The sequence below is a fragment of the Peromyscus leucopus genome, chromosome 9 (assembly GCF_004664715.2).
Source record: "Peromyscus leucopus breed LL Stock chromosome 9, UCI_PerLeu_2.1, whole genome shotgun sequence".
Taxonomy (NCBI): Eukaryota; Metazoa; Chordata; class Mammalia; order Rodentia; family Cricetidae; genus Peromyscus; species Peromyscus leucopus.
This window is the reverse complement of record NC_051070.1, coordinates 9,701,379-9,773,467: the sequence shown is the minus strand read 5'-3', so window position 1 is coordinate 9,773,467 and position 72,089 is coordinate 9,701,379. Positions and strand designations below refer to the sequence as shown.

General features: G+C 39.3%; 1 pseudogene; it reads right to left on the bottom strand.

Moving 5' to 3' along the window:
• Positions 1-32,150: 32,150 nt before the first annotated feature.
• Positions 32,151-61,810, bottom strand: LOC114694127 (annotated as a pseudogene).
• Positions 61,811-72,089: the final 10,279 nt, after the last annotated feature.

Genomic DNA, 72,089 nt, shown 5'->3' with positions numbered 1-72,089 from the left:
TTTTTTTCTCAATATATCCATATTTGTAGTTCATTTGGGATAAAAATATGCATTTTCAAAACTGGTTTAATGCAGCATTTAAAAATTAAGGAAAACATGCAATGTAAAAATGGATGTTTGAAGACGTTATAAACAAAGGTATTTCCATAGCTATTAAAATCCTACAGCATTGAAAAGTAGATAAATACACATAGGTACAGGGAAACTCTGTAAAAGGAAGTAAACATTCTTTTGTACAAAGAAAGAGAAATTATAAGGTATTCTGAGGATTAGTGCCAAAATAGATTCAAGTTTTAACTAATAGAGAAGGGAAGGCACAATAAATTCCCTACAACTGCAGTTCAAAACCATGCACTTTGAGATAATAAAATGCCCACTCAGAATGGGCTTGTCATGAAAGATTTCTGCAGTGGATAGGAAAATGCCAACAGAGCATTACTGTAAGCACGTGTAAGATAATGTATTAGGCAAGAGGCCATCCAAATCCCATTTACAATCTAATTGTGTCTGAGCTATCAGCAAAACTCAGGAACCAGTCAGAGAGGCCTTTACAGACTAGCAGTCCCTGGGGCATCTGTGTGATGTGTGCCTCTAGTACATGCCTTAAACAGAAAGTCTTCCAAAAGCCACACTGGAAAAGGACCCAGGCATGTAGACTCTATTCAACAACTAATTCCTGAACTACCCAAATCACTCTCACAGCTCATGCCGCTTGATCTTATTTTCCAGCTACAAGCCTCAGCTTCATTCATTCCGTTTGTGGTACTGCTCAGTTCACAGATGTGGCCACCAAGGCTATCATAAGTCTAAAATGTGCCCATCGACCCACTGAAAACTGTTACCAGTGAACTTCTCGGTGTTTGTGGGTGTCCCTTCATCCTGGGTAAGTAGTCTCCTGCTAAGCACAGCCAGCTCCCAGGGAAAACTAAACAAAATGTTCTACTGCAGTAGAACCAATGAAGCAAAGAACAGCAGTATTATGTGTTCTTTTTAAGCAGGAAGATAGTTCATTATCTGCAATGAAGACATAAAGGAAATATTTATCTTGATGAATTCTGACTGTGGGCACCCTTACTACATGGAGTCAGTGCAGGAAGAGTTATCTCAATTTTGCCTAATTTAGCTATTTTAAAAGAATATAAATTTTGCCTTCCTTGTTTTCACTAAGTGTCATTACACCAGTACATAATGTTCTTGCTTTAAATTACAGTATTGTAAAAACTAACGGGAGCATAAACAGGCAAGAATAGCAACAGAATCCTTAATGCCAGTGCTGCCTAATTTACAACACATGTAATAATATGAACAGGCTATGAAAATACCAGTATTACACAACTGGCCTACAGCAGTGGAATATTAATGCCTTTATCTCTTTACGTCTTTCAGTTCTAAGGAAGAGTACCATCTGAATCACTGACGTGCAGGTATCAAATTTCACATATCTTTCTTTTAATTAAAACAATTTCCACATTATATCCAGTTTTCCTTATTAAAACAGAACAAAACAACAGAAACCTGATTGAACAGGCTACCACATTAGCATATAGGGATGGCTAATTCCACATGAGAGCACTCTATTCTGTGGACTCCTTTTTTTTTTTTTTTTATTTCTTATTCTGCAGATGCTCAGCAAAACCTGTCAGAATTAGAAGTGTCTGTGATGGAATACTACAATTCCCTTTACATCTACAGTGTCCCAAACACAACAAAGGCAGATTTTTAAAGCAGGTTGAAACCATTTGTTCATACCTTCAATACACAAGTTTCAAAATGCAGCCCATTTCAAATGCGAGCGCGGTGTGCTTCTGCCATCTGCCGGAGCAATGGCGTATTGCAGTTTGATCATTTCTGAGGCAGGACAATCAAGACAATGGTGATTAAGTCAGCTTCACTTGACTAGACACTTCAAAGATAATTTTTCCTGGCTCTGCTGTATCCATTATTCCATCCTCCAAGATTTCCAGAAAAGTATATTCCAAAATTAGAGACAATCAAGAATGCTTAAGAATATTTTTCTGGGGTGAAATTAATGTCCGCATTGAAAAACACTTTTACCATGACATCTTAATGTGCACGGTTGTAGGGAGACATGAGGAAAAGTTTAGATTTTCAAAACCAGAGGCTCTAAGTAACAGTGAGAAAATATACAAAGTCCAACATAAGCATTATTAGCTCCTGGGAACATTAATTTTGGCTGAAAAGCGGCACAATCAATCTGGTAATTTCTCCTTTATTCAAAAAAATAACTGTTTCCTGGTCTTTTCCACTGGGTGACTGCATTCAATATTTGACACAAATTTAAATTCACAGGAGCATTTGAATCTCGCAATCCTTAGTCTAGTAAAGGCATTTTTATTCTGTAATTGGGGAGGTGAGAAAACGGAAGCTCCGCCGTGTTCACTGTCACTCCAGTCACGGTGGCGAGGAAGTGGAAAACATGGAACGTCCTCCAACTAATGAGCGGGTAATGAAGATGTGATGCACTTTTAGCTGTTAAGAAACATAAAATAATGAGATTGGCAGGTGAATGGGTAGAGCTAGAAAATAATAAATTAGGTGAAATAGCCCAGACCTAGAAAGTCAAATGTCATGTGTTGTCTCTTATGTGTGGACCCTAGCTAGCAGTCTTTAGATCTGAGTATATAATCTGGAATAACCATAGAAACCAGGAAAGTGAAAAGAGACCATTGGGGAAGGAGGGAGCTCAAGGAGGACAACAGGACACAGGTCTGTGAAGAGGAAAAAGGAGAGAAGCGGGTGGTCTATAACTAGGAGAGAAGGGAGGATGGAGGAATGACTTATCTTCTCCCTTCTGAAAAGACGTGTATTCCTTACCGCTTCCAGATGTAGATATAACCAACCATGTTATTAAATAAGAAACACAGAACCAATGTAAAAGAGAAAGCCAAGAGGTCAGAGCTCAGAGCTAAAATCTCACCCTTCCTCCTGCGGTGGTCCTACCTCTTCGAAAGAGACCTATTTCCTGTGTGTATGTCTTTAAATAATCTTTCTGTTCTGCCTTCTCATTGGTTGTAAACCCAAACATATGACTGCCTCGTCACTGCCTGTAAGTACAGCCCTATAGGTCTTAAAGGCGTATGTCTCCAGTGCTGGCTGTATTCCTGAACACACAGAGATCTATGGGATTAAAGGCGTGTGCCACCGACGCCGACGCCGCCACCACCACCACCACCACCACCACCACCACGCTCTTTCTATGGCTCTAATAGCTCTGACCCCCGGGCAACTTTATTTATTAACATACAACTAAAATCACATTTCAGTACAAATAGAATACCACCATATCTACATCCACCCATTGAACGCTCCTTTTCCTATAATCCTTCCGCCCTCTCCGTTGCTTCTTACCTCTTCAACCACTCTTTTTTTCACCCTTTTTGTGAGTTTGCCAGGGGTCATCTCAGATAGCTCCTCTTTGACTGACACTGATTCCATTAGAATCAGCTCAGCAAAAATTTGTCTGTGTCCTATGGCAAGAAGGTCACTTATTTGAGTGTTTGTGGATGAAAGTGACAAGATATTAAATCCTGAAAGAAAGGGCATCTATGGTACCTACTATGAAAGTCTGAGTTAGTTAAGTTGATTGCTTATGGCTAATAGACATTCAATTGTGAGAAATCAGATGAATTGATAAGACATCATGAAGACAAAAATGTGTAAGTAGACAAGGTATGGGATGCAGAAGATGAGTCATGAAAACTGGTACAAAAGTTATTTCTGTATGTTGGGTCTGGGCCATTCATCGTGAGGTTATGGGAACTGGTTTGAGGCATCAACTAGAAAAATTATTATGTAGAATCAGTCAATATTGAGACTATTCATAATTGTAGTAGTTTCAGAAAAAGTTTGAGACTGTGAACTTAAATCTCATCCCCTCTAGTTATTGTTAACATATGGATGAGTGCTATAAACTGTAATTGCCTTATTGTTCCACATGATCCTTGAAATGTGTGTCCCCTATTATTTCGTTTTCATACATAAATAAGTACAGATGTGATACATCAATAAGGAAGAACACAGAGTCAAACACAGTATTGTAGAAGCTTACCATTTCTATTACAAACATGGGATTGCAGAAGCTGTACCATTTTTATTACAAACTGGGTTCTCAGTGGGGAGCACAGCTGCTCACGTATCCCAGAATGAACAGTGTAAATAATGCTCATCTAGAACACAGAGCAGTCATGTTGTTTGAGCTCATTTCTTTCCCTTCCACCGAACTCTAGAATGGGAACTTCCCATGACCTCACAGGATTTTCTTACCATTTAATTATTGGTTGAAAAAAATAACAAATAAGCTCTTAGTGTTCACATACTTACTATGTTTTGGAATGCAACTATAGGATATTATTTATTTTTAAGGCAGTGCTCACATAGCAAAATATCACCAATGTAACCCTTGAAGGTTATGGACCACCATAGTTTTATTACATGATCCTTTGGACAGCAATTTCCTCTAGTCCAGCCATCAACCACTGAACACACTGGGCAATGGAAATGGGCATGTCAACATGGCCAAGATCAGCCAATTATTTCCATGCCAGACTAAGTTTATGTTATCCTTTGCTGATGTTGATGTTGGGGGAGGGAACACTCATCCGTTTCTAATATAATTTTCTCAATGCTGGATTATCTTGCTTTTCATCTGTAGCCAGAAATGGGGGAGGGGGGTGTCCTAGGCTCTGTATTCTCTCATACAACTAAAGATGAGTAAATTAATTTTAAATTTTAAAACTACCTAAAAGTTCAATTCTATGTGGTTTTTCTGGACAATGAACAATTAGTTCCATGGCCAAACCTTCCCCCTTCTACTCTTTTCCTTCATTATTTGGGACAAATTATAGTTTTATTTATTTTTTTAAAAGAGTATTAAGTCTTTTTGTTTGTTTGTTATTGTTGTTATTTTTAAGAAAATGGATTGTATTCTGACCTTTGGCAAACATATGGAAATTAACACTCAGTAGAATGAATAATCGGAATCCTAGTTTGAAAACCTGCTTTAGGCAACATCTGTCATGAAGGCAATCTCTCTCCACCTCCCCAGAGACCAGGAGGGAACCTGACAGGGTAGAAACCAAGAAGCACATTGCCCTCGAACGGAAAGATTGTGTAGACCTCAGCCATTTCCTATTCCCTTTAAGAAACTCAGACCCACACACTGCGTGACAGTTAATTCCTTTCAAATAAATTTGTTTTTGTGCAGATCCGGTGGTGAAGAAAAGATTAATCTTCAAGCAAAATACCAGCAAAAGCATAAACATGCTTTTTTTCTACCTGTAGCAATGAATTAAACATTTCTTTTGGTGCAGAACAAAAGCCTTTGCTGCGTTTGAATGGCCTAGAGCTAATAGAGTGGCACTCAAAATTTCTTCATAGTGCTGATTTATTACAGTTGTTCTGTATAACCCAGAAGCCATTTCAAATTAAATCATCTCACCACTGTCAGAAACAGACTTCACCAGGCAATGGTTAAAATGCAAATCATCATATGAAAATGAATCCTTAATGAGTGATTATACTTTTAAAATTAAAAACTTTGTATGAAGAAGCAAAGTTCGACGGCTTTCTTAAGGATGCTGTATGCAGTCAATCGTACATTTTCTGAGAAAATAAATCTTTGTGGTTGTTAAATTATAGTACTAAGGGGTCTTTTTTTTTCTGATCATGTGCCATGGTAATTAAATTTAAAATTTGTAAGCAGAACATGAAAATCTTATGAATACTAAATCTGCTTGTTCACACATTGCTACACAAGACAATGCCTTCTAAATTTTCATGATATCAAATCTTGATTGATATGATGGGACTCTGCTCTTGTGAAAAAGAGGCTTTTGTACTCTCGGGTCAAACACTGTGGTGTGGTGGGGAACTAAGGGAGATTCTGAAAGAGGGGTTTCAGATGCATTTCTCTGATCTTAGATTTAGGATTAAGCACGAGGCTTAATTATCTGTCATTATTTAATGCATCCTTACCTTTTCAACTTCAGTTGATTTCTAAATATTAGTTTACTTTAGGCTATCATGCTTGTGCACAATATATTGTGAACGTACTCACCTTCCCCTCCTCACCTTCCCTTGCTGTCTTCCCCCTCCTGCTGATCTCTTTCTTCTCAGTTAGTCCCCTGCTACTTCCCTGTTGAGCGTGTGTGTGTGTGTGTGTGTGTGTGTGTGTGTGTGTGTGTGTGTGCAGGCATTGTGCAAGAGATCACAGATGCTAAGTGTTCATGATTATAGCACCTATATTAAATCCAGCAGTGTTTTGTTGTATTAGTCCCTATCCGCTGGCTCTTACAGTCTTCCCACACCCCTCTTCCCCTGTTCCCTGTGTAGTTTCTGACACCACAGTAGCATCCTACCTCTGCAGCCAAAGCAGTTATGTCATCACCCATCACCAGGTGTCTTTGCACTGTCAGCTCTGCACTCACACACGTGTGCACCCTTCCAGAGTGCCCGCCAGGCACAGCTCACCCTTCTTGCCTCTTCTCTTGTCTCTGGTCTCCCTTGCCTCTTGTTCCTCTTTGCCTCTTCTTCCCTCTCTTGCTTCTCTTCCTCCTCTTGTCTGTCTGCCTTTCTCAAGTCCCCACTCTGACCCGGCCTTTCACTCTCTGCTCTCCCCAGTCAACCTCTTGCACTAACTCTGTTGCGCGCGCGCGTGTGTGTGTGTGTGTGTGTGTGTGTGTGTGTGTGTGTGTGTGTGTGTGTGTGTTTGCTTAGTGGCATACCTTGGCAGGGCCTGCTGGAGGTACCCACTATCACTTTCTTTTTATTTATCCTTTCACCCTGGGTGCCTGAGAAGGTGGCACGGATGTCCTGCTTCGGGCTGAGCACTCAACAGTCTCTTATTATCAGGAGTTGGCTGGCTGTGATCACCTGACTCTACCTTTGTCTCCCTTCTTTTGATTACTTTGTCTCCCTTCTTTTGATTTGATTGGCAAATACCAATGTCGCCTAATTTACTTAAGCATCCATTTTCTGTTTAGCAGAAGAGTTAAACAAATATACATCATTTGAAACAATAAAAAAAATGTAGACATTTGGCTTTGGAATCCAGGTTTATTAGGAGAGTAGAAAAAAGTGACATTTTGTTTGAGAACATTTTGTTCTAAAGTGAGTTCCATATTATTGCCAACTGACTCTTCTGAGTCTCTACTCTCCTGTGTAAAATGGCGCAGTGTGTCAATCTCGAAGCCCTGACATGATTGAAAGAGCTTGTCAAGGGAAGGGCAAAGTATGTGGAGTTAGTTGTTCAAGGCACCGTTATTCCTCTTTATTTTTCTTTCCTTATATCAATACAATGGAAGTTTGACAACTCTTGGGTTCTCAGGCTTTTGCTTCAATGATATTGTCTCCTGATTACTGATTTAAGATCTTCCAAATAGTTTTTTACTTATAGAATAGGATTTCACATAGAAACCCGTTTGTTTTCTAATGAGAGACAGAAATAGGGTGGATCCAGATAGGAGGGGGAGGGGGAGGAGCTGGGAGGAGTAGAGGGATGGGAACCTATAACCAGAGTATACTATGTAAGAAAAATATATAATTCCAATAAAAGGGAAAATAAAGAATATGCTTTCAACTTTATTTGCTTTTACATTTTTGTCTACAGAGGACTCTGTCATTGCAGAATTCTGGAGCATTCAAATCCATCCACCTTACATTACCAACAGTGGTCTCTTGGGCCCAGGACAAAGTCTTACCTATAAAAGACTCCAAACTGTCTTGCCTGGCTATAAGTCAAGATTTGTCCATTACATGATAACACATAAGGCTAAAATTCACCATAAGCACTTACACAAAAATTAAACAATTCTGTCTTGAGGTTGGAATTACAATAAATACCAACAAAGTTTCACACCCAAACAACTAGCATATGTTTAGTTGAATTGCCCCTTGAGAGACATAATAGTTTAACAGAAAAATCACAGAGCCAAGTGGCCCAACTTTGCTTTACCAGCCCATTCTGTGATGAGTAGATTCTGGCAGCTTCTTATCTATGTAATAGTAACAAATCACCTGCCCTGTCTACTTAGATAGAAATAGAGACAAGCATAAATTTCCAAGAGCTAAACATAAATGCAAAGCAGTTCTTGCCCTCGATGAACTCAACAGGAAGCTTCCATTAGAGCAGGGCCTCTCCCATTCCAGAGGAGCCAGGACTATTGCATCAGCAAAACCATGGCCAAAATGTCAGCAAAAACTCCATTCTGCCAAAAATAAAAACTGTCATGGCAAGGAAATGAATATCTCCTCAGCTGCATTGTCTACTAGACTTACTCTTTAAACATGTTTAATTGACAAGTAAAGTAAGACCAATGAACTTCTAGAAAAGAAAGAGAAGATTTGTTACAAACAGAATAATGTGAATAATGTTTAAAATGAGCCAGGAACAAACTGAGGCAAATCTCATGACTCTACCAAGTATTTACCCTGCTTATTATTAATAGCACATCAGGTTTTGAAATTCTAATTATTTGATCCTTGATGGGTGTTCACTCTGGTTAGCCTTTCCAGTGAGTGGTATTAAAGTAATTAGTATCCATGGGCCATCTGAAAACAATCCTCCACAGACGTGTGTGTGTGTGTGTGTGTGTGTGTGTGTGTGTGTGTGTGTGTGAGAGAGAGAGAGAGAGAGACAGAGACAGAGACAGAGACAGAGACAGAGAGACAGAGAGAGAGCAATCCTAGTGATAAGCTCTTAAGGTCACCTGACTAAACCCAACCAGCACCACATCTACCTACTGATACTGTTAGAATTCTCAATTCCACTCTCTTTTCTCTGCAAGCTACATATTTAGTAGATAATTAGTACAAATAATAATTATCCTTTCATCATGAAGAATGAGTTAGCCTGTTGCTAAAAGCATGCAAATGATGCATACTTTATCTCTGAGTAGTGCTAAGACAAAATCAAGGACAGAATTCCCTGGCAAATAATTTTATGTTCTTCTTTACTATTCAATTTTTTTAGATGAAGACATCAGATATTTCCAGTATGAACAGCTTGACATTTTAAGTAATATTCAGACACATCAGTGACAGAACATTTCTCAGTAGATATTTTAACATTAGGATGCACATTTCAAAATCTTTTATATGGTATTTGAGAGACATTAAATCTTTGAAAATAAACCTGCCCACAAATATTTGAGACTATTCAACAAACAAATGAACAATGACATGCTTTGATTTAAAGCCAAAAAGCTAAAGTATCACCACCTATTTCTTAGTTAAAATTACTACTGAATTCATGTCTCCATCCTCTTTAAATGTATATTCTAACCAATTCCTTTGGTGTATTGGTAAGAACATGAAAAATACAACATTATTGTAGATTAACACTGACTCTCTTGAATGTTCTGAAAGGCTTCTTCCAAAAGATATGCACACATGGCAAAGTGCTATATGTTATAATTCACAGCAAATGCTGATCTATATGTTCTCAATTCTATCCAAACTGTATGGAAATATTTAGCGGTCAAGATAAACCAAGCATTTCTAGGCAGTTGCTTTAAAGGAGATCAATACAGTGTAATGATGATTTAGGATGCTTCTTAGTTGAACTTAAGTAATTTTCCCTTTTCTACTTTGAGACTGTAAATCTGACTAATTGCTTCACACTCTCTAGAAATGCTTCTTCTTGCTAAGTATAATTGCTATGTCTGATTTTCCTATGCCCCAGGTAATTTTATGGAGGACTTACCTACTGATCTCATTATGTATGCATCAGACCCCATGCTGTTATTTACCTACTTCAGTCTACTTGATAAATTAAATCCAAGCCTTGTTAAATTTGCCCCTTCAAGTCACTAATATCACAGTTTAGTGGGGACTAAATTAACCTAATAGGCATTTTGCTTCTTCCACACTGACATATACGTTAGTTGACTTCGGTTTAGCCATGGAAATAACAATACTGAAGGCAAAAGTTAGAAGGCTATTTGTGAAATAGATGAGTTTAAGGGAAGAGTACTCTAGGGTAAATTTTAAAATTGAAAACTGAATTTATTTTATCATTGTTTAATCAGCTCTTAGCTGGAAATGTGGAATACATGGGTGATAAAAGGGAAAATAAGAAGATAAAAGTGGTACCAAAGAAGGATAATGCCATCCTGGGCTAAATTCTAAATGTAACGTCACTCATTTTGATAACCGTGTAAGAATCACCCTTTTTACCTCCACCTAACAGAGTTGTTTTTGTTTTTATTTAGAACCAATGAGTTTCTTGGCATTAAGAAAGCCGATTCAGTTTGATCAACTTTGCTTGCTTGTCTTTCTGTTGTTGTCTTTGCTGCTGTGTGCACAGCTGGAGAGCAGGACGGCCCCCAGGCCTTGCCAAGGACGTTTCAATCCTTGAAGCTTTCTGGTGTCATTGTTCTCGCTGGAGATTTTCTCTCTTAACTGTTTTCTCTCCAGTGAAGCCTTTGAGCAAACTCATTTGCATTGGCACGGAAGTGTCACTCACCTGGAACCATCCAAGGAGTGTTCTCATCTTCTTTGATTGTTTTGGCTTTGGAACATCTCTTTGAAGAAAATGTGTTGACCTAAGACTGCTCATGCAGCAGAGCACAGTCTGACAATACAGGGTGGGAAAGGCTGAAGGCAGCTCTGAGATGGGAATGTCAACACAGCAGAGCCTATTGCAGAGAAGGCATCTTCCCATCACAGCGTAGGGCATGTGACGGACGCAGTGTTTTATGAAAAAGCAAACTCATGTGCTACAAAAATGGACATTTCTATCTTGGCTTAATATCAATTCAGAGGGGAAAATAAGACAGAAATTTTAAAATATTTACAAATATATGAAGTACAATCTATCCGGGGTGCATTCCCTTGTAACCCGTTCTTGGGAGTTTCCTTGATAAACATGGAATCAGTCAGTAAACATTTTGCACATCTACTTAATTATGGTCACTCAAATCCTTACACTGAATTATTTGCATTGGTGAAAGTTGTGAATCTTGGAATTGAGTGAGGTAGGATGTTGAGAACAGTTGTCTTGAGTGGCTCTGACTCAGGTTTTCTCATAAAGTGACACTGGCCGGAGATGGAGTTACAGAAACGCTTGACGAGGCTAAAGGATTTTATTCCAGAATGAGTGACTTGAGGCTCTCAGCAGAAGGCAACATTCCCAAAGCTGCTGACAGAAGCCTTCTGTGTGTGACAAGAGGCCTTGGTGCCACACCACATGGGCTGCTCCACAGGACTTCTGCATGTCTTCATGCTGTGGCATCTGGTTGCCAGAGTGAGTCATCCCGAAGATGATGAAAACCTCCTCTACATAAGCTTCCACATGAGAATCTGGCCTAGGAGGAGGCCGTGTCTGCAGCCTTGTCGGGAATCTAGCTAAGCCATTTCTAAACTGTGGTTTTACATCTGAGATGATGAATATGTATTACTTTAGGCCAATAAGAAAGAGTAGGATAATTGGTTATATAGCATTAAAAAAAAAATACTGTACTGAATCCAGGAAGGCTAATTTTGATTTAGTCATGATATTAAACAGAAGGGTGCTATCATAGTACAAGAATGATCCCACTAGTTTGTATCATTTAGCATGAGGACTCGACAAAACAGGCAAAACATGCATTTTCCTATTAAATACAGGGAGAAATCTTCAAATGTCCACACTCTCAATTTATGCCTCAAGAACTATGAAATGAAACATACAATTATTTTTAGACTAAATAACATCTAAAGTGTCTAAAATCCCCTCGTCCATTATTTTAGAATAGTATAAAAAATGTCAAAGTATTATATATTCGCTTACCAGATGGACAGGGAAGTGTCTGGACATATAAGAACTTCCTTTCCTTTCCAGATGACACAACCCATACCGCAGCTAGCTCTCTTTCCTTTAAGAATGCCTCCTGTGGTGCTTGGCAAAGAAAAATATTAGAATCCTATTATCTTTCATGACATTGACTCACAAATAAGGCCTATCTCAAGGTCATGTGGAGTAGGATATAGTGGTAAATATAAGCCAAAACTTGGGCCCCCAATCAGTGGGGAGGCATCTAGACAATGCGTGCATGTATAGGGGCCATGGTTAGTGACAGGGATTGTTAGGCTGATATCTGTTCCCTAAATATCACCATTAGCCCCAATTATTCATTCTTCTTTAAGTGTATTTCCTCCTCTCTCCCAGATGTTGGGCTTTGCCATGGGCCTTGCTTTAAGTGGCAAGAGAGCAGAAAGTACTATATGCCTGTTCCAACAACAAATTGAAGATTCTTTACATATTTTATCTTGTTGTTGTTGTTATTGTTGTTTTGTTGGTTTTGATGCTTTTACTTGTTAGTTTGTTTTTGTTATTTTTACAACCATGTGAAGAACATGTCCCTACTTGATGAAAGGCACCTGAGTAGATCCTCTGGAACTCTGAACTGGGACAAAAGTGGTCCAGCTGCTCACCTAAAAGAAGAGCTAGTCACCCTAAGAAGCTAAATCAGCCCAGTCTATCCAATCTAGACATCATTTTAACTAATGGATTGCAGTAATTTAAAGCACTAACAAATACAGAAGCAAGAGCGATTGAGGAAGAGGGTTGCGTGTTGAGACTGAGAAAATGGACATTTCAAACAGACCTTTATGGTGATATTTCATTTGTGTTGAAATGTGATTTTATTTATATGTTAGTAAATAAAGTTGCCTGGGGTTAGAGCTAATAGCAAGCCATAGCAGAAGCTGGGCAATGGTGGTACACGCCCTTAATCTGATCACATGGCAGACAGAGTCTGTGTGTTCAAGGACATAGGCAGTTTGGAGACAAACGCCTTTAATCTCAATACCAACCATAGAAGACCTGGAGGTGTGTATAGACAGGTATGTGACAAGGCGGTCATGTGGTTGGGTTTACAGTCAATGAGAAGGCAGAACAGAAAGTCAATAAAAAGACAGACACACAGGAAGTAGGTCTCTTTTCTCATGGAAAGGACAGTAGAGGCAGCAAGGGATAAGAAGGCGGTTTTAGTCTCAGTTCTTAGCTACTGCTCTGACCTCTTAGATTTTTAAACTCTGCATTTGGCTCTGTGTTTCTTATTTAATAAGACCGTTACATTTACAGACCTTCTGTGTCCTGAGCATTGTCAAACATTCAGGGGGATTTGCTCTTCTGTCATATAATATTTCTTTATCAATTTTTTTTGCACTGTGAACTACTGCTAAAAAAAATCCACATCTCATTCTTTTTCCTTAACATTTGCATGGTCCTTCCTTCCCCACGGTTTTACTTTCTGTTGACCTATGTCACTACATTAGATATGAATTTCTTATAGATGTAATATAGTTTGATATTTTATTAGACACACTGTCAAATTCAATTTTTCATGTTTACATTTGGATCATTAACAGTTAGTGAACTTACTAATATGTTAAGGTTTTTCTGTGCTTGTACATTTGTTCTTTTTATTCCCACTTTCGTTTGCTTTTCATATTCTTCTTGGCTCTCTGTGGTTTCTTTGGGAATAATTTGGAATTCATTTTTATCAATAGTGGCTTCATTGGCGGGAGAGATAGCTCAGTTGTTAAGAACACTTGCTCTTGTCCAGTACCTACCTGGATTCTGTTCCCAAAACCCACATGGTAGCTCACTGACATCCAAAATGCCAGTCCCACTGGATTTGACACCTTCTTCAGAACTCTGCCAGTACCAGGCATACACACACACACACACACACACACACACACACACACACACAGGCAAAAATACATAAGTCTTTGTGCTTCAAACACTTTACTGAGCTGTACCCCTCGCCCTGCCCTCAACATTTTTTTCAACACCTGCCTAGAAGTTCATTACATGAATGTGACATCATTTATTTAATCAGCCCATATTCTACTCCTTCTGCACAAGCAGAGCCTCTGAATTTTTCTGTATCTCTGAGAGCAAATCTTTTCCAACTATGATATTTACCATATTTAAAGATTTCTTTCCCAAAGTACTACTACTGCTCATCTTCTCTCATAAAAGTACTGTTCTTGAAAAAGTCACACACCCCTTGGTCATAACTTTTTCATGTACAATGTAACTTATATAAATATACTTGTATTTTCTTAGGTCATAGTTTGTCATAAAGTAAAAATAAAATCATAGTAAAAGAAATACAGAATTATTTCACCTCTAATAGCAGCCTCTATGATGGGACTTCTGAAATATCCCCACACATATTTTCTCAGTGACTCTGAGCATTCTTCACATGTCCACTGACATAGCCCTTCCTATGGTAATGCATCAGAAACTAAGTTCTCTTTGGTTTTAATTCTAATTTATTAAGGCAGTATAGAAAATATATCTGCTACAAAGTGGGCCTTTTGAAGAATTTTCAGCACGACTGGTACCATTTTCCTGAAGAGGTTTTTCTATGCAATGTTATCATACCATGTTCGGAAAATCTTCCATAATAAAAACAGAAATGTGGTTTTCTCTTTTTTTGATGAAAAAATTATTGTACAACTTTTACACTGTGGCCATGGACTACAAAACTCAGTTGACAATTTTTAGAATTAATTATCTGTGGTTAATTATAATCATAGTTTGAATGTTTCTGAATAGCCATTATAGTTCCTACATTTCAAACTCTGAGTTGCATGCTCATGTTTGCATGCAATATAAATTCCCATATGACTATTTTCACTCAATGAAACAGGTCTATGAGTCATTCATAATCAGATATATAAGTGGTCAAACTGATTAATCAGCAGTCATCAATCATCTGCTGAGATGTTTGGAAGACACTGACTCACTCAGGAGATGATGGAGTCAATTGCCCTTTGTTACAGTTTGACTACATGAATAGAAAGCAGCAGAATCATCATTATTTTTCCTTTAAACTTGTAAGAAGTCAACATTCAAATCATTAAGTGAGGTAACAATGCGTCAGTTCAAAATTCTTCAACTTAGGACCATTGAGCTGAATCCTCTAATGTAAAAAGTTTTTTTTCAGGTAGATTTCTACCAGATCACAATATGTGATGGGTAAGAATATAGCTACACATCAAAGAGTATTAATACAAAATATTAAACAGAGCATTTGTATGGGCTAGAGCAATAACTTAGTGGTTAAGAGCAATACTGCTCTCCCAGAGAACTAGGAGCCTTCTGGTGACTCCAGTTCCAATGGATCCAGCACCGTCTTCTAGACTAAGCAGGCAACTGTAGTCATGTGTTTAAACATGAACACAGACACACACATGTATACAATTAAAAAATAAAATAAATCTGAAAGAATTGTGTGGTGGTTTGAAAGATAATGGCCCCCAAAAGGAATGGCACTATTAGGAGGTATGATCTTGGAGGAAATGCGTCACTGTGGGGGCGGGCTTTGGGGTCTCTTTTCTCAAGCTTCATTCAGTATGACAGTCAGCTGACTTCCTGTTGCCTGCAAGATGTAGCACTCCCAGCTATTATGCGTTTGCCTGCACACCACCATGCTTCCTGCCATGATGATAACTGCACCTCTGAAACTGGAAGCCAGCCCCCTCAATTAAATGTTTTCCTTATAAGAGTTGCCATGGTTATGGTGTCTCTTCACAGCAATAAAACCCTCACTAAGACAGTGGATCTTGCAGACATTTCAAATGTATTATTATGACTTCTCTTCCAGAGTCATAGCTTTTTTTAAAGCATGACAAAAGAAATAAAAAAGATGTTGACCTTTTGACCCAAAACAAACACACGAATGAAGTTTATGTGCCGTGCATTTTCCTTTAAAACCTTCAGTCTTCCCTGCAGAATCTAAGAGAACAACAGCAAGTCGCTTTCAAACTTACATCTCTCAGAAAACTTAAATTAATATTATGCTTGTTAAAAGAAACAGTAGATTTGGTATAACCTAAAAAAGTGTCTACTATTATAGAAACTACTCACACCATTTGCATGTGGCATTTAATTACACATAAATTTCAAACATTCTTACTATGGTCATGTTCAGGCTCCAGTCTGAACTCACAACCCCAGGTTTAACATCCTGACTTGACCAATGATTAGGTGTTTGAGCTTAAAAGCTATTCATTAGGTTCCAAATGTTTCATCTATAAAAACAAAGCTGTTTTTAAAACCATCCCTCAAAAGCTAGGGATATGGTTCAGTGGTAGAGTGACTGACTACCTTTTGTGAATCCTGGATTCGATTTCCAATATCATTAAGGAAAAGAAAAAAGAAACAGCTAGCCCTCATCTATTTGAGCAATAACTAAGATAATTCACATAAAGAATTCAGCAAAATTCCTAGCACTTGGTTAAGTATTTTTGTTGTAATTCTATCTACAAGCTGACATAATGTCAGATTGCCTAGAACACACTCACTACAATTTCACCAGAAGATAGAGTCAAAGGTTCTTGGAGGAACAAGACAATGAGAAAAATCGAGATAAACAAAATGGGGGATGTTGAAGCTGTGAAAGCTCTGTTGTGTTTGCTCAGCACAGATGTCTTAACACACAATACTCAAGCATCCATACCAGCTACAAAAGAACGCAAAACACTGATCATCTTAATAGACAGTCAAGCAGTTGTAGGAAGAGTAACCATGTAACAAACAATAATGGAAGTTATAGAAAGCACATTTAAATCTCTCTTTTCAAGATAGCATTTTCCAAAAGCCAGTCTCTTTATTTTGCTTCTTTTTGAAATGGAATGTAGCCAATATTTAAAATAGACCTTCTTCCTTCCTCTCTGGGTACCATGACGTTTGCTTACAAACACTTCTTTGGTTAAAGAAATAAAAATAAATATATTGCTTTGCAAGGCTCAAAATAATCTCTCCAGCAGAGGGAGCAAATAAGATTCTTATTTTCAATTCTGCAAAAAGGAATGTCTCTGACTTACAATGTGCTTTTGGGTAAAATGTGCTTAAGAGGCTACATTAAAATGCATCAGTAATAAACTGAAATCCAAGTAAACTTGATGGTATGTACTGAGTGTCTGCAAGATACTCAGATGGAGGTCTGATGCTTTTCCTGTTTCTAGAGGTATTTTGTAAGTATTTAAAAAATGATTATTTTTAATCTCTTAAAGTACTAAAATATATATAGTACATTTTAATGATTATTTATTCTAGAATCTTGGTGGTTTCTTTGAGTTTTGTTTTGTTTTGTTTTTTATATATCTTTTAGGAAAATGATAACTTAGGAAGCCAGTATTCCAATGAAGCAGTGGGAAAAATTGCAATACCATTAAGACAGATTGTATTTGAGAGGTAATTGTGTAACATTAAAATCAAATCAGAACCTAATGATTTAATTATTTAGGCTTTCCAGATCATAATTCTCAGCATTTATTTCTCTCACATTCAGTCTTAAATTATTTTAATAATTTTTAAACAGTTTTACAATTTGAAATTAATTAAATAAAGATGTTCTTAATCCTCAGTCTTAAGAATAATTAGTTGTCTTAAGAATTAATAATAATTTATTCTGAGACATTCGAGTAGGCTGAAAAGTGATGGTAGGTTTTTTGTATTGCCTTCCATTTTTACAGGAAAGCTATGTTTAGGTGTGCTTAAAGCACTTAGCATTGAGAAATTCTTAATGTATAGCCTGAAACTAGAGACTGTTTGTTGCACAGACACTTACAGTTTACAAAATGGCACATATTTGTTCTGTGAAATGCATCCCTGCATGGTTAGTTATTCTGTGAATACTACAGAGTATACTCACATAGACTAACAGGGTCAGGGCATCCCCCAGTGATCCACCTGTACATAGGCTGTCAGTCTCTAATGGAAATAGTCGGCAGTAGTTGACTGCATTCATATAAAAGCACATTGTTTCATAATAATATTTTAAGCATTTCTTTCATTTTTGAGATTATAATATAATCATATCATTTTTTCCTTCTCTTTCCTCCATTCAAACCATTCAAACCATCCTACATACTTCTCCTTGCTCTCTTTCAAAGTTGTGGCATTTTTCATTAATTGTTATTACATATATATATATATATATATATATATATATATATATATATATATATATATATACACACACACACACACATGTATTCCTAAATATACCCTCCTCAGTCTGTATAATCTTACCTGTATGTATGTTTATAGGGCTGTCCATTTGGTATTGGATAACAAATTGATGCCCTCCTCCTGCTCTCAGTATGATAACACCAATTTTGAGTATGGCTCTGAAGCATAACTTAGATTCTGGTGTTCATACGAAGCCACTTGGAGGCTTTAAGAAAATTGCTTACTGTTGCTAAGATAGATTTAACCATAGCAACTCAAAGACCCAAGCAGCCCAGGACCCTGCTGTACTTAATGCTCATTGACTACAGAGTCAGATGGAAAAGAAAGGACACAGAGCTAGTTAAATGTTCTAAGTCCGTCCTTTAACATGACAGAAGGCAGGGGATATGATGGACGCATTTTAAAAAATATATAATATATATTATGATAGAAGTATGAGATATATATGGGAGGTTGGTATAAAGAAAGTCCTGCTTTCAAAGTGTTGTCTCTCTCCCTCCACTCCAAGCCAGCAATGCTGTAAGCCTTGAGCCTCAGGCTTCCTTCACTAATATATCAAAACTACTTTATTTCCACCTCTCATTGTCTCCTGAATCTCTCTCTCTCTCTCTCTCTCTCTCTCTCTCTCTCTCTCTCTCTCTCTCTCTCTCCATGAGTGTATGTGAGTGTGTGTTGTGTCTATGTGTATTTCATATAAATGTGGTGTGTGTGTGTGTGTGTGTGTGTGTGTGTGTGTGTGCGCGCGCGCGTACACAAATGTGGGCTACTGTGCGTATTTGGAGACCAGAACATGAGAGCATGTACATGACTTACAGCTCTCTGCCACATTCCCTTGGAAAGGGCTCTTCCAGCAAAGCCAGGCTAAGACCAGCAGTCCCCGAGAATCCTGCTGCCTTTGTTCTCAGCAGAGCTGTGATTATGGGCACAGGGCACCACACCGGACACCCCCCTGCACCTGCCTTTTTACGTGGGTGCTGGAATTCGAGCAGAGGTCCACGTGCGTGAGTATAGTGCACTCTTCGCCGCTGAGCTGTAGTCTCAGAACTGCTTCCTGCCTTTCTGCTTCACTACTCTTCGGTGGCCTATGTCAGGAACATAGATGAACACACATGTGGCTATTGTCGGAATTCATCAAATAGAGTAAATCCGCCATCCCCGTCACTCTCAGCGTCTGTAACTCTCTAAGCACTCCTCCTTGCTCTCAGTGTAGGTAGCAGTTGGCAATCACAGTTTCTCTCACTCAGCCTTAATTACTAATATGAACTCTCAAATCACACATTACACTTCACAGTTTGAAATGTGGGTCATTACTGTTTGTTCTTGGCAAATGAGTCATTAATTATTTATTTTATTTTTTTTTACCAACTCTTCTTCATTTTACCACACAACTCAAGTCTGTGTTTCTGTCCCGGCATTATTAATTTGGGGGTAGATTTCTTTGTCTTGTGAAGCTGGCCAGCACTTGATAGGATGTTTCACAGATGGTGTATGTACTTGAAGATAGCTGTAACTCACCCCCAACTGTAAGAAACAAAAAGTACTCCAGACCTTTCTCAGTGCTCCTGGGTGAAAAGAGAAGAGTTACTTCGTCATCTCTTGAGAATCACTAATATAAGTAAACATTCCAGGGCTGGAGAGATGGCTCAGCCATGGAGAGCATGCATTGCTCTCACAGAGAATCCAAGTTCAGTGTCCAGCATCCATGCTGGACAGCTCACAATTACCTGTAACTTTAGTTCAAAAGGATCTGACACTCTTGGCACACCTGCACACACATGTACACATTCCCACATTCATGTACACATAATTAAAAATAAAATGAATCTACAAAAACAACTAACCCAATCCACCCATGATTACATGCACGGGACATCAAAAATGTTAGATTCACCCTTCTCTCTCTCTAATATTTGTATAGTACATAAGCTCCAAGATTGACAAAAAAACAAACAAACAAACAAACAAAACCTAGGTTGGTTTCATTACACTAATAATTTTTGCCCCATCCATACACTCTAAGAAAATTAATAGCTATGGGTACTTTATAAACAAGAAAGAAAAAAATCTAGAATAGAGAAAAAATGATTCTGTCCCTTTCTATTAAAGGAATGGCCCTAAAAGCCCACATCAGGTACAAAGGATGCTGAGAAATGAGAAAACTAATTTCATTAAAAGCCATATCATTTTATATTTTAATTAAATGAATAAACAAACAAATAATCACCTTGAGATATTGTATATCACAGAATTATTACCAGCTATTGCCATAACCTATCCCTTTGACCACCAAACTTAATTGTTATCTGCCTTTTTTTATAAGAAAAAAATATGTTCCTCTTAAGAAAAACAAAAACAAATTCTCTACTTATTACTCAACTATAACCAAAGTCAGGTTTCTTCCAGTGTCTTTAAGATCATTCTCCTCGTGAGGAAATAAGTGCTCAAGCAAGAGAGGATCACATGCCTCACTCATAATTCCTGCAGGTGATCACAAACTCAACCCAGACAATGATGCAGGAAGAGACCAGTCTCTAGTCTCCAGTCTGGAGAAATGTTCAAATCTTGCTATGCAGAAGATGGGGAGGTGCCTGCTGTGACCCTGGCAAAGTTCCTGACCTTGTAACTCTATCCGCTCCACAGGCCTAATTTTATTACGGGGGCAGGAGTTCTTTTTGCTTCTCAGTTTCTGTCCACATAAAAAGTGGAAAGAAAAGGAAAGTTTGTTCCTCTTACAGGTCACACTTTTACAGCCTCTTTTCTACTACAGAAGTTTGAGTCTCTGAGCCGAAGACATGACTGTATAGACCGAGAGAGTGGCTTCTTCACGGATGATAAATGTCTTGGGTTGGCCAACACATTAGCATGATTTTTTTAAATGCTAAACATGATTTTCTTTTCTTACTTATGGACTACTTTGCAGGTACAATCTCCCTCTTCTCTGTATTTAATTATAATTTCTCTTCAAATCTGACCGAGTAGATTCAAGAGAAAGAGAACCACTCCAATCTGATCTTTACTCTATCTCCTAAGGTTACCTCCTCAAAGTTACCCTTTATAACTGCTTCCATTGGAGGTAGAGATAGCTACTAACAGTTTTGTTCTTCAAATATGCAAAGCTCTCATGGACTCAGTGAGGTCCCTGAAGTTTGGAAATACGTGAAGAAAATGGCTGATTGACTTGTGGTTCTCAAGATTTAAGCTTGTCTCTGGTGAGAATTTACTAAAAGATATTATCTAGTAGGAGAGTACATGCAAGGGGAAGAAACAAGATGAATGATCAGGAGCAAGAGATCACAGAGCAGCCAATTAACAACAGTAGGCTCTCTGTTTTAAAGGTTCATCATCTCCTAAATCTCTATGCTAAGAACACCTCTCAACACAATAACCTCTAGGAGATAAACTCACATCATATCCAAACCATGGCAACCAGCACCTAACACAGAGGATGCCTTGCTGTGGGATAATGCTTTTGTACACTAGTTTAATAAAATACTGATTGGCCAGTAGCCAGACAGGAAGTATAGGCAGGACAAGCAAACTAAAGGAATGCTGGGAAGAGGAAGAGCTGAGTCAGGAGTCACCAGCCAGACACAGAGGAAGCAAGATGTGAAGGCAGAACTGAGAAAAAATACTAAGCCACGTGGCTAAATATAGATAAGAATTATGGGTTAATTTAAATGGAAGAGCTGGTCAATAATACACCTGATCTAATGGCCAAGCAGTTATAATTAATATAAGCCTCTGTATGTTTACTTGGGGGACACAGATGGGAGAGATTTGTCCCAACCACGGGCCAGGTGGGAAACAGGAAATCTTCCAACTACAATGCCTCTTGTCAAGTATTCAGTGGTTGGTTTTCAACGTTAAAATTAATTATACAGGGCATATATAAGGATACAAATGGGACCAAGTTTGTTGTACACTATTCAAAGAGCAAGCTGTAGATGTAATTGCTAGAAAAACATTTATAGACAAGGTAAGATTTATAGAGAACTTTCCATATCTTAGAACTTAAGAAAGAAAGAAAGAAAGAAAGAAAGAAAGAAAGAAAGAAAGAAAGAAAGAAAGAAAGAAAGAGAGAGAGAAAGAGAGAAAGAAAGAAACATACATACATACATACATTCTGGTTATATTATTTAACCTTCAGATCAATCTCATGAGATAAGTGATAGATCATTTATTTACAAATGATAAAATCAAACTTGGAGGCTTCCTTTCTGATCCTGCACAGCTAGAAAGAGGTGGAACTTAGATGACATTGGCATCTTCTAAATATCTATGTCTTTGCTCTTCCCTAGCTATTACATATAACTTAGAATAAATGAGGAGAAATGCAGGAAAATATCCTAAGCATGGAAAAACAGGAGCAAATGCTGCTAAGAGAGAAAGAGTAGTTTAAAAAGAATTATGTATTGAGAGTGGCTTCATGGGGAGAATGGGAACTTATATGCAGACCTTATAAAGATGAGTCGATAGTGAAAGGCATTTGAACAGCTCATGATCAATGCTTCTTAACTAAGCTTCCATTTGTCCAAAATTTAATACAGAATAAATTGTGCTTAGAAAGCCTTTGTTTTATGAACACTTTAATGTATCCCTTTTCTATTTTATGAGATATCATTGTTTTATCATCAAACATAATGATATATTGTTTTTTCTTACAACATTAGAGAGTAAAGTTACTATTTCCTTTCTTTACAAACATAAGTTGTAGTGTTCAACATGTCTTTTTTTTTTTCATTAATTTTTGCTTCTACTACAGATAATGATGAAGCACATTTCTTTATTCCCCTTGGAAACTTGTTTGGGAAAACATACTATATTCAGACTTAAAAAGTAGAATTAGGCATTGTTATTTTGTTTTATTTTGATGTTTTTTTGGTTTGCTTATTTTTCTTTATTTGGAGGCAGGTTTGTTCATTTGTTTGTTGTCTGGGTTTTGTTCATTTGTTTGTTTGTTTGTTTGTTCTTTGAATATGTTTCCTTAAACCTGGCAACCCCAAGGATGCACAAATGAGTTGATATTACTGATAAAAGCTGGCTCCATTATTATTGATTCATTACAACAAACAGAACTTTCAAAAGAAAAAAAATAGGACAAGTGAGGGTCACTTAATTAGATAAATGGACCTTGATATTTAGACAGTTTTGGGAAAGATAATGTATTTGTCAGATGTATTTAGGACAGTTTATTCCATAAATATCCCCTGGAGATGTTAATTCCTCTTGTGCTTAATTGTGATGGGTTTCTGTACATATCCTGATGATATTACAGGATTTCCTGGTCTGTTAATTGGCTTCTACAAATGACAGAGATCTCATCCCTGCCTTAATGACTAGCTAAAGAATTCTGGATTTAGTAGGTTATTAGCAACAGGAAATAGAGCTTATGTAATTGAAATTTATCTCAGACGAAAAGAGACAGAAAATAAAGACAAGAAAGGCTGGGAGGCCTAACAGTTGCATTCCTTGCTATTGGAAAGTAAAGACTGAAAAGGAATGAATCTGTTCTAAAATGGTAATATCATCTTAATTTAATTGAATCTCCTTTAAAACTACTTTTATGCTACTTTATATTAGTAAGGTAATTTTACAGTATTTTCAATAAGAACTAATGATCATGTGCCAATAAAGGTTCTGAATTGCTTATAAAGTCTACATGAAAACCTAAATATAAATCTGCTTTTAACCCAGTACATAAAATGCATTGAAAGGAGGCTTTGATGTTTTCCATCAGTCAAGTAATCAAATAATAACATATAATCACAGTCAGCACATTGCAGAAGAATGTCAACTGTTTAAAAACATTTGTTTTATATGCACATAGTTATAATTCAAATTGCAGAGATAAACTTCAACATGTGTAGCAACAATAGGAATTTATATGCTCTAAAAGTAGAAAATAAAACACAAGAAAAAAAGCAAGGTTTCTTATAGCTTCAGATAGAAACATGAGTATAAATCCAAATTTATACTCATGAACCAAGTCAAGTCAAATTCAGAAAAAGACAATGCATGTAAAATTACTTGATGTACTTGATGCCTTGGCAAACATGAATTAAATGCCTTAGATCTTATTTGGTTTCAAGAGTGCACATATAAAAAAGTAATGATGATTTTTGCTTCTCAAATTCAATCAGACAGATCTTGAGATCCTCCTGGTAAGATGAGAAGTTAGACACAAACTTTCCATAACTAGGCAATGAATAAAAAATAGTAACTTGAAGGGTTTCTTACATACTGTGGAGAAAAAGTAGAAGCTAAAAGTACTGTATTTTCCCATGAAAATGCAGAGTAGAGATGGCAGAAGGCTGTCAGCCTGCAGTAATGAAAAGGCAGATGCTCCAGCACATGTCAAAACTCAAAAAACTTTTATTACATATATTTATTTATTTTTGTGTGTGTAGTTGTGGGGTCACACACATGCTGGTGTGTGTGTATGTGTAGATCAGAGGACAACTTGAGAGAATCAGTTCTCTCCTTCTACCACATGGGTCCTGGGAATTGAACTCAGGTCTCCAGTTAGCTTGGCAGCAAACATTGTTACCAACTGAGCCATCCTCCAGCCTCATCCTCTATGTACTGGCATTACAGAGACATACTTGCATACACAGGTAATACTGCAATACTTGAAGAGTGCTACTATTTGGGACATTCCTATTAGATTCATTATGAATTTTATTCTTTGTTTTCTAACATATTTTTATTTATACCTTTTTATTGGTTGGGGTTTGGTGTCTTGTTTTCTGACTGTTGTTTTGCTATTGTGTTTATTTCATTGGTGGGTTTCATTTGCTTCTGTGTTTTTGAGACATGGTCACACTATGTAGCCAAGCCATCCTTAAACTCCCCATTATTCTTGCCTCCATGTCCAGCTTTGTGCACATTCGTGTTCTGACCTGTTCTGTCTGTTTTCTCTCTTCTTCCTTATTCTTGTTTTTTTCTATTCTTCTTGTAATAAAACTCTCTCTAACTCTGTGATACTACAGAGAGACCCTAACTGAAAAGGAACCAGTCAAGCTGTCAAACATGCTACAGGGAGAGGGTTTGACCCAGAACCAGACAATAAAGAGCACAGGATTCTGCCTGATGGAGAAAAGCATCTTTGTAAATTCATTGTTAAGCTAACAAGCGATAACCCTTAAGGAGGTATGTACTTCTTTGATACCAACCAGAGACTCTGCTTCAAAATGGCTCCAAAATAGAGTTTTATTAACTTGTGGAGATTCCTGACAACATTTTTGAAGAACTGTAGAAGTTACCCCACCCCTGTTTTGACAGACATATGTTGCAGTTGGTATTCCTCTCTTCCTTCTGATACTAAACCCAACTGGAGTTGAACCCCTGTCAGCTTTCCCTTACCCAACAAATGTCTCATTCATATGTGATACTTCTTCAACTACCCAGTTTTCCTCCTACCTTTTTAAGTTAATTTAAAATATGAGTCTCAGAACTGTACATGACACATACTTGTGAAGGACTAACTTCTCGGTGAATGGACAAGACAATCAAGAAGGTGTAAGAAGAATGTCAGTTCCTAGAATTACAGTCAGAAAAACAAAAACAGCTAGAATTTTATTTTCATGGTATTTATAAAACATGTTTAGTACCTTTCAGTAAGGCATTTGGGTTTCGAGCCAATCAATCTTCTCTTCTCTACTGGTGCTTAGCTTAGTCATTCTGTTATTGAAAGCTGGTTATTAAAGTCCACAGCCCCATTGTTGACTTTGGGTCTGACTTACCAACCACCCATTTGTATAGAACTATCGGGAGCCACATGGTTATGACAGTGAAGTTTTTGTGAACATGGATTTATAATTTCATTTTTCAAGTTTCTCATAAAATGTATTTTGATCATGTTCCTTCCCCTCCCCCAATTCCTCCCAGATCCTGCCCCTTCCCTACCCACCCAATTTGATGTTCTCTTTCTCTCTTAAAATAAACAGTTTTATGTTAGCCAATAACTTCTGAGCCTGAGGCCTGCAGTGAAGTGTGACTGATATCCCCAGGGTCTTGTGACCATGTTTATAACATATTATTGAGTTAGAATCCATGTTGAAGAATGAGGCGATAGCACACGTGAGCCTATGAATCCTCAGTCATCCTGTCAGGTATTTCCTGAGAAACATAGGAATTGGAACAGGGAACACTCAGTATTATTCTATGGACCAAATAGTGAGAAGGCGTGGCTTCAGTAGGACTTGTAAGGAATGGAGAAAACAGCAAGACCACAAACGACTTTCCTGGTTACCGTTCGCCAGCTATGTTCCCAGTCAGGTGGTTCTCGGGACTGCATTGTCCACCTGACCTTGGATTAAAAAAATCAAAGTATCATAGAGCCTACTCCATTCTCATTTATAATAGCCTTAGTCATTTTCTACTTATTTCATCCAGAAGAAATCAATAAATATCGGTGGGAATATTCCCGTTAGAGTATTTAACATTCTAGCACATAAAGTAAGTTTCAGTCTATTAAAATGAATATTTAGAAATCACATTCAGCAAACACATTTGAAGTTGTAAGAAATAGACAAAATTCCATGAATGAGAACTTTCCATGGGTATTGAAGAATTAGACTAAGAAAGTCAAGAATAAAATTTAAAAACATGTACACATAGATCATAGTCACATTATTCACAATAGAAAAGACTTCCAAAAAGCTACACACCATCTCCATGTTCAGTACTGTAGAATTCATCAAACCTTATGAACTATTTATCATTCTTATGCTGTAAAGCTTACAGTGATGGGCTGGGAGATTCCTCGGTCTGTAACGTGCTTGTTCTTCAAGCACAGAGACCAGAGTTTGATTCCCCAGAACCCCCATAAGAATCAAGGCATAGTGGTGCACACTTGCAGTCCCAGCACTGCATAGAAGGAGACATGGAGGTCCAGGCTTCACTGCTGCCTGTCAGCCTAGACTAATTGCTGTTGTTTGGCAGTTTTCCTCAACAGACAGGAACAGGTATCTATTCACCACAGATAGGGGATAATGACAAACCAAAGCACAGATAACACCGAAGTCCAATTGATGAAATAATGAGTTTATTTTGGGTTACTTAGAATAATGTGGGTACCCACCCCAGCATGTGTGACACTCATGAAAACTAGGAACCTGGAGCATAGCAGAAAGCCTGCAAGTAGCTAAACAGGTGAGACAGTGTCATTTTCTAGTAGCTCAGTCGGTCTGAAGGGGTTCAGGACAACTCAACTGGTCTCTATCTCTTTGGGGTGGGGTGGTTGGCCTGAGAATATCTCTCAGCTGCCCTTGATGCATATATATATATATGTGTGTGTGTGTGTGTGTGTGTGTGTGTGTGTGTGTGTGTGTGTGTGTGTGTGTACTTGAAAAAGAAATGACCTACGGTATCTGATTGGTTTTAGGGACTTGGTAAAGCTTTTGGGTTGTTTGCTTCCTGGGTTTGCTGAATGGGTTTCCCTGCAGGATGGAATATTTCCCCTTGCATCCAACATCATAAAGAGCTTCCTTCCAAGACAAAGATTTATAGAGAAAATCACTACACAATTGCTAAGCTCTGTGAGAAACTCTTACTCAAAACATAGATGGGCAGCTTCTAAGATAGAACGTCAAAAGGTAATCCTGGCTTCTACACACATTAATATATTTGTGTATACAAGCATACAGAGCAAGAGAGAGATTCACTCACAGTGATAGTTATGTTATCTAGATATACTATCCAAATAAAAGCACTCACACAGAGAGAGAATTTCATAATGATAATCACGTTATCTAACCAAATCTCAAAGAATGTCAATAAATTTTTAAGGGAATATAAATTATTTTATGAATTATTTCATGTTTGCAAATAAGTCCATGAGCATACATGTGTGTGAATTGGAAAACAACAAGCTGGACATAAAACAGTGTGGCAATTTTTGTTTCTGTGTTATAGACTAAATATATTTTCACCATCTATTTTTTAATTTGGTGTTGGTATTATTTATAACAAGTATGTGTTATATAATTAGATAAATTGAAACTAATTTTTTTTTTTTTTTGGTTTTTCGAGACAGGGTTTCTCTGTGTAGCTTTGCGCCTTTCCTGGAGCTCACTTGGTAGCCCAGGCTGGCCTCGAACTCACAGAGATCTGCCTGGCTCTGCCTCCTGAGTGCTGGGATTAAAGGCGTGCGCCACCACGCCCGGCTAGAAACTAATTTTGAGAAAAAGAAAAAATATGTTTTTCTGGTCATATATCTATACAACCAGTAGGAAGAAATCTGTATAATGAGAAAAGGGCCACAGAGCTCAAACACTGAGAAATCCACATGCAACAGAGCCAAAGCTAGATCTGAGACACTGAGGTGCAGCCATGTTTCTGGGTGACAGGAAAGAGCTCCTAAGGACTTGCTTTCTCTTAGTAGGTGTGGCAGTAAGTGTGACAGTGTCTCCACAAAAGCAACTCGGGCCTGGTGGATCCATTTTCACTGCTAAAGATACTATAGAAAGGTTTCTGTGTTATCTTCCTGAAGGGGAAAATGATGGAAACGCCTCCAGTGTAGTCTGAGGCAATTTCGCTTGCTTTAAAATCATTTCACAGTTCCTCATTCACCCTGTGCAAAACGTCCATTTGCCCCTCTGTCCCCCTGTCCTTTTCCTGACCCTGCCATGTCTGCCGACTCTCCAATGGGAATCAAAGCTAAGGCCTCCCCATTGCTCCTGGGCTCTGTCTGCCTGACAGCAGGACTGGCAGACCCAGGGGGATGGTGGAGGGAGAGAGGGAGCGTTCATTCCACGGACATCCTTTCCCACCTTCTGAGAAAGGACTCCTGTCATAGCATTTCCCCTCTCTCCTTCAAACCGAGGGACGGGCCACATCCTACCGCCATACCACACTGATTGCTTGGAAGCCTTCACTCTCCGCCTGCACCTTAGAAAATGGCCCTTTTATTCAACTCTCCTCAAATTACACGGTGGGGCATGCCATCTGTTTCCTGCTAATACAAAAGCTTATCTGTAAAACAGGCTAAGAGGTCTACACTCTGTTTTATTTCTTCAGCTCTGTGATGCTCAGGAGATACAGTTCTGCATGGTCTGCAGCAGACCTGGTCAGGACTCTGCCCATGCTGCCCTGCCTACACCTCTTGGCTCACTTCCTCCGCTGTTATTTCCAAAGCCACTATCTACTCTCTTTGTTGGCGATATCCTCCATCTACCAGAACCCCTTTGTCTATGCACCGGAAAAGTAAAAAGGGGGCCTAAAAACATCCGTCTCCCATTCCTAGCAGCAGCTAGTTAATGGCAGATAGCATCAGTCTATAAATATTTCAGGTTCCTCATCTTTGGTAGGGACAAATGTGAGGTGTGATACTCACCGCGCCTACATACACGCTGCTGGGCTGAACTTGAACAGGGTATTTCCTACGGACTGAACGGGCACAGGAAGTTTCCTCGGGTTTCTCCCCTGCCCTTACTTTCTCTTCTCTTTCCCATCCCCACTCATCTATGTGTTTTTCCTTGTTATATACTCATACAGCTCTTCTGTTCAATTTCCCATCACAGGGCACCCCAAATTTAAATCAGCAACCACACGGCAGGCATTAGAAAATGAAACTTAACATGTAACAATAATAAAAATATTTTTATTTGTTGTAAGTAAGTACTCATGTTTGAAATTTATGTCAGATCGATGTTTTGTGATCAACTGGGAATTTGTATCATTCATTTTCAGCCCCTTGAGAATTTTCTGAAGAACAATGCCCTAGGAAGAATTCATTCGTTTTCTTGGGCACCTTTTAAATTTTGAGGTAAGAGATTACAAACCTGTGGGCTGGGATGAAGTCACTTTGCCTGTTAGGCGTGCGATGAGGCTGTGAAGGATAGGGAGTGAGCCGTTCCATGCCAGGTCTCTCCTAGAAATACAGGGCTGGGAGAGTGACCAGTGCTCAGCGAGCTAGCGTACTTGCTCATCACCGTTTTCACAAGCGGGGGGGGGGGGGGGGGGGGGGGGGGGGGATATGAGATTCAGAACTGAGTCATCTCTCATGTCTCCTCTAGAGAACAAGGATCTCCGTAAAATCAGAGCAATGGATGGAAACGAGACCAGAAAGACACGGTTCATTATCTCCCTATTTCAGCCTTTTACTTTGATAAGTGAGGTGACCGAGTTGGAAGAATTTGGATGGCTCTTGCAGAGCCATTCAGCTGACTCCTGGAAGTTCGGGACTCAGCCCCAGGTGCCAAAGTTCTAAATAAGTGAGCTCCCTTCCACAAAGCTACTTATTCTCCTTCAGGATTATTTAAAAACCCTTCACAATTCTACGATGTACAAGCTTACTCTTTTGATTTTCTCAGATAATTGTTGCAATTGTATCAGAAAGCTAAAAGGTTTTAACATAATTGCCAACATGCGTTGATGTTAATTCTTTGCAAGATCATTAGAAACTTTATATCCATTGTAAACCTGACTTTAAAAATAGGAAAGAGAGAATACAGATCATTTTCTTTTCCTCCAAATCTCCAGCAAGGAACCCAATGTCATACAAACCAACAGTTTTGAGGATATTTACCATTAAAAAAAATCATATTTTAAAACAAAAAATGTAGGGCATTTATTCAGATCAACAAAGCAGTGTGAAACAGTAAATGCCTTCCATGGTCTGTTTTGTTTGTTTGTTGAGAGGAAAAGATATTTTTCCTGCTTTAATTTCTAAGTTATATCTCAGTTTAGAATTAATTAAGTGAAAGAATAATCTCATTCTTTAGACACCTTCAGAAAATAGTCCAGATGTAAACAACTATTTCAGGAAGACAGTTGGGTAAGTGTATGTATCTAAATTATTTCCTGGGGTATGTGATGGTTATAATTTTCAAAGCCTTATTAATAAGCAAGCAGAGCAGAAAGTCTATAGATGAGTTCTTCCTCTGAGCTGGCGTCTATCATAAAGAATAATGCATGAGGCTTGCCTGTGACGTGGCTAATTGTGACATATTGGTAAATACTAGTTTAAGATGTTTAGACAAGTCTAAGTGACTAAAAGTAAGAATGTAATGCACATGAAAACACTCTTAGCGATAAAATTCAAATGGATTTCATGAATGTGTTTAAAGAATATTAAATCATCGCATGTCTTGATTGGTTTGAATAACAACTAATTTATAAAGCTTCTTTTCCAACAGAACTAGGCCACTATTAATAGATTTTAATCACTTATAAATTGAAATGCAGAAATGTTATACTGTCCTGTGATAAGCCTACACATTCTATTTCTGTAATATTTGTTTATACCTACATCAGAAGTAACGTTATTTGTTAGAGAATGGGGGAAATTAAAATGTGGATAAAATGGTAGCACATGGAAAGCAATTACTCATAATTGGAGGCACTCTCCAGAAATTTCAGATGTTTCTTACCTTTGTTATACAGATAAAACTGCTTTGAAATGAATCTTTTAAGGGTCTTGGTATTTTTTTTCTTTAGGCACTAGAAATTTTATTTAATCCACCATCCTTTGTTGACGTTTTAAGCATTATATAAACATTAGAAACCAAATGAATCTCTTTGTGACCCAGGCTTGTGATAGGAACCATCAATTACAAAATCATGACAGACCTTCGCCTATTTGTTTTTCTGGCCCTTTCAATCTCTAGCTGTCACTTGTCCTTTCTTGATTATCTCTTAATCTACCCTAACCCCTGTGAAATAGGGACTAAAGGTACCAACCTCGGTATTCTGAGATTGAAAAGACAGCCCAAGAGTAAATAAGCCAAACTCTGTGGAACCTTCAAACTCCAATAGTTCCTGCCCTTTGGCCCAGCTCCTTCTCAGGTCCCAGACTGAGAAACCAGCAGATCTGTAAACCAAGCACGTGGATATAAAGACCAAATGAAGGCCTGGATGGTAAACATGGGCTTGTGACCATCACTAGCAACATCCAGCCTCCGGACTTCCACTATTCCCAAGCTCATGTCCCCTGTGGATGGCTCTCATGCATCTCTTGACTGGCAAATCTCGGTTCCCCTAGCCACACCTGAACAGTATGTGGGATACAACAGAGGCCAAACACAGAGTGACCACCCCCATTGGAGCAAACACTGGCAAAGCAACTGCAAAGTTGGTGACATTTGCTCTTGGGAAAGAGAGGTAGGGCCTGGAATAAGGATGGTGGTTGGAAGGTGAAGGGCAGTCCTGGCTCTCAGTAGCAGTAATGATCTGGCTTGAAGGGACCATCACTGGATATGATCAGGTATAGGGCCTTCTCCTCAGTCAACTTGATCAGCGTCACATTCAGCTTGCCCAGGTTGGCTTCGGCCTCTGCCTCATCCAGCTTCCTTGGCAGAAAGTGAACCCCAGTGGGTGTTTATCCCCAGCTTAATCTGTGCCATCACCTGGTCTGTGAAGGAATTGCTCATCATGAAGCTTGGGTGGCCCATGGCACAGCCCAGGTTGACCAGCTAGCCTTCAGCCAGCAGGATGATGCTGTGCCCACCCTTCAGCCAGGAACAGTCCACCGGGGCTTGATGTTCACCTTCTCCACAACATTTTCATTGAGCTGCTTCACACCGATCTGCACTTGGAAGTGTCCAATGTCACAAACAACAGCATCATTCTTCATCTGTTTAATGTTTGAGTCAAGGATGATATCAACAGAGCCTGTGGTGGTGACAAAAATGTTGCCCTCCTTATAGGTCTTGTCCATAGTGGTCACCTAAAAGCTCTCCACAGAAGCTTGCAGTGCATTGATGGGGTCAATCCTGGTGATGGTGACTCAGGTGCTAGAACCCTTCAGGGACTGGGCATAGCCCTTGCCCACATCACCATGGTCTGCTACCACTGCCACCTTGCTCACAATGATCATATCTAGGGCCAGTTTGATACCATCTATCAGGAACTCCCAGCAACCATAGTGGTTGTCAGACTTTCTGTTGGTAATGGAATGGTTGATGCTGATTGCAGACATCTTCAGTATCCAATTGGCCATCATCTTGTAGAGGTTGTGGACCCCAATTGTGGTCTCCTCAGAGATGCCTCAGATGCCTGACAGAAGCTGTAGTTATTTGCTGTGAATGAGGTTAGTAGAGTCACCACCATCATCCAGAATTAGGTTGAGGGGTCCATCTTTAAAGTACAATGTCTTCTCAATGTACTACAGATACTCCTCATCTGTCTCACCCTTCCAGGCATACACTGGAAGGCTAGCCTTGACAATGGCAGCCACAGCTTGGTCCTGAGTAGAAATGCTGCAGCTGGGCCACTGCACCTCAGAACTCAGGGCCATGAGAGTCTTTATGAGGATAGCAGCCTCCACAGTCATGTGAAGGCAGCCAGCAATGTGACCATTGTTCAGTGGCTTGCTGCATGTGTGTCAAACCTGGCATCTCATTCTTGGCTATGTCCAAGGCCTTTCATCCCCAGGTAGCAGTGGCTATGTCCAAGGTCTTTCATCCCCAGGTAGCAGTCTGGTGCCCCTGACTTTGTAGGGCCATTTGTCACACATGCTGGCAGCACTTCTGCTAGGACTGATGAACTCAGTGAAGGGGACCAGGCAGCGTGGGGCCATTTCTTTCAACATTCGTCCTATTAGCCAGCTTGAGACAAATGTAAACATTCAAACCTAAGTCCACCTCTCACCAAGCATGTTACTCAGGTTGCACTGTCCTCTGAGTCTAAATTTCTTCGTGTGTAAATGGGCATATCAGTAATAAATATTATTAAGGATTAATATGCCTTGATACACAGAAACAATTAGACAACTCCTAACACAGTTCACTGTGTGCATATTTACTATTATTATTCACAACTGATGCTCAAAGAATGTCTGTTGAACTAAGTTCCCATCCAAATTAAAACACTACACAGCAACTCCAACCAAATAGTCCAAATCTTCTCATGTTTAATGAACACGAAGGACCTAAGACAGTAACTAAAGAAATCATTGGTGTAGTGTTGTCAGGGGAGCTCTGTGACCCCCCATGTCCCCCCACCATCAGCAGCACCCCACTGCCCAGTGCCCAGCTGACAGTACTTGGGCCAAGCTGCTAAGGTCTTTTTGTAAACAGCAGGACATGCAGATATGTATGAAAATGGAGCCACCACTTAGAACTGGGCGGGGAATTAACATAATCAATACCTACTGACACTTTAATGATGCTGCTTTTATATTCTTTAGATTACTCAGCTAGCTTCAGAAATAGTGGAAACTGTATTAGCTAAACAAGAAACATGACAGCAGAGTAGAGCTGGAGGATGCTAGGAAAAGGTGGAGGGGAATAAATTGCCGGCTTAATTCTTTTCAGAGGCTAGTACACCTCTGTCATGTCACACTGTCATCAAGAGCACTTTAAAACAAGAAGTTTCAACTTCAAGGTATATGTGGTAATGTGTTTAGCGTTTGAAGTCACTGACAAAAAAGATCTGATAATGTTCCATGTTATGACACCTCCATTATCCCACAAAATAAAGACTCTCTTCCTTAAAAAAAAAAATGTGGTTTGTTGCTTCAAAGAGAACACTTCTTTCCAACTAACACTGAAGGGTTCGTTTTCACTGTGCACAGAGCACACAGGCAGTACAGGACTGAGACTGGCTGTCGGTGACACAATTAGAGAGCTTGACATGGGGTTACAGGGCAGATACCACTGTTATGGAACCTTGACCTGTTACATTCAAAGGTATGGGAAATATACAAAAACCACTGCTGTGCAGTGAGACGGAAATGGTGCTGGAGTTAGCACATACCTACCTCGCCGACTTTAGAAAGTTCAGTACAGCAGTGTTACTTTGAGCTCCAGGGTCTGGGTTAATACACTCAGGAAGTGTGCGATGCAGGAAATGAAGCCTGGAAGACACATAGTAATTTACTCAGTACTTCTGTGCAGTGATGTTATATGAATAGGTGGCAGTTGCACCTATGCACAGTATCCTTTCCAAGATCAGATAAGACAAAGTCAAGTGTTAGAATGATTGACGTGCTGACAATCTTACTGATAAGGGCAGGCTTGGAGGATCCATGGCTCATGTGCTCACAGATGGTTGGTGACTGATGTTGACTTTCACACTCCCTCGATGTGGGCAGTGGGCAAGTCAGCCCCCATCATTTATCATGGGAGCCGACCAGACTGCATTGTCTTCAGTCACACACAACAGCAAAGTAAGAAAAAGCAGTCACTTCAATGTGTTTTCTCTCCAGTGATGAATTAAAGACCCAGTGTTCTTTACAGGAGAAGAGCAGAGGGGTATCGCTCTAACATGTGGATTTTAGCTGATACAAATCTGCTCCTTCAGTGACTTTGGAACATGAGGGGGAATGCTCTTGACACATACTAAGTGAGCACTGGAGATGCTAAACATTCTCCATGGCACACCACAGTCCCAGGCCAAGGCAAACTCTCCTGCCTCTTTTATAGGGAGGCATGAGGATCAAAAAGTGCATCATTGTAGCAGGATGATAGGTAAGTAGGCCTGTCAGATCAGAAGAACCAACACTCCTTTAGAGTCTTCAACTAGGAGCTAGGTACTTTTAAGTCCTGTTGGGAATGTTAATTCCATGATGGATATTTATTCTTAGCCTCTTTTGATGTTTTCCCTTTTAAGTGACCTTAAGTTGGCCATCTGATAGACAATTGTCATGCCATTTCCTTATGCCTGGTTGTCTTGAGCAGAAACCTGGCTGGACTGTCATCAAAGCTGCCCCAAAACTAGCTACAAAGATCACTGAAATCATTGCCACTGCTGAAGCCACTTCTGCTACAGGAGGCCTTGGTCCAGTCAAGGCGGCCGCGACAGCTTGTAATCAACTCCTGGGAGAGACCACCTGCCTTGAAAACCTTCAGTGCCCTCATCATGACCCCACCCTTCTTGTGGTGATTGATTCTGACTGAGACCCAGGGGAGCATTTCCCTGGTGACCTAACAAAAGTTCATGATTGGGGGGATGGGGACACCGCAGGCATGCACGGCTGTGACAGCGGAAACGGAAACTGGGCACATCCACGCAATGGCTGTGTATTCTAGCTGTGTAAGCAGCCTGAGAGTCTTTTGGTCTCTTTAGCCACTCTAGTCTTCCTTCCTGTATACTATCCCTGATGTTACAATATTGGGTGCCAATGAAAGCTTCTCCCAAGTGGCTTTCCCTTGCCACCTCTGACCTTTTCTGTGGGGAGAGCTGGCTGAGCTGCTGGCATGAAGAACAAGGGAGCAGGAGCTAGAGAGATGGAGAGATAGATGGCTTAGCAGTTAAGTGTACTTGCCGGGCAGCAGTGGCACACGCCTTTAATCCCACCACTCAGGAGGCAGAGCCAGGCAGATCTCTGTGAGTTTGAGGCCAGCCTCATCTACAGAGTGAGATCCAGGATAGGCGCCAAAACTACACAGACAAACTCTGTCTGGAAAAACAAACAAACAAGAAAAAGTACTATGGAGAATGTTGTGCAGATTGCAGTATAAATGCCTGTAACTCCAGATTCAAGAGGGTCCAGTTCCTTTCTCTGTCCTCCACAGCCACTCACATACATGTGAGCATACACACATACACACACAAAAATAAATAAATAAATAAATAAATAAATAAATAAATAAATAAATAAAATAAAAATGAAAATCATTTTAGGAAGAAAGAAGGATGACAAACAGAGGAACTTGCAGGTCTTTTAGCCACAGACCCACCCAGGAACAAGATAGCTGAATACCAGCTCTAGAGAGCAGCAAAGAGCAGATATTATAGAAAGCCCAGAGTGTGAAGATGAGTGATCATAGGAGCCGAAGGTGAGAACTGCAAGCTCTGGTCTCTGGGAGAGTTTCTGCAAACCACCACACACATGTAGCATGAATCTTAAAGAATCTTATTAATAAAATCAAACCTGGGGCCAGTTATTAGGGTGAAATGCTGGATGGTCAGAGAGACAGAATAAGCCACAGCTACCTCACCTTGCCGGATCCTCAGCTGGTCCTGTTTCCTCAGACTGGAAGCCTCTGAGTCCTCATCCAGAATGAATCTCAGCTGAGCTGTGTTGCTAGAAGCCTGAACGCTTAACCAGCCAAATGCTTCTAGTTTCTGGTTCCCACGCCTTATATACCTTTCTGCTTTCTACTACCACTCCCTGGGATTAAAGGCTTGCTTTCTGGGATTAAAGGCATGATGAGTCGCCATGCCTGTCTATATCCTTGAACACATGGATTTCTGCCTCTGGAATGCTAGGATTAAAGGCGTGAGTGCCACCATTTTCTAGCCTCTGTATCTAGTGGCTGTCTGTTCTCTGATCCCAGATAAGTTTATTAGCATGCACAATATTTTGGGAAACACAATACCACACACACACACACAAATAAAACAAAAATTTTAAATAACAAAATAAAATAAAAATAACTTACTTGCTTAGAGGGAAAAATCAAATTCTTATCATTATTGCCTATAACCTCATATTACCGAGTCACACTGTTTCTGCTGCAGAAGGTTTAATATGCTAACTAGGACATCTATAATAAAGCAACAAATGTGAGCACCCACTGACAAGAGAATTGAAAATAAGCAATCTGATAGATTTTTAAAAGTCTAGAGCAGCGTTGTGTTTAATTTATATGTGTAATTTGTTAGTGATCTAACATCCTATTTGAAAGAAATGTTTCCAGTTAATATCTATAACTCAAATATAAAAAAGAAGCCAATAACAGCTATGCATTCAATTATCACTTTATTTCATTGACTGCGCTTTATTAAGCACAGCATATCTGGCTCTTTAGACACCAACTCTTTATCGAGGATGGCAGCTTCAGGATGATGGATGATATGTGTGCATATCACTTGTTTAAATTCCCACTGCCCTCTTTGAAAACTTCTAAAGGATAATTCAAGTCAATCTTATGCCCTATGATATGAAAGTTTTTTAAAGGAACTAATATTTGTATGCCAAGTTCTCAGAAACCTCAGCTATCCTAATCTGTGTGAAGTGAATAGAAATTATTAAGCTATCAACATTTTCTATATAAAATCAAATGAAAATATGAAGGAATCCTGAGGATATATGAAAAAGTTTCAAAGTATATGCAAAGAAAAATCGGGTCAATTTTCTTGAGCTTCTAACAAATACCAGAGGGGCCCAGTGCAGCGATTGTGCAGGCATTAAATAAGCAGAGAAAACTTCCAAGCGTTTTACACTCTCATTCTCCCCCAGCCCCTTGGAGAAGTGGAATCTACGGACAAGCTGGGGAATGCAGCTTGGAATTCCCCTCCCCCATGCCAAGACAAGTTTCTTTCCAGTTTGTTTCTTCTCAGCAGCAAACTAATCAGGCTTAATTATTCCCAGCTGTGATGCCTTCTCTCCCAAGGGACGCTTCCTGCTGATGCCCAAGTCATACAGAATCATGCAATTTTGTTAAAGTCCAATAAATACATAGGCTTTGTAAAATCTAATTCACTCATAAGGTTTCAAGCATTGTGACTATCAAGTAAAAGTTCAAACCACTTCTGAAAAGGACCACACAATGAAACCCACCATTCATCAAAACAGGGACAAGATGTCAGGTCCTTAAAGTTCTAGTTTCTACCATTAGGGTTTTAATGGAATAGTTCTTATATTTTTATTAGTTGTATGTGTCTGTATATGCGTTCATGCATATATGGAAATACATACTAAATTAATTGGGATGTATTTAAGTATTTTGCACACGTATTTGGAACTTTTTAAAATTATTCTTTATCTTTTTTTGAGATTTTAATATAATTACAACATCTACCCCTTCTCTCTCCTCCATCCCAACTCTCCCACATACCCTCCTTGAACACTTTCAAATTCACAGGTCCTTTTTTCCATTAGTTATTTTTATATGTATATGTATTTATCTATATGTATATATATATATATATGTCTGTGTGTTCATATACATAAATACAACATGCTTAGTCAGTATAGTGTCACTTGTAAAAGTTACTGTTACAGAAAAAAGAGATACCATAATTTTGGTTGTATGATGATGTCTTAAAACAAAACATTTTGTGATAATACAAAAAAAGTGAGTCAAAATGGCACATTTGACACAGCAAATTTTCATAAATGTGTGGCTCCTATTTCTCAGAAACTATTTTTTCTCACATTATTTAATCATAGTTATCAGAAAAACATTTAAAAATTATTACCTGAAAAGATTATTAGTAATTTATCCTTTCTAGCTTGTTAATGGTACAAACTCAATCATTTGGTTCATATTAATGAATCAAAGCTCCATTAATTATTTTCTGCAAAGATTTTTTAAAAAAGCAACAACAACAAACACATTAGATTAGAAGAATTGATTAGAAGAAACTACATTTGAAGGTGATCTAGGATGTGAATGCAGGCTTTTTATTAAATCTGGTGAATCTGAGGCTTCAGTTAATGAACCGACATCCAGGGCTTGAGCAGTAAACTCTGCTACTGTGATGAAAGCTGAGTATAACAAGGAAAGAGCATCAGGACTTGAAAGCATGTTTCCTTCTGCAGAAACTGAGCAAGTTCAAATGCCTTGGAGAATGTTTGCAAAACAGCATCAGAAAAGCCACCCAAACACTGATTTATACCTAAGGTCTCCACAAGCTCACTGCCCTTTACCACACACCAAGGCCCATCTGTGGCATGAACGTTGCTTACACAGCATTGACACCAAGCTGTGCAGGGCACTATAGAATTTAATTAAAATGAAAACTAATATTGATAAAATATCTATACATTTTTAGGGGTGTATACAAACAAAAATATATTGTTATTTTTACTTTTGAAAGTGATTTTGTTAATAATAATTCATGGCTGCAAAGCTCAACATGTACCATTTTTATCCTAATCTTAATGCTTAAAAAAACAATGTTTACGTTGTTACAGGAAGTCCATCAGACATGACTACTCAGGTACAGTTTACAACCAAATGAAAGTCTTTATTCCAGCTGGCTGGGACCACATCCAGGTACTCAGACCTCAATGTAGTACAAATGTCCAGAGCACAGGGTTTTTGAAGGCAGAAACCACATCCTGGCATCTTGCTCAGCAGCTGCAGGGTGGGACTTCCCATAAACAAGCAATTTGACAGAAGCTAAGATTAGCCCTTAGCTGGAGGGGGTGTTCTGTGCAAGCAAGCCATTTAACAGAATCAAGGATAAGTCAGCCAGGGCATCTTGACCTTGGGTTCCCAGAATAGAGTTGTGTGATTTTCCTCAGGGTTCTCCATCAAGGAGTTCAGATTCTAGTTAAACCTGAAATGGCCTCAACAAGAATACAAGATGGAGGAACCTCTGTACTGCCTTGCCCTGTCACGGTGTGAAATGAAATCTCTCGTACTAAATACAAAGATGGCAAAACAGTTCATGGATACCAATGCACTCCCAAAGAACTAGGAGAAAAGCAAGTGAAATACAAAAGTCGTTTATTTTATACCTCATATTGATACACAAGCAACCAAAGCTAACAACAAATACATCAGACATGGGAAGTCCATGAAGAAGTGAACTGAGAGCACGCAATAGTATCTTTTCACTTGGAGAAATTTAACAATTTTGAGAACCAGAGAACTCTGGTGTAGACTATTATGGAAGGGGCGAAGCCAGCAGAGCCTTCAATGATTGTTTTGATGGTAGTAAAACTAGACAGTGATGTTAGCGACCTCAATGGAATGGAAAGGTTCTCCCCAAAACTTGCTGAGTTCTAGACTTCACAAGAAGCAGGCAAGAGTGCCGAGTCAGAAACCTCTGGAAAACACAGCAAAGAAGAGAGCCAGGTGGGAAATGAGCATGCGCAAACACAGGCTACCTCACGGGAGTGCCTTACAATGTAACAGGAAGTGAAATAGCAGCTCATACAGTATTCTACTGATATTTAAGAATTCACTAGGTAAAGATAGGCACCAGGACCCACACCATCCTCCTAGCACTTGAAAGACATAGATGAGTTTGAGGCAAACCTGGCCTGCATAGCAAGTTCCACACCATGCCAGAGCTACATAAGAGCCTATCTTTAAAGAAAAGAATTCACCAAGTAACACTCATATTAAGGCGAATATTAGAATTTATAGTAATGTCTTAGCATTTGAAAACTTTGAGATAATTCTGGGCAACATTTTAAGGTGTAATATATCCAGCATTCACATTCTTTCTCAAAGGTGCAATAGGTCACACACAAAAACACGGAATGATGCTGAAGGGAACTTAAGAATTTTTTTCATAAATATTTCATGAATTAGGACACTTCCCTGCCAAAAGCCCTGGAATCTACTATCTATCCATCTGTCTCAAACTTACACTTTGCAAGATACAAAAATAGAAGCAAAGTCAAATTTCCAGGGCAGGCAAATCAATGGAGAGAGCTGTAGGAGAAGTATATTAAATACCAGCCCAAGGTTAGGTCAGGCTGCTGGGAAACAAAGGCAAAGGCGGACAACTCCTACAAAGACACCCTCCCTATCCAGCGATGCTCTGCTCCTCAGGTCAGCCAGGTGCAAGGCAAGAAAGCACAAAGGGGAAACTCGATTAAGGAGCCCCCTGCTGGCCTTTTAGGGCACTGCTTTGCACACTCATTTTCTCCTACTTGGCCGGATCCAGCGCCAGCATAGGATCTGGTCTAAAGACAGGAATTTCAAGTGCAAACAATGAACACAAAGGGGGACTGGGGACCTTTGAAAATCAGTCATATTCTCCTATCACAGTTTTCTGCTTGTAGATCTGTACTATTCATTTAGTTGCATTTATCTATATATTATATTTCCCTTTACTTCAGTTTAGGGAAAAGAGTGATTATTCACGATAGGTTAAAGTCAACACTAAGAAGAAAACACCAAAACCTTAGTGTCTTTAAAAGTTTTATTCCTTGCTTCTGTCACTTGGCTTTGGGCTTCAGCCGTGGTTCAGGGAACTGGCGTTCTACACAACAGTTTGGCATTGCTCCTCTACAGTGACATTCATTCCCACAACTGCAGGACACAGGAGTGAGTGCTGGGGGTGGGGCAGAATTCCCAATTAAAGTCTTCTTCCCATATCAGGCATGAGACGTGTCTGCTCGATTTTTATTCTTAAGATGTCGCTGGCCACACGTGCCTAACCTTAAAAGAGCAGAGGAGTGTCATATGTCTCTTGCAATCTTGTACAACAGAAGACAAAAAGAAACCATTTGTTAAATAAAATCATGTTAGGTAACTAAGGCTTTAAACCAGTTGTCCAAACTGCATCAACTCTTAACTTTACAAATACAAAGGGGAAATTAGTCATAAGGAAAATAAATACTGTATAAGGAAGGGAAAGCAGACTCAATAAGACTGAGACTAAGGAATACTGAAGGCAATTTTAGTTCGTGAAAGTCATTGAACAGGTCACCTGTGAGCAGCGTGAGGGGCAGTCCCGTGTGACAGGCTGGCATGCTGGTTCCACCCCTTCCACGCCTCTGTGCCAACATTAGAGTGCAGCAGAGTGTGTTTATCCTCTGACTCAAGCTTGACTTTGAAATCTGCTTTGGCTAATTGCCTGTGGGTGGGAGTGCATCGTTTCTGAGGGAACACTTTAAATGTCCTGCTCCCACTTGCTCTTTTTATGCCTCTGCCATATTTAAGAGGAAAACACTCCGGGTGGCTCCTCTTTCCTCGAAGGAGAAGAGGTATAGGGAAGGCGACCACTCCAGCCCTTCCAGCCCCCTGCCACCTACATTCTATCGACCTGTAGAGAATGAAAAGCAATGCTGCAGAATGGAGCCCATCCTAGACCCCTGCAGCAATCAGCCAGCCTTCAGGCTAGCACAAGTGGAGCCCAGGCTAGACCCCTGCAGCATGAGCCAACCTTTGGAGAAGCAGGAGAAGTGGTTATAAAAATTCTTTGTTTTAAGCCACATGATTTCTGAGCAATTTGTGGTATAACAAGAGCTAATCAATATTTGGTCTGTGGGCCAGACAAAGGCCACTTTTAAATTATAATGATGGCAAGCAAGGAAGGTCTATAAAATCAAAGGTGAGAGGAGACTGTTACATAAATAAATAAATAAATAAATAAATAAATAAATAAATAAATAAATAGGTAAATACACCCGAAGATTTAGGGGGAGAATAAGAATCAATGTAATATGACTATTTTCTGAACAAGAAAGATATTTTCACTAACAGGGACTACTTCAGACTTGGAGTCTAGGTACATAAAATGTTTAAATGGTAAGAAATATGACTTTCAAAAATGTATTCAAGACATGACCTTATTTTTTATGAAATAAGACTTATACCTAGTAATACACATAGCCTATAAAATTATAAATTTCAATAGCACATTTACTACAAAATCTTATATTAGAATTCAAGGCATGTCTAGAACATGAAGGAGGTGACTTCTGGGAAACAGAGCAAGCATTGTTTCGGCAGTCAAAGAAACTATCTCAGTGACTAATCCAAAAATAAACAGATATTCTAAGATAAAATTTAAGAATACAGATTTCAGAATCACTGTGACATTTAAGAAAGTTAATTTGAAATAATTTGTACAAAATGGTCATGTCAACAGGGTCTTCAGATGTTGATTTTCTGAGTCCAACCCAAACTGTTAGCATCTCCATCAACAGCACAGATAGCAAAACAAAGAAGAGAACATGAAAAACGACCCTTCAGACTGTCGACAGTAGGTTTGGGGTTTCAGCAGTTGAAGACTTTACCAATGGGTTACCAAGCTGTCCTTCAGTTACAGAATAACAGACTCAAATTCCCAGTCTGTACTCACATCGAATGCTTTTAAGGAAACCAAGACAAACAAAACAATCTCTGGTCGAGTCCCATCTCAGGTGACAACTGAATGTTGGTACTTTTGCAGAGATCTCCATGTAATTTTCATGTGTGGCTCAGGCTGGTAACCATGGCTACGTTAGTCTTTTCAAACCACTCATTATGTAAGTCAGGTCTTTGAGATGGCTCTTGGCAGTCACCAACTCCCCTGGTCCTGGGCTGTTCCCAGTGCCATTACTTTTAACCAGATTAGATCCAAGAACACATAAAACCAGATTCTGGGACTTCTGATGCTATGATTCTGATACACAAATACATAGGGAAACACAGCATCATAAAGCCCTCACAGATCCTGCAGTGGCAAGTGTGTAAGGTGTGCAATGCTCTAGTGGATCCCAAAACCAACAGTGGCCAAGGTTACAGCAATCCCCTCAGAAGAGTCTGCCTTGTTTACAGAGATCATCACGCAGAATTGTTAGCTACCAGTTATGTCAAGCAAAGCATTGTTCTACTTCCTACGTTATGCTAGAGAACACACTAAAAACTATGCTCTAGTATCAGAGACTGAACAAGTGAAAGACCTCCTGTCTTGCAGATGAACTTCCTGAAGTCATGTTCTAAGTATGAATGAAAAAAAGTATTGAAGATAAATTTGTAAATTGTTTAGGAAACAGTCACATTATGGGAAAACAGTGTGTTTAATAACTACAAGGTTTAAGAACTAAACATATGGACTCCAAATGGCCAGGAGACCCAAGGGGTGGATTTCTTCTTTAAATTTGGGGTCAAATTAAGGGAAAAAAAACAGAAAAATACTTTGAAACTTACAACTAAACAATATTCCTACTTGATTACAATCTTACATTAGAAAATAACTGCTTGCAACTATAGAGCATGTTTTTACTGGTAGTAATTCTTTCTGCATTTACTTCTTTATTTAGACAGAATCAGGAAGGTGCACGCATATCAGAGTGGACGTCTGAGGACAACTTGTGGAATGAGTCCTCTTCCACAATGTGCTCCCAAGGGATCAAAGTCAGGTCTTCAGACTTGGGTGAGTGCTACTGAGCCGTGCCATTGAAATAACTAAGGGATCACCCTTCTGTTCAGACTCCATTCTGTGCTTATTTAGGTCTCAGCCCTCTACTGCCCCCCCTTCTGATGGTCCCGTCTCAGGCAGACATAGTGGCTGAGGGCAAGAGTAATGAAGGGAGGCAGGAAGTGTTCATGGAAACTCTCTGTGCCACAAATGGAGGAAGGCCTTTGCATTAAACAATTTTCTATGTGTGTAACTTGGCATTTGTGAGTTATTTTTCCATTTATCTTAATAAGGTCACACCCTGCTAGGAGTTTTCATGGTCCATTTTCCTGCCTATGAACCAAACACACACTCTTCTCTCTCATTCCATTTCTTTGTTGACCTTGGAAAAACCCAACAAGAGAATCACCCTGGTTGCACATTAACCATGAGTCTGTGTGGGGGAAGGAGGGGTCAGGCATTTTTGAAGCTGAGCATTCCTTACCGTGGCTCTCCCTTCAATAATATTATTTAGTAACTTTCATTTGTGCCTTTAAAAGTTACAGACATAAATGATGGAAGTAAATTGGAAGCTGTTTTTTTTTTTTAAGTAATTCTGTGTTTGGCAATGAACAATGCATCTGAAATCAATTCTGACAAAAAAAAATCCATCTTCATGAGTGAATAAAAATTAATGGGACATGATTCATTAAGGGCACTGAATATTCAAGTTAATGATGACTATAGCCAAGTGGACATGATTACTGTATTTTGGCTGCTCCCTGCCTGTTGCAGTGGACAAAGGGGTTTAGAATGTGTCCTTTATTGATGCCATGCTGCTCGAGGCACCAGCTTGGGGATTACAGATTCGTGCCTCTCCATAATGATACGTGATTAGTGCTGCAAACGTGATTCAACTCTTCGTTCTAGACCGTCCCTGGCAGTGTCAGCAAGAAAGTGGCCCAAACTGTGTCATTTGACAGAGATACGCTGTGAGGAGAGCCCTCTGATCCCTGCACAATTAACTTGCTAATCATTTTGAGGTTATGGAGATTAAACGAGAGAATTAATATAATGGACCATGTGAAGGTGCATCAGAGAAGTAGAGGAATGCAAAGGCACCAAAGGAATCGGGGCATTCTGAAGGGATTAACAAGCACTCGGAACGTAATAAGAGACAGGTGTGTCACACTGTTAAAAGGGTGATTGTTCCAACCGCAGCAGTGGGGATGTCAAAGCATGGCTGTCACCAAGATTTGTTACACGACGACCGAGAATATTCTCTAGATGGCAACGCCGCTGAACTAAGTTATGCTATGGGGAGGTCAACAACACCCAGAAAGGTCAAGTCATAATGAGATTCACACCCACGTTACATGATAAAATACTGTAACTCAAAACATTTACCTTCACTTTTACACCCTCAAGTTTTCAACAAACTGGCTTTTATTATTTGTGAAATTTCCCAATTTTCTTTATGAAGTATGGAAAACATCTCAGTTTTGATTACAAGAGAACAATATGGCAATTGCATATGGCTGCATTAAAGTCAATGTAATCACGAGTTGAAAGTAATCTGTTTTACCTAACATTCGGCAGTACCACATGTCCTTCTTTTTGGGAATGCAACCCTATCAAAGTGTAATTGCATTAAATACAAAATGGTAAGTTTTATTTTAGGAAATTTCATAAACTATATGAACTACTTCTACTGACTAGGAATTGGATTGTATTTAGTTCAGTTTTAGACTCATGCTGACTTTCAGGGAAAACAGGAAAGGAGAGCATTTCATAATTTCAAAACTTCATTCTGCTACTAACAGAAAGATATTTAATATCTCCTGTGCAGCATAGAACAGCCAGTGAAAAGCATGAGTACCTGAATTGGGATCCTTAGCACCTACATAAAGCTGGTACAGAATGTACCTCTGTAACCCCAGTATGCCTACTATGAGGGGAAGCTGGAGTCTGGGGTATCCCTGGATGCTTCCCTGCCAGCTAACCTGCTGTCTACAGTGCCGAATGTCCTTTCAGAAAGGGTGAAAATGATTCCAATCCCTGAGATTGTCTTGACATCCACACATGCACCATGCCATGACACAGGAACATGAAGATGCACCATACACCACACACACACACACACACACACACACACACACACACACACACACAGTTTTTAATTTTAAGTATAAATATATTTGAGCTAATAATTTTCTGAGACCTCAGTCACTACTTTTATGCAATTTGGCTACTGTTACTATATATAAATACATGTTTGTTGACTGATTAAATAAACACTGTTTATTATAGCAATATTAAGTTGGCCAGACAATATATCAACCATTTCGGTTAGTGGTCGAGAGTTGTTTTTGCCTAGATTTGTTTAAGTAAGATATTACATCTCTTAATTTGAGACTGTAAACCTTTGTGTTTTGTTTTGTTTCGATCTGATTTTTGAGACAACTTCACCCTATGTAGTATAGCTTTGTAGCCCAGGCTACTCCCCAGATTTGGATGGTCTTCTTGTCTCGAGTCTCCTAAGTGCTGGAATTACAGGCAGGCATGCAGCACCATCAAATTTTGAGTATTGAGGAGTGTTTTGCTCTTCAAGGTTGATTCTTTGTTTTTGCTGGTGTTTTTCCTTTTTACTGGAATGTGGTTGCTAAGCAATTAAGCCTCTTCCAGTCTTTAATTACCACTGGCCCAGTGAATTTGGGTCCAGGGGCTGAGAAGGTTTTCTCTGGCTGGTTTCCTAATCAGAGGACAGTGTGAAGTGATGAGTGTTGATGACACCGAGCTTCTCTTTGTAGAGCAAAAACAAGGCATTGTTTCTGTGGTTAAAGGGTTGGTCAAACTTTCAAAAACTGTGCCATGGCGTTCTTTTGAGAACAGTAACATGTCATGAAGACACTAGAACCTTAACAGCGCTCTACTTACACGGGAGTAAGTGGAAGAATTTTGTAAGAATGTGATGCTGCTATGGATGATTGTCATTGGAGTGTGTTCAGAGTCACGGTCACAGCATAAAACACTGCAAACCTCTGACTATTCTGTGATTATTTTTTTTTTTTTTGTCACTAAAATTGTAAAGTTTCTCTGCATCTTTTTCTTGCCTTCGGTGTAACTGGCATTGAGTTGAAATTCTTGAGTGACTTTGTAGATAAATAAAAATACATGTGATGATCTAAAAGGAGATTGTTAAATTTGGTGCCATAATCATGAGAAATTCAAGGAGGAAGCATAAAACTAAATTCTCAAAACTGGAAATTTTGGGTTTGGCATTTGGAGTACAGCAGCAGCAAGGAGCGCACTGAGGCCATGTGAAAGAGCGGCCGCTCTTTAGAGTGAGGTGCCAGCAGCCTTGCCTTCTTCTGACGGATTGCTTTATTTAACTGGTCTTTCTTCCTTTGTGTTATATGTATATATACATATATATGTATGTATATATACACACATATATATGTATATTCTAAAGTTGTCCTAATGTCATAGAAGTATTTCGTGTGTATGTGTGAGTGCGGGGAGGGAGGGGAGTGTGTGCCCATGATTTGATGCCCTTCAGCATTCAACAAGTGGCCATTCATTTACAGAGCTGAGTTTTTAAGCAATCCTGTAAACATTCATGAAAATAATGGTGGGGAACAGAAGTCCATGATAATGCATAGAAACCAAAAAAGACGGCGAGAAGGTTTCCTAGTAAATGTCAGACATCAGAAACACAAGCAGGTGAGCAGACAAACAGGCTCCTGAGCGGCTGCAGCAAACAAATGGTCAGGTAGAGTGGGTGCTTATTTCCTCTATGTACAAATACTAATCAGGAGCCAGAAGGCGCACGAAGAGCACGGGCTGGGTGATGAGACATCCTCCTGGCTCCCTGCGAAGCACAGAAGAAAATCGTCATCATTCATAGTAAGGGTTATAGGTGGGAAGAGACAGGAGTCAAGCAAGTGTCCATAAAGAGATGGCATTTATTCTGCTATCTAGAAGGCAAGGGGGAAAATCCACAAGAACAACCATTCAAAATGTAGCAAGAAGTGCATTCCAGAATAAGCACAGTGAACATGTGCCAAGTTCCTGAGGTGAGAGAAAGCTTCAAGTATCCAAGTACCTGGAAATAAAAGGTGGTGAGTCTGGAGGAGTTAGTGGGAAGCGCGTTGGCAGAAGGTGATGTTGGAGACAGAGGTAGTGGCAAGCTAATGCGGAGCCTTGGAAACCAGGGTGAGCGTTTTCTTCCGAGGGTGATGAGAGTTTCACACTCCTCCAGAGATCTTGATCTAGTTGAGTTAAAAAGGAAAGAAGAAAACCATCTCTCTACTCTCCTGAGATTTAGGGGAAAGGATGGAAATGGGAAGCAGGATAGTGACCTGATGGAGAGGACTGGCTTCTGTGTGGCAACAGTGAAGACAGGGAAGCCAAGCTCCTGGACTGGGCAACATTGACTGAAGAACTGGGCAGTGCAGGTGGGAGACAGAAAATGAACCAGGCCTGAATTTAGGGGGCTTATTTGAGAAGCTAGACAACCTGAAGAGAGATGCATATGCATAAATACTGCAGTTTTAGATATGGTCAAGTGGAGAGGACTCTTAGATGCCCAAGTGAGTGTGAGTATAGACACAAGCCTGGAGATCAGGAAAGATGTCTTGGCTGAGATATTAACTAGGAAAACATTTTAAAATGCAGTTTTTAAAGCAATGAACATATACGAAGGCACCAAAAGAAAGAAGAAAGAAAAGTATTCAGTCAGAATTCAAGTACTACAGACACTAGAAATGCCCTGAGTTTCATTAGCATATCTTGGTTATGCCTGAAGAAAAATCTTAGACGCTTGTTAGCATTTTATATATGATAGAGTTCAGTCTGTACATGGTCTTCCAATGGAGAAAGGTCTTCATCACTTACTGGCTGAAGGGCATATGTTATTAGGAAACAATAACAGCAATAATTAGAAATTTCTATCTTAGTAATGTTAATACATATTTTAATTAAGAAGTCTCACACTGTCATACCTAAATCTGATGCCCAGTCTAAAAGCTGGGTAAGAATAATCCTTTTTCCTGAGTAAACATCCATGGAATCTATCACTCCTAGGACATCCTGGGATTCTTAGTCACAACAAACTAAAATTACAAATGAAAATTTGGTCTACTGAGGAATAATTCTTCTGTTGTATTAATTCCACTCTTGATCACAACAATAATATATCTAAACTTACTCTGACATAATTAAAAATGACTAACAACTCTTCAAATGTTGCCTTTTTCTGAGGATATTCTTTTAATAAAATTTAGGGAAACTGTGGTATTTCAGCATTAGACTTTTAGATAGGTGTATCAGGAAAATATTAGCCAGAGGAAGAAGGGGTTTATGTTACTGTTCATACCATTAACATTTTTTTTTATACAAAATGTGTTTTGGAAGCAGAGAACACAAATACAGTTCAAACTTAAGCATTGCTTATAAAGTCAGAGAACCTGCCTAACTGATTTCTATATAAAGGTAAAAATTAAGTCTCAAGCATTTGCCCAACCCAATTGAATACTTTTTCTTTATTGAAAAAAAGTACACTTGTTATAACAAAAAATATTATTGTTTATCATTTTTTCTGTGTTCATATATTTGTTTTTCACCCACAGAGAATTTGGCCTTCGGCTTCCTCTAAGGCAGGAAAAAGGCAGCACACACTGTCTGCTATGGGCTGAAGCCGCAGAAGGAGCTGTGTACTTGACTCACAGTTCAAGTCAATACAGACGTACAACTATTGGCTGCTGTAAGTTTGGTAATCATTCCAAGACATAAGAAGGGTTTTCTCACCCAAATGTTTCCCTATCCTATGCTGCGGATGGAAAGTTCTGCACTGAATTGATGAATAGTAAAATCTCCTGAAACGCCTCTTAGTGGGAAAACATATGCTAAACCACACAAACAAAAACAGTAAAGTTCATGAAACACTGAGTCGACTGATCAAGAGGGATTTCTTCACTACAAACGATAATACAGAAGATAAGAGAAAACAGATCAGACAAACAAAGTTAACACTTTGTCGAGATTAAGGCTTTTCCCTCGGGTGGTTGTGTAACTTTATTTAGCCTCAGTGGGCACGAAACAGGAGGATGGAGGATTCTCTTATATAATTTTTAAATGAAACAGTTTAATAAACAAACTAAAAAAAAACACTCTAAAAAGAAGTACTTGGGGTCTGAAAAGATGGATCAATAGTTAAAAAGTGCACACTGTTTCTCCTGAGGACTTGAGTTCGGTTCCTAACACTCATGCCTGGCTGTTCACAACAACCTGTAACTCCACAGGAAATGCACACACCTTTACCCTGTGAAATATGCACTCCCAATCAAGTACACATAACAGGGAGGAGAGAGAGAGAGGGAGAGGTTCTTTTTATCACCAACAGGTAAGTGTGGTTTTCTCTGCTACATCCATTACCTGTGCCACCGGCCACCTTCCCTGCAGCGTCACAGTCCACTAGTGGTGTTATTCAGGAAGTGTGTTGTGTCCAATATGATGTCACCTTGCTATTCCAGGAAAATGGGAAGTGAGCATCTGGAGTTTGAGGATATGACTGTTCATCACAGTCAGATACTGTGCAGTGGCGATGCTCTGTTTGCTGATCTCTAGCTTACTGTCCTATCCAGCGCACAGTGATATCAAGTTAGGCACATTGTAACCAATGGATGGCTTGAAATAATTCAATGAGGTGAGACCAATGCCTCTACTTTTCAAAATGAAGAACAACAAAAATTATCACTTCTACTGATCCAGGCAGGAAGCAAATCTGATTGGTACACAAATCCTTCACAAAGGAACGTTAATAGAAGCCATAATTCTGACACCTTGAATTGTGGGAAGCAAGTCAGAGACCGTAACAAACCCAGCTCCATTACTAATTTCACACTTGAGGAGAAATACACAGGGAAGCCCTCAGTGTGTGGATGCAAAACAAAGTAGACCGCTGGCCTTGGCCATGACCTGAAAGGTGGTGTAAAAGATGGAAGGAGGAAGGCTACAGGATTGCTCTCACCAAGAAACGCCCCTGCACTTGCTGCATTCATTAGAGTAAAGCATAATGTTTATGTTTGCAGTAGAGCCATGAAAGAAGATGTTTATGACATCTGAGTAAATTAAAATGTGTAAGTAATTTTTGAAATGGTTTTATAAAGGCCTAATCCTCTTGTGTGAACTCTAACTTGGGATTATATTTAAATATAAATAGCTGTAACATAAAAGAGCCCAGAATCCTCAAATTTTTGAGAGTGTTTTAAGCTTTCAGCAGGGAGCACCCACAAGTTAAGAGTTAAAGAAGTCAGAATCCAGTCCTGGAATACAGCATCACATGTGGACATGTTAGACTTTTATGAGGACTTCTGGGGCTAATGGATACATGACTTTAAATATAAAAGTCATAAATAAGACTTAGAATATCCCACGGATGTCACAAAACAGCTCAGCAAGCTTTCTGCCGAATGTTTTTGATAATTATACAATCATAAGCAATTAAAAAAGTATCCCCTAAATTTTTTCAATGATAAAATTTTCTAAAGTCTTTTTGAATTGTGTGTATGAAAAAAAGCCTATGTGTGTGTGCATGTGTAGATGTGTGTGTATGTACATGTCCTCATCGCCAATGGGCCAACTCTATCACAGGAAGAAATGGGCAGAAAGATTGTCAGAGTAGAGCCAATGCATGATTGCTGTAAAATAATGTTTGCTGGGCAACCGGGCAGTTGTATGTATGAGCTCACAACAGCTGTGACAACATGGTTAGGTCCTGTATGGGGTCAAGCCAGCCGAAATCCTAGAGTGGTCTTATGAGTGAAGTCCTGGCTCTGCCTAAGGGGCTGTTGGCTATTGAAGGACACTGGATAAGGGAGAATCAGTTTTCTCCAAGCATGTGATCCTGATAGGCTGCCCACCATCCAGTGGATGGTTCTACACCCATGTAAATGCTGGGAGCACACAATGGACTCAGTGGAGTTTTTTAATCCCACGGCAGCCCATTCCAGCATTCATGAGACAGAGGCAGGCAGATCTCAGTGAGTCTGGAACCACTCTTGTCCACACAGCCACTTCAAGGTGAGCCAGAGCTGCAGAGTCAGACTCTGTTTCAAGACAATAATAATTTTTTGAAGTGCCAATGAAGTTAGGAGGGAAAAGTGGTGCAAGAAGTAGGAGAGGAGTTGAAGGGGAGGGAGTAGAGGGTGGGTTTGATCAAAATGCATGCTATACATGTGTGAAACTCTCAAAAATATATGCACATATAGTAGTTACATTGTTTTTCACATAATTATGCACATTTAGCTGCCTTTTTTTTTTACAATAGGCATTATTTTTGTTTATAAATCAAAAGGATAGAATTCTCCAGAAATTCCTTATCTAAAATACTCAAGTGTATCTTCTCAAGAACATTCTAGAGAGATGCAGGATAATCTGAACTCTGCTTGCACACAGAGTTCTCATGCAGCCATCCCTTTTGCAGTAACTCATCTTTGTCCACAGTTTTCAACATGGTTTTCACAGAAACAAAAATATATCTCCTACTGTATCTAGATACATAAGTGCATAGGCATATATAGCATGGCATCTGATGAAAGAGTATATTATAGAATCATATGGAAATGTAGCCTTCCTATGTCTGTCCCATATCAACACTATGAACCCATAACTGTAATTTAATTTTTCCAAATGGGTTTCTACCCATTTAGGAAATTAATGTGCACTGAAAATATACATATATCTTGGAAAAATAATCTACTTGATCCAGAAATAAAAATGAGGGGAATGGAGATTTCATGAGTTTAAACTTTATTATTTTTAATTTACACTTTAAGGAGAAATATCATATATACAAAAAAATGGTGGTCTAGAGCTACATCATACAGGCTCATAAGAGTAATGTTTAAACAGCCCAATATTTGGAAAGTACATTGTTAAGTACAGTTATCATCAAAAACATAGAGTTAAATTATTGACTATAGAAACAAAGGTAGTAAATACTCAAAACTTCTAACTTCCTAAATTATTCCAATGTGTTTTAATATTATCTACACTCTTGAGCTTATCATATTTTTTTATGTTACAAACACTCTGTAATGGCATCCTGCTGGCCAGCATTTCTCAGCTGCACACTCAGGATCTTGATATAGACCAGCAACCCACCCTGCAGCTTACCTGAAGAGAGGTAGCATTGTTGTTACCCACAGTGTTACTCACAAGCAATCATTGTCTGTAGAGCTCCACACAGCACTAAAGGATATACTATAAATACATTTTTGTCATGTTCTTAAATTATCAAGAAATAATTTTAGCAGAGTGAACTTTTGAAATGTTCCCAAAGGTCATTTCTAAATGTGTTTCTCCACTGTGCTCAAGAGGGAATTTTTTTGAATGAGAAATCAATAAAACCCTCAGCTCCCTGTAATAAACTCAACCCATTAAATCAAATTGTATTAATTGCTAAGAAGAATTGTCAGCATATGTTTTCAGTCATTTGGGTAGGAGACTGAATGAATCCACGCTCAAATAAATATATATGTAAGTTATATATGTAGAACTGAGAAAAATTATCTGAGAACCAACTAGATTATAAAGAATACAAAATATGAGAAACAAAAGCCCAACTCCACATCCCTGTACTAATTATTGCTGTTTGTTTGTTGTTTCATTTTGCTTTGCTTTGTTTTTAGAAAAAAAGACTGTATTTGCCTACTAAACATTTGGATTAAACTCCATATGCTTACGAGACTGATGAATCCTGAGTGGAAGGTTTTGCCTACAAAATCTAAGTAAACTTTATGCTAGAAAGAAAAGAGCCAAGCCTAGGAGAAAAGAAGAAGACAATAGATGTGAAACACAGGGTGGGTAATTAGGGTGGAATCTAAGAGACAGACAGGAAAGAGATTTGTGAAAAAGCTGCCACTATGTGTGGGTATTTGGAGAGATGGCTATAAAATAGTTTAAAATTAATAGTAATAATAAGCACATATTGATTATTAATTTATGTACCGGGCTTATATATGTGAATTCATATGTGAATCCTTTTAATAGCCCAACATACGCAGAAATCTATTCTAAGTTCCCCATGCTTTCCCCTTGAGACACCAAGAATAACTTACTTCATACAAAGCAGCCAAGTTGGCAGCTATGGCAAGGCAGTCTGACTCTGAGCCTATTAACTAACCCATCCTCATGTGTGTAGTTTACTTAGGCAAACATACTTCACGGTCATCTCAAAAAAGGTTTAGAGAAAACACCAACGAAGGTCTTTAACTTTCTAACTTTTATGATTTGCATTTTCTTCTGTCATGTTCACACCTTAGAAGTGGCCTTAATAGAGTATAGTTTCACTCAGATTGTGCAAATAAAATTAAGAGTCAAACATAATATAGTCTAGGGTCTAGACTCTGAACCTTCAACTCAAACTAAATACGATGCCAAGTGTGGTGACATGTGCCTTTAATCCCAGCACTCTGAGGTGGAGGCTAGCCTGGTCTACACAGTGAGTTCCAGGACAGCCAGAACTACACAGAAAGAAACCCTGTCTAAAAAAAAAAAAAAGCAAGAAACAAAAAACTACAACAAAAATAAAAACTAAATACAAAGTAAGTAGTAGCCAGTAGTTGAGGCCCATGCGTTTTATTCCAACTCAGGCAGTCAAGGCAGGAAGTTCCGTAACTTTGAAGCCATCTTGGGCTACAAATTGAAACATTGTCTCAAAAATTCCCTTCTGGTTGGAGCCAGAGGACCAGGACACCTGCTGCTGGGTAGCGTCTTCTATATAGGACAGTGAAGCTGCATTCATGAAATGGTTGCCTACACAAGACCGGCACAAGGACAACAGCAGTTGGCATGCCAACATAGATATAATAAGTCTCACAAGGCACCAACCATACATAAAGGGCTACAGGTGTTTAATGACTTCTGAGAGAGGTAAAAAATTAGTCTTCTCCAGGGTTGTGCCCTGATGGGTTATCCAACCCCAAGCAGTTACTCCTAAAGGCATGTACATGCAAACAACACTAAATATGCTTGGCAGGCTCTCCATAGAAGATATAATTAGATAGACAGACAGAGAGAGAGGGATGGATGGATGGATGGGTGGGTGGGAGGGTGGGTGGGTGGGTGGGTACCTCATGACCAAAAGCAAGTTAGGAGAAAAGGGTTTATTTGGCTTACACTTCCATAGTCCATCAATGAGGGAAATGAGGACAGGAACCCAAACATAGCCTGATCTTATGAAATTTTCCTAACTGAGGTTCACTCCTCTCACATGACTTCAGTTTGTGTCAAGTTGACATGAAATTATTTAGCACAGTATGTGTATACACACACATAACAGTAATACAAGACGTGGCTACTAAATATAATTTGGTATTATACAGAAGTCTCTTGAGATTCTTCTTCCTGACTGAAGACTTGTGTACTTTGATCAGTATCTCCCTAGAACCTTCCTTCAGCTCTGCCAGCTTCCACTCTACTCCCTAGTTCCAAACCCTTCTTTAACAGTTGGCTTTGTGCAAGGGCTACAAATATACCAAGAGACAATTTAAAACAAATCATTTCCAAAAACAGTTGCCGAGTGTGATTTTCTTTTCTTTTTATTTATTTATGTATCTGGGGATTTGCCTACTTGTGTATTTGTGTACTATGTGTGTGTTTGGTGCCCTTGGGGGCCAGAAGAAGGAGTCAGATTCCCTGGAAATAGATTTACAAACACTTGTAAGTAACTACATGGGTACTGGGGATTGAACTTGGGTCCTTGGGAAAAACAGCCAGAGCTCTTAATTGTTGAGCCATCTTTCCAGCCCCACTAATATAATTTTAAAATAAAAATATGTACAATTACAAAAAAATCAATCCATGTCAAGCACATCTGCAGAATAGTTATTGGAAACATTTGTGCTTCTCTTTAGGCCTCCTTAAGGAAGTCTTACATGGCCAAGAAGTAAAGATTAACTTTTTGAAACACTTAAAAGAAAGAAATTGAAACAATCATCATTTGACCATTACTATGAAATAATCATCTCTGTGATTATAACCTTAGGAGGAACGTCATGCACATTGGGCCATTGTTTCAAAGACTACTTGGTTGTACAACAAGCCATCACATGCCTTCGCCTGATACTTGATTTTACTAGAGCTTTGCTTTCTTATGACTTGGCCTCCACCCATGTTGATACTCACTAGAGGGGCATACGTATTTGTAAGGGTTTGTCTGTGACCGCCATGAAGTGTGCCAGTCAGCCTGAGTGTGGTTGAGTTGTGTACTGACTGGAAAGATAGGTCTAGAATTTTGCTAGGTCTCTCCCCACTGAAAAAAAAAATTAGGCTATCTTCCCCCCCCCATCAAAAAATGGGTTTAAAAGACCAGTCCCTACATTTTGCACAAAGGAAGAGTACCACTGACTGTTATCAAGGCAGTGAACTCTTTAATGAGCTGGCCTGTGGGCTCTGTTACTCTGCTCACCTCACACAGAGATCCTGAGGGTCACACAGCCAGTTGCTGCTGGTGAAGATTTTGAACTCCACAGTTCTGGTTGCATTCTGTTTATCACACTTTTTTCCAAACTCTGGGGAACTGAGAGGTTTATGAAGAAGTCTAAAGAGAGACACACTAATCACATATAGTCATTTTACAAATGAAGTGTGTATGTTCAGATAGGAAGAGAAAGAGAAGTATACACATTATATATATATATATATATTATATATATAATATAATATATATATACATGTAGCCTCAAAACATTGTATCTTAAAAACAAATGTAAGATATGTAAACATAAAAATATAAAAGTAGGAGTGATGTCAGGAAATCTTGTTCAAAAAAGATGTCTCCTGGAAATTTCCGTACTCAAAACCACGTGTCCATGTGTATTTTAATTATCCTTTATTCACATTAAGTACAATGAATTGCTTTCCATTTCTGTTCATTTTGTTCTTCAAGCTAACCATATTTTTGACTAATCTATGTAGACACAGGCTTCACAGACACTATCAACTTTAAAAAAGTTAAGTTAATGACCAGGAGAATGAAAGGGCTGAGAGCTTGAACTTGTTGGATTGCTCAGATTCGAAACAGCTGTAGCTCATGGTCTCCTCCTTAGGATTGAAGTTATGATGATGAAATTACATGATACAAGTAAGCCATGTGAGACATCTGATAACAATTCAGGTACAATTCCTTTATCAATTCTTAATTCTTATATCAAAACAGCTGTAGACATAAGCAGTTACAAGTCTTAGAAAAAAAATAATCAGCTTTCAACAATTTTTACTACATGTGCACTGAATTGTTAAATCAATTATCTAGCAAATAAAGTATTAATTGTCAACTCTGTTAATTTCAGATGGGGTGTTAACAAAGGTAAATAGTAGTTTATGGATACAAATGCCCCTCTGGATTTTAAGATGACTTTCCAAGCCAGTTATAGATGCACACAGCTTGGTCATTTGGAAGGATCTATTGACATACCACAGTTACAACATATTATATATCCTTAATGTTATATCATGAAAGACCCATACCCTTTAAATGTATCATGAAGTACAGGTATTCTGAAAGTATGAGAACTATAGGCCATGCATTATGCTAATGAAATTTCTAGTTTAGTGATGCTTAGATTGAAGGAAATATGGTTGAATAATCACTTCTCAGGATTGAGGAAGTAAAACAGTATTCCCCTAAGGTGCAATAGCTAGCAATTAGCAATTCAGAGCAAAGGATTATTTGCTTTATGCCTTCTGGCAATTGTTTGCCTGAAAGAGCCCAATTTAGCTGATGACCTGGCAGGTATATGGCAGATTACACTGCTAGGGGCCCCCAAAGGATCCTAGTACAGCTTCTGCATCCCTGCATCTCTCAAGTACTTCTGCTTACATATGAGCTAAAAGTTTATGCTGGGCCTGGGTGGATGTCCATGTACAACTGAAGGACTGAAACATGTCCATGCCCATGGAGCTCTATAATTAGCTCCAATCTTAAGAAAGGTCGGTCCTTTGCTTTCTTGGCTGATACTGACAAAGAAACTATTTTAGGTGCCCGAGAAATTTTGGGTGATAGAATACATCTGAGGACAAAGACTCTGAGTCACTTCTCAATAGCTACAATGGGATAGAGGCAAGTGCTGAATGGACTTGAGTGGAAAAAAACAAAAACAGACAAAGACTTGAAGTCAGTAACTTATGTGGAAAACAAAAATAATAATGAAGTTTCAAGGTATACATGGGAAAGGAAAAAGAAAGAGCTGGGAACGGAGTTGTGTGGTGGCTTGAAAGAAAATCACCCCCAAAGGGTAGTTGTGTGGTGGTTTGAAAGAAAATGGCCCCCAAAGAGAGACACTAACTATTAGGAGGTGTGGCTTTGTTGGAGTAGGTATGAACTTGTTGGAGGAAATGTGTCACCATGAAGGTGGGATTTGAGTCCTCCTATGCTCAAGCTACACCCAGTGTCACCGTTGATTTCCCTGTTGTCTGCAAGATGTAAGACTCTCAGCTACTTCTCCAGCACCTCATCTGCCTGCATACCACCATGCTCCTCACCATGATGATAATGGACTGAACCTCTGAAACTGTAAGCCACCCCAGTTAAATTAAATGTTTTCATTTGTAAGAGTTGCTGTGGTCATGGTGTCTCTTCACAGCAATAGAAACCCTGACTAAGACAGGTTGTATGCATTGCTCTATGTGTGCAAGGATGTGGTAGCTTTGGCCAGGCATCATTATTTGTGTCTGTAACCCAGTTTCCTGGGAGGGGAAGGCAGGAGGACTAGGAATTAGCCTTCTTGACACCACTTGAGCTGTATGACATGATGTCTTAAGAAACAAAACCAAACAAAAGATTGTATCAAACAGGGAAGAAAATTAAGAACCTGACTGATTCAGCAGCGTTTGCTTAGGTGATCAGAGATTGCTGTGTTTAGATGGGTCTTATATACCATTTTTCCTTCAATGAGTTGTAAATTGACTCACCACTTTTAAATGTGAGGCATGCACACAATGCTGTCTACCAGAGAAGAATCCAATTCTAGAGCCTCTCAGACTTCGGTGTGCAGCCAAAGCACATGGGGCCAAGGCTGAAATGAAGATTGTGTTGCCACCAGTCCATGGAGAGGGCACCCATTTATACATCCCTCACAATCTGCCAAACAAGGCTGAGAACCACACTTTGAATGTCATGGTGGCACATATGTATCCTGATACACACTTGAATACTTTACTGTGAATGCTTAAAATTCACCATTATGTCTTGTAAAGCATTCATATACTTGATATGTGGCAGATCCAGTGACAGAAACTCTGAGAAGTGTGCTGAGATTGAACTGAAATAGCATGTTCTTTACTTCCAGCAAATAAATCCCCAAGAAGGAAGATTATGCAAGAGACCAAGGTTACTTGTATAATAGAATATTCTAGAACTCTCAGAAACACTACAAGGAACTTGTAGAAATCTGGAGGAGACCATAAAAAAAAAAAAAAAAACCTGTCTCCAAGTATGATAAACAGAGTGTGAGGACAGGTTTTTGCAGGGGACACAAGCGCAGAGGAATCTCTTACTTGCCCCATGGTGGTGAAGCCTTGATCCCCACAACCAAGGCTGGCCAGAGGCCTTATGGTTGTTCTATATAACTGCCTGTGTAATCTTCCAGGGGTCTGCATCAACCTTGAAGAAGGACAGCTTTCCAAAATCACCCTCTTCAGATGATGGGACTTATTTTTCTAGCTGCCTTGAACAATCACTTTCCAATCAGAGCACACCACATGTTTACTTAGAGTCACACAAGAGTGAGAAGCATCATTTCTTACCAAATAAATCCCAACTTCCTCCTCATTCTCCAGCGTTCCCTCATTGTCAGAAGGCAAGAAGGTAGATAGATGGGCAGACGGAAGACTAAGAAGTTACACGTCCATTTCTCAAAAGGACATAACACCACCTCAATGAGCTTCCTACTCACCTGCTATTTTGCCACAAAGTAGTCAATATTCCCACCGTTCCCTATCTACACACACACAGTATTATGAAATGAAAGGGCATTAAGATCAAAGACAGAGCTACTATTTCTGATTCACTAGCTTTAAATTAGGAATATTCAAGTGGGTTCAATATTCTTAAAAGCTGAAGAGGGAGGCAAGAGAGAAGATTCAACTGAGGTTGTAGGAGTACTCCAAGCACCTCAGCTGAGGAAGGGCCCAAGGCCAAGATTTCAGGCAACTTATGAATCTGAAAATAGAAGAGCCTTGGTAACTCCTCAGTTTCAACCCACACAAAGTCATGGCTAATTATGACCTACACAAGGATACATTAAAATAAATCTGTCTTGTTTCTAGGTTTGCAACAACATGTAACAGCAGCATTACAAGGGGGATATGTCCTCTCTGTAGAGCAGAGACCCCTCTGTTTTCCCTCTCTTCATTTTCAACATGTCACTCTTTCTTGGCTCCATCTCTTACTTCACATTTTCTTTCTTCAGCTCCTCTGTATTATCTCCACAACTTGGTTTCCCTCAGTTACAAAGTTGGTTCCCCTTTCCTTAAAGATTTTGAGTTGAGGATCCCTCTCCTAGACCAAAGATGTAATGAAATGTTAAGTTGATATATTGAAAGGAATTATTGTGGTTGCATATGATTAGCTGCCAAGTTATCCAAAATTACATACACTGTTGTATCTCATGAATTATCAGCCTTTATTAAACTAATTATTATAGCTATGTCAACAGAGAACATACCTGTATACAGTATATAACTACACATAGTGTGGAATATTTCCTAAACTTATGCCCCACAGCACTTTACATAGCAGAACATCATAGTTTTGATCTTCCATATGTATGCAGTTAAACATGTTGTTCAATACACTCTTTTCAAGTGTTACCGTTACTACAACCATCACTCTGTTACAGTGACTTCCAATGCTATAAAAGAAAACCCCTGTGAAGCGTGTGTTACACACTGTTGTAAATGCTTTCAGACATATAATCTAATGTATTGAAATCAATCTAGAGAAATCATGTTCCAAAGATGAGAAGTTGGAATTTGAAACCAGATTATTACATACCAAAGTCTGGTTGCTGAGCCCTACCTGCATTTAGTTCTGGGGTCGAAGGCTGGAGGTGTGGGTTTCAGCATATGGTACCACCACTGATTCTGAAAACACTGTAATCTGCCTGGGATGCGTTGACTGCTCTGCCCCTAGCGATGTTCAATCAGAGGGTGAAGGACACAGAAAGGAGGCTTACTAATGACGCAAATGCTGAAAGAAACAACCCAAGGGCAAGGGTCCCCCAAACTGGAGATTATACACAAGCGGCGCAATCCACTCGTGGGAAGATGACAAGGGCAAAGAAGGTGAAGGATTTTGAGGGTCCGAGAAGCCCAGCTTCTTAGAAAAGCTCATGGGAAAGAATAGTTTCAAGTCATGCTGTAGAGGAAGGCTGGCATCAGACTGTGTGGAACATGTGGAATGTCCAAAAAAAACCAACAAAATAGACTTTGGTCTTAATCCTTTTACTCATGGGGTTCCTATACAGATTTCTCTCTGGAAAGTGATAGAATTTGGAGCTGGGGTTTCTTTTTTAGTATTTTTTAGTATTTTGTTTTATTATTTTTTAATACCCAAGTTTTGAAGAATATTAATCATTACCCAGTAATGACCATAAGGCCTCTTGTATCCTGTCTTCCTCTACCTTGCCACTAGATGGCATTAGAACCAAAATCAGGATCCCTAAAAGCCATACAGTTGTGTCCTTTTTATAGGACAAGAGAGATACTTGATGTGAGACATACATAAATATATATTAAATATCTCTGTTATCTTGCCAGTTGCTGCTCTCTTTGGTTCCCCTGGGATATTTTCTCTTTTATTAACAATTTTCAGCTTACTAACTACAAGGTACTGAGAAAGAGAAGGGGAACTCTTGCAGATCAATCTGATGAGCAGACCGTACTGACCACCAGCTGGAAGGTGATACACTTGAATTTATTTGACCCTGATGACTTCAATAAAAGGGGGGAAACTCTTCTAATTCACAAAACAGGGAGGCTTCTCAGGAGAGTGATTAAATTACCTCCTTGACACTTAACTCTGGTTAGAATGTGGAACGGGGTAAGAGCTTGAGCCAAATGATTACCTAATTCTTCAGGAAAGTAATGTGAGAGCCTCGGGCTTTGGCCCTCCATCCTTCCTAAAAGCCCTTTTCACTTGGTGTTTTTACTACAGAAGACCTTCCTTTCTTTCTTTGCATGTGTCTTAATTCATTTCTTCTTAATTATATTTTTCTTAACATTACTGTTCTTTCTCTTTAACAATAGGAAGAACACAAGTTCCCAATCTGTTGGAAAATCTGTTTCCTAATAAATCTACAAAAAAAAAAAATCATTCCTGGCCACTTGTAAACACGTGTCTAGTGAGACAAGTGTCCATCAATCAAGATTCCTGAGTTAAACATCTAAGGGAGAAGAAAGCTTCAAAAGGCAAATGGCATTCCCTCCACCCTCCAACTGCAGGTAAGAGGCCAATGAATGCCTTCATCCCACTAAATCCTCCAAATCGAAATCTGAGGAGGAAACACAGTCAGGCAGCATGTCACAAAAGGAGCATTGTTTAAACACAACTAGACTTTTGTTTGAGTACCACCATTTCAATTTCCCCAACAATAAAGAAATAAAAAAGAAAAAGCCATGTGTACTCTCCTTAATTTTATTTATTTGGAATTTTTATGTTTTCCTTTATTCACTTCCTTCCACTTCTCAAACAGGCAGCAGGAAATGGAGGTTAATAGAATGATAGACTTATAGATTTAGATAAATAATTAATGGTCTGAAGCAATTAGCTGGAAGATGTTTAATCATTAATTTGTCTGACTCATCAAAAGCAGTGGAGTCCAACCATAAAATATTGCACTAATTAGGAGTATATATATTTTGTCAAGATGGAAATTAATATATGATGAGAATCAGCACTTTAAAAAATTAAAATATGGGACAAGTCTATTCAAACCACTCTTCACTGTCTAAGACTTTGGCCTCCTTTGTCTTACCTAATATGATGAAAGTTGCATAAATTCTATGAAGTTTCATTAACAAGAAGTAAAGTTGGGTAGGAAGGTGACGTCGTCAGCTAGTTGTATCTTTCTGTAGGGAAATCTTGGAGGAAAAAAATGCAAAAACAAAAGTATGTCATTATTGAAGTATCCGGTGCACAATTTAGGTTCTTTGGGAGATTTAAGATAGAGAGAAAAGTCCTTTAACATAATGCTAACTTTTACAATGTATGACTGTGTACTTCAATGTGCTGTTTCCAATACAATTTTATTACAGCCCCTAAATTATGCTTTCACAGGGAAGGTCTGTCTTTAAACTTTTAGGTCGGATTGTTCCGATCTTTTCACACTGAATCAATCAGGTTTAAAGCTGGCAAGATCTTTGGCAGCCTTGCAAATCTTTCAAAAGATGTTATCCAATTACCCTTCACGGGCCGCAGGATTCTACACCGTGACCATTTCCTTCTCTGGGAGGAATTAAGTGCTCATGAGAGGTTAGAAACCAGTGGAGTTGAAAAGCAAGGCTCTGTACCTTCCTCCCCCCCCCACACACACACACATGCTATAGCTGCATCTCCAACTTCTGATCTGTCATGAGGCTGCGGCAGAGCCTAAAGAGTGGCCCTGCATCACTGAGGTCTTCGATGTTTTCAATCAGTAAAAGGAAAACTAATGAAGCAGAATGATTACTATAAAATTTTAGCATGAAGATGTATTCAAAATGGGATGCATTAGTGAGTGATGCCTGTTACTTTGTTATTTTTCTCAAAACTCAAAACCAGAATTTTAGGTACAGTCCATAAATACACAGGAGACTGAAAAAGAAAATAAGAAAGATAAATGTACTTCTTCTGTCCAGGCTTTGATCTTCTAAATAATGATCCTATTTTTCCATTTAAAAAACACATATTAATCTCTGTTAGTTCTTCCTCCTCTTGGATGCCAGCATCGAATACGAATAAGCGGCTAAGGAGACATTCAATTTATATAAAAGCCTATTTCATGCCATTTGGTTTCAAAGGGAAAAAAAATCATCTTGAGCAGAATCATTTTCAAGTAATTTTTCAAGGAAAAATGTGAACATGTGTACGGGCTCTTTCATAGAAGTTAGAAAGCTCTGCTGGCCTCTCTGATGTGAAATGTGAAGGGGAGGTTATGGGATTCCAGTTGCTCCTTTGACCTTATGGCCCCTTGAGTCAGTCACTCATTATGACCTTTGTCCTTTGGCAAATCATGACCCTTTCTCTGTTTCCCTTGATTTTTATTACCTACAACAAAAGGCTTTTCCCTCCGCTCAGACCGAAAGCAGAAGTCACGTAAATGGAGTATTTTTTTGACCAACACGCAAGCCAAGAAAAGGGAGCATTTTAAACTTTAAATGACAGAAAAGCCAAAGCATGAAGGAAAACATTTTATCATTAAAGTTTCATTCCATAGATTGTATTGATTCTAGGGACCACAGTGCAAGCACTTGGCCACGTGTTCCAATGTCGAAAGTCTTTACTTTCTTTGATTTAAAGTGTCTTGTAGCAAGTGATGGGTAAGTTGGAAGTTTTTACACTTCCAAAACTTTACACTCCAGCCATTAAGAACGGCAGCAATCACCTCACAGCCCTGCACTCATCAACCCTCCATCACAGTGGCATCTGGACTGCTTCGTCTCCAAGGAAATGCAGCGCCCCTTATCAGGAGTGGGAGTGAAAGGTGAATCTGTGTAAACACCACAAGTAGAGCAGAGGGCTGGGGCGGCTCCCTTCTAGATGAGGAAGCCAGACAACTCCAGCTGTAAATCTGAGGTGGAAGCCCAGAGTCCCTGAGTGAAGGAAATCAGTTTCTTACTTCTAAATCCTGAACCTCATTTAGTCTTCATGATATTACCAACTGTTAAGAGTCTTCTTAATGCACACCACTGATTGGTCATGAACGATGTTGACTTTTAAGTGTTTGCCTTCTTTTATTCAGTTGACTTCTTCTAATTTCATATATGTAGAAAATGTATTTAGATCATGTTCACTCACACAACCCCATTTTCCTGATATTCACGTCCTCTTCTTCTTCTTCAAAAGACAAAACAAAACACAACACAAAGTTTGTCTCTTTGAAACCCAATTTGGGCCATTGTTCCTTGCTTTCAATCCTCAGATCCACAGGGAAAGGAAAGACATGAAAACTGACTCATGCACAAGCAAGTTGACCAACAACAGGCAGACACACACACACACACACACACACACACACCAAAAATAATAAATAAAATACAATAAAACTCTGTTTCTTTAGAAAAACTATAGACAAATAATTGGATATAAAGAAACAAATATTAAGTATTAAATGTCTAGGTCTGTAGGGGAGGGGAATAGAAAGAGGGAAAAGGTTGGGAGGGGAAGGAAGGGAAGGGGAAGGGAGGAGAGGGGAGGGGAGGGGAGGGGAGGGGAGGGGAGGGAAAAGATCACAGATTAAAGAGTTACTGAAGTACCCAGTAGGCCCTGGAAGTTCATGCTTTTAATCTCAGAAATCAGGATGCTGAGGCAGGAAGATGGTGAATTTAGTGCAGCCCTAGCTACTGGACAAGATCATTTCTCACAAAGTGATACATGCATGTATACAGATATTCATACATACTTACATGCATGCAAACGGTGTCTACCAGGGTTGTCAGCAGAGTCTAATAATGTACCTTTTCACCAATGTGAGAATAACCACAGTCTTGAATTGTCATACTCCAAAGCTTGTGTAGTTGAGAAATATCTGCATTCATATTTGCTGCCTGGGTAGCATGAGGATTTTTATATTTTCTTTTTCAACAAGATATAAATATTAAATTTTTTCAGAGGCAATTTTATTTTTAGGTCTTTCTGCTGTCCTTGTAGAGTTCATTCATAACCTATGTCTTTTTATTCAAAAATGTTTCTTTCTCTGATTCTTAAGTTTTTGACAACTTTAAAAATACAATGAATTTTTTTTATCTTTTTCTGTTTTTTTTTTCATTTTTTTCCCAATATTATCTTTTTTTCCCCAATATTATCTTTGTGACCAAGGTTAACTATAAACTGACTATGTATCTGAGGCTGACCTTGAGCTCTGGGTCCTCCTGCTTCTACCTTTTGAGTACTGGAAGTATTGGTATATACCACCAACCCAGGACGGAATGAAATTGCTTCCAGATGAACCAATATTCTTGTGGCTTTCCCACTTAACTTTATCCTGTTCAGCTACTGACCAGTCAGCTTGTTTATTAAACCATTCATAGAGACATATATCCACACAGTATAGAGAAGGATCATTCCACAGCAAAGGTCTGCTGCATTGGATAGGCTGAAAACATTTCTAGCACGATTACTTGAGAATTCCCAAGGCACACCGTGCACACTCCTGTCTCCAGGAACTTCTTTCTTAATTTTCATATTGATCACTCATCACTGATTGGGGTCAGGGCCAGGTGTTTCCAAGTTCTTGGCTTTTTATTCAAGAACTTGAAGTAAAATCCCACACAGATTTTCAAAAATGACAAGGAAACTAATTGAAAGGAAAGAAAAGGTCAGAAAATACTGTAAGAGAGCATGAGTAGATATAACTCAAAGGCCCTGATTATTACTGAGGCTTCCTTTTATAGGATTCAGGAAAAGGAGTTTGATTGCTAAGGAGCATATTGAGAGTGGGTTTTTTTTTTTTTTTGACTGATAGATTAAGTGAATTTTTCTACTGTGCATTAGTCTTACTATAATGTACCTGATTTTAATCATCTACATGCCTATTGTAGTTAAGGTCTTATAGTTGTGAAGTGACACCATGACTGTAACAACTCTTATAAAGGAAAACATTTAATTGAGGCTGGCTTACAGTTCCAGAGGTGTAGTCCATTATCATCACATCAAGAAGCATGACAGCATGCAGGCAGGCATGGTGATGGACAGGTAGCTAAGCGTTTTACATCTTGGTCCGCAGGCAGCAGAAGGAGACTGTATGCCACGTTGGGAGTAAACTGAGTGTGTAAGAAAGCCTGCCTCCACAGTAACATACTTTCTCCAACAAGCCACACCTACTCCAACAAGGCCAGATCTCCTAATAGTGCCACTCCCTATGGGACAAGCATTCAAACACATGAATCTATGGGGGCCATTCCTATTCAAGCCACCACAATGTCCAGTTATGCATAGGCATAAGAGGCTACATAGGAGACTGGAGAAATGACTCAGTGATACTTGCTGCTCTTCCAGAGAACCTGAGTTGGATTCCTATCACCCAAATTAGGCATCTCACAATCACCTGCAACTCCAACTCTACGGGAGCTAATTATAGTGATATTTTATTTGTGCTCTAATAAAGTTTGTGGGGAGAGCAGAAGAAAAACCAAGCCATTATAAATAAATACAGATGTCAGGCAATGGTAGCATACACCTTTAATCTTATCATTTGGCAGGCAGGGATCTGTCTGGATCTCTGTAAGTTCAAGGCCACACTGGGAACAGAACCATGAGTGGTGGCACATGCCTTAAATTCCAGCACAAGTTAACCTCAGAGGTCTGGAGGTCTGTGCAGACAGACAGGAAGTGACAGAGCTGGGCAGGAGGAGGAAGTAATGTAACTGGACAGAGAGAGCAAATCAGATGGCAGAACAGCAAGGCGTATTGACGTGTGTAGACAGGAAGTAACTCACATTTGGAAGTTGCAGAGTTGGTGAGGCGAGGTTAGTTCATGGCTGTTCCTATTCCTCTGATCTCTCTTAGGCTTTAACTCCTATATCTGGCTCTGTGTTTTTCATTTAATAAGACCATTTAAAAATTTGTCTACAGCTAATGTTTGGCTTCTAAAGTCACCAGCCCACATGTGCATATACCCACACTGACACATATACATATACTGATAGTTTAAAAAAATGTTTTAAGTATTCCAAATAAGGGATTCCTCCTAAAAGTTCACTTGAGGGCACAATTTTGACTTATTACACACACACTTAAAACCAGTTCAGGCTAGATCAGTATCTCTATTCTTCTCATCACACACAAAAGTAGTGTGAACATATAATCTGTATGAGTTTGACTGTTGTAAGGTGTAGCATGAATCTTAAACAGTCTTATTAATGAAAACAAACCCAGTGCCAGTTATTGGGGTGAATGCTGGAAGATCAGAGAAGCAGAACAAGCCACAACTTCCTTACCTCTCCAATTCCTCAGCTGATCCTGTTTCCTCAGACTGAATGCCTCTCAGCTGAACTGTGCTGCTCAAAAGCCTAAAAGCTTAACCTGCCTAGCTCCTGGTCCTCATGCCTTATATACCTTTCTGCTTTCTGCTATCACTTCCTGGGATTAAAGGTGTGAGTCACCATGCCTGGCTGTTTCCAATGTGGCTTTGAACTCACAGAGATCCAGACGTTTCTCTGCCTCTGGAATGTTAGGATTAAAGGTGTGTGTGCCACCATTTTCTGGCCTCTATATCTAGTGGCTGTTCTGTTCTTTGACCCCAGATAAGTTTATTAGGGTACACAATATTTTGGGGAACACAGTATCACCACAGTAAGGGGAGGTGAAATTCATTCTGTTGTTTGGAGAGGGGTATACAGGATGCAGGTGGGAAGGTCTTGTGCTGTTAGTGTGTTGATAGGTGCACTTTCCCGAGTGGTATGTTTTGCCTAATGTGTGAAGGTAGAACTCTCCAGCTGCCAACTACATTATTTGGAGAGTAGTATATACACGACCCAGACTAGGTGGAGGTTGAGTTACCTGAACCATTCCGTATGCTTACATGCTTCATCGCCTTCCAGTGATAAGCAGAATCTTTTCACCTTGGATCAGCTCAGACAGTGTTTCATGAGCTTTCCAGCGGAGTACCTACCACATCCTGGTCAGTGAGGCTTCAGCAATACTTAGCGGTGAGGAACCGTGAGAGGGTATGTTTTGCACTCTTACTGGAAAATAATTTCAGGTATGAAGGTTGAATTGGTAGAGAAGAATTTGGTTCCTTCACCCTACATAAATGAAGAAATTTAAACTGTTAACATTTTTGGTGCTCTGTTCTCTTATATGAAGCCATTTGAATGATCTTGACTTCCTTCATCCTCCTGAGGGACAGAGGTGTCGTAGGCATATTTTTAATGGCTGCGAAAAATAACAAATTTTAACTAACATTCTATAAAGCTAATATTAACAAAATATTTCTTTTTTCTCTGCTTTTTAACTTTTACTTCATTCTTTGACAATTTCACAAATGTGTGTACTGTTTGAGCATTTTCACTCATTTCTTTTTACTAGCCCCACTTTCTACCACACACTCTCTTCTTCTGAATAATTCACCTCCACCCTGACCCCATCTCTCTCTGACTTACACACCCTGGGGGAGGGTCGGGGCCTCCCAAGCCTCCCTGCCATGCATGATGAAACTGGAATGGAGACAATCTTGCATCCACAACCACAGCTTCAGTGGGTAGAGAAGTAAAACAGTAGCATAATGTCCAGAGTTACGACGTTCTTGGCTCTAAACAAAACATCTGATATTATAGCGGTCCTCTTAGTTCTCAGTATAGATCCACCCAGGTACATAGTTTGCTTTCTGTTGCTGTGATAACCAAGGCAGAAACCTGGCGATAGAGACTGAAGTAGAGACCGTGAAGGGAGGCTGCTGACTGGCTTGCCTCACCTCCTTGGCCAGCCACTCTTCTTTTGCAGACCAGGCCCCTTGCAGAGGGATGACACCACCCATGGTGAGTTGGGCTCTCCTACATCAGTTAACAGTTAAGAAAATAACTCCATAAGCATGCCTACATGCCCATCTGATGGACACAATTCCTCAGCTGAGGTTTCATCTCCCCAGGTGACTGTAATTTGGGTCGTGTTAGCAAAAACTCACCAGCACATCTGGTTTTTTCTAAACTACGATGGTGTTGAACAACAGATTCTCCCTCTCATCTCCTTCATCTCCTAATCTTTACCCTCACCCTCTGTAGAGGCTGGTTTTATGTCAACCTGGTACAAGGTAGAGTCATCAGAGAGGAGGGAACCTCAATTGAGAAAATGCTTCCATAAGGTCAGGCTGCAAGCAAGCCCGTAGGGCATTTTCTTAATTAGTGATCAATGGGGGAGGACCCAGCCCATGGTGGGTAGTGCCATCCCTGGGCTGGTGATCCTGGGTTCTTTAAGAAAGCAGGCTGAGCAAGCCATGGAGAGCAAGCCAGTAAGCAGCACCCCTCCATGGCCTCTGCATCAGCTCCTGCTTCCCAGTTCCTGCTCTGTTTGAGTTCCTGTCCTGACTTCCTTTAATGATGAACAGTGATGTGTAAGTGTAAGCCTAATAAACTCTTTCCTCTCCAAGTTGCTTTGGTCATGGTGTTTCATCGCAGTAATAATACCCCTAAGACACCATCCATGCCTAGTCCTGCTTAAAATATCTTAGTGTCAATCCACTCACAGCAAGAAGTTTTTCAACTATTTCTTTGGGTGATGATAGATGAGTCACACTCTTTTTTCTCATTTGCAGAGGCTTAGCCTCTCTAATCCTCTAGATGCCATGAACATCAAACATCATAGTCAGGTGATAACAATCAAATGCCTGGAGACATTGCTAATGCCTCCCAATGGAGAATCATTAAGATGGAGATCAAATCCTCATGAAGGAATTACTGTGTTTACCTACCTGCTAAAATGTGTATTAGAGTTCTCGAGAGATAGAGACCACAGGAAGTGCATGTACAGAGAGGGGAAGAAATCTACTATGAAGTGTGGGACTAGAACAGCTCAGTGGCTGAAACCACCGCCATGCAAGCATAACGACTCGAGTTAGTGCTCTGACAACCACGTACAGGTGAAAAAAAAGTAACGCCATCACAAATAGTCTCTGACCTCCGCCAGTGTGCTGTGTGGCATGTGCGCCCCCCCCCCAAGTTTGTTTTTCCTAACGTAAGTGTCTCATGTAATTATATGGAAGCTGAATAATTCAAATCTGCCGTCTAGGGAGCTAAGCTAGAGGCTCCGGAGAGCAGAGGTGAAACAGCTGGAGAAGAAGTCTATCTCGGTGAAGTCTCGCCAGGATCCCTACGTCGGCCATGAAGACCTTTAGCAAAGACCTTCAGACTCAAGCTAGCGTGTGCTTTCTCCCTTCCCAGATCTTTGCATACCATGTTCACTTGTCCTGGTGACAATGAACTCCTTTTGATTCAGCACTTTCACTAGGAACTTTTCCTGACCTGAGTAGGTCACGCCTCTCAATTAGCTGCTTTCATTGAACTCCTGCATCTTCTTCAAGGCAATTATCACTATAAAGTCATGAAGGCTTTTTCGTTTTTATCTTTCTCTTATTTCTAGTACCTAGATGAAAGTGAGTATTCATTGAATATTTATTTACTGACCGAATTAGTGAATTAACATGTCCCTAAA